This window comes from Budorcas taxicolor, chromosome 12, assembly GCF_023091745.1.
Source record: "Budorcas taxicolor isolate Tak-1 chromosome 12, Takin1.1, whole genome shotgun sequence".
Lineage (NCBI taxonomy): Eukaryota > Metazoa > Chordata > Mammalia > Artiodactyla > Bovidae > Budorcas > Budorcas taxicolor.
In genome coordinates this window covers 25,217,637-25,278,584 of record NC_068921.1, presented here as the reverse complement: position 1 = coordinate 25,278,584, position 60,948 = coordinate 25,217,637, and the positions used below count along the sequence as shown (strand labels likewise).

At 39.2% G+C, this 60,948-nt stretch overlaps 1 protein-coding gene across 2 annotated transcripts; it reads right to left on the bottom strand.

Moving 5' to 3' along the window:
- Nucleotides 1-408: 408 nt before the first annotated feature.
- On the bottom strand, nt 409-35,873 carry SPART (spartin). Of its 2 annotated transcripts, none has more exons than XM_052650134.1 (9): nt 35,736-35,873; nt 26,303-27,114; nt 18,445-18,642; nt 15,961-16,116; nt 12,811-12,934; nt 12,083-12,277; nt 11,013-11,171; nt 10,845-10,935; nt 409-1,000 (listed from the first exon to the last, which is right to left on the bottom strand). In XM_052650134.1, the coding sequence occupies exons 2-9, from the start codon at nt 27,110-27,112 to the stop codon at nt 727-729; spliced, it is 2,007 nt and encodes a 668-aa protein (XP_052506094.1). In that variant the 5' UTR covers nt 27,113-27,114; nt 35,736-35,873; the 3' UTR covers nt 409-726. The 2 variants fall into 2 exon arrangements, with proteins under 2 accessions (XP_052506094.1, XP_052506093.1); XM_052650133.1 differs by lacking the exon at nt 35,736-35,873 and adding an exon at nt 35,411-35,532.
- Nucleotides 35,874-60,948: the final 25,075 nt, after the last annotated feature.

Genomic DNA, 60,948 nt, shown 5'->3' with positions numbered 1-60,948 from the left:
AACAGGATAAATCTAGAAGACTTAATTCTAGAAGACTTAAAAATCTGTTTGTAATCATTTAAAATCAAAAAGACTGTCCCATTTTCTAACGAAGAGATAAGCTATCAAATTATTTTATAGAAACTCATTTTAATTTTCATGATTAGTCTATTCCTTGTTTTGAAAAAGTCTTTTAAATGTTATGCAAGAATTCTTTTCATTTAGGATCACAGTTTTTGTTTAGCTTACATACTGACAATTCTGACAAGCACCTTAAAAAAAAATCCACAATTAGTGCAAAAAGAGGAAACATTTTAAGTCATTCCTTCCCAGTACACACAGAACTAAGGTTACTAACTGCCAATTTTATGTATATGTGAATATATATAATTTCCTACTTCATTTTCTGAAAGACAGCAAATACAAAAATAGTTTAACAATAGGTTTAATGAGGTTTAAGCACATCTATTATTAGTCTTATTTTAACTGCAAAAATATTTTAGCCACATTTAGAAAAAAATAAGTTCACAGAGAATGTTAACTATATTTCTAAAGATCAGATGCAAGAATACCGATTCTTTTCCACAGAAGTAGAATACATGACATAAAGCTTATGTAGTAGTCACTTTGTAGGAATGAATACATTTTTAAAATCCTGGTTAGCCTGTGAAGATTACCACATTAGCATATTTAACAAAACTGCATCCGTCTGTAAGGCTTTGGTATAGGCAATGCACAGCACCTCCATCACTTATCTTTCTTCTTTGCCCCGTTCTCCTCTGGTCCCTCTTTCTGCTCATCTTTCTCCCCTTTCAGGTTTGCACTTGCTCCTCCTCCTGGATTTTCCCCCTTAGAATTATCAATGATTTTATAGTCCTCGAGCAGTGTGTGTCCCGTTTGTTTTGCAGTTTTCTTCACCATTGCTTTGATGCCAATGTTGTCAATATTATAGGCAGTTACACCAACATTGATGGCAGAATCTACTGCGTTGTGCGTAGCTTCTCCTGCAGTATGTCCATATCTTTAAAAGAAAGATTAGAGAAAGCACAACAAAATTACAAATATAAATCAAAGTCTTCTGAATTACCGTTAAACAGGTCACGTGATTCGTATGTTATCCTTGGAAGCAAAATCAAAGATTATGTTTCAATTTGATTAATAACATAAAACAGTAAAAAATAAAATCACACTGTGCCAACACTATTTTCTCCCTCAGTAAAAATAATATGAAAATAAACTGAGGCTGAGATTAATGCAATGAAGACTGTTTATGCTGAAGAACAGAATGTAAATTTTAATAAAGGTTGTTAATCAGACATTATTTCCTTTTTTGTCTCTTTCTGGAAATATAAATTTTAACTGAAACAACCATCAGTTCAGTTCAGTTGCTCAGTCGTGTCTGACGCTTTGCGACCCCATGAATCGCAGCACACCAGGCCTCCCTGTCCATCACCAACTCCCAGAGTTCACTCAAACTCATGTCCATCCAGTCAGTGATACCATCCAGCCATCTCATCCTCTGTCATCCCCTTCTCCTCCTGCCCTCAATCTTTCCCAGCATCAGGGTGTTTTCCAACGAGTCAACTCTTTGCATGAGGAGGCCAAAGTACTGGAGTTTCAGCTTTAGCATCAGTCCTCCCAGTGAAAACCCAGGACTGATCTCCTTTAGGATGGACTGGTTGGATCTCCTTGCAGTCCAAGGGACTCTCAAGAGTCTTCTTCACCACCACAGTTCAGAAGCATCAATTCTTTGGCACTCAGCTTTCTTCACAGTCCAACTCTCACATTCAAACATGACCACTGGAAAAACCATAGCCTTGACTAGACAGACCTCTGTTGGCAAAGTAATATCTCTGCTTTTGAATATGTTATTTAGGTTGGTCATAACTTTCCAAGGAGTAAGCGTCTTTTAATTTTATGGCTGCAGTCACCATCTGCAGTGATTTTGGAGCCCAAAAAAATAAAGTCTGACACTGTTTCCACTGTTTCCCCATCTATCTGCCATGAAGTGATGGGACCAGATGCCATGATCTTCGTTTTCTGAATGCTGAGCTTTAAGCCAACTTTTTCACCCTCCTCTTTCACTTTCATCAAGAGGCTTTTTAGTTCCTCTTCACTTTCTGCCATAAGGGTGGTGTCATCTGCATATCTGAGGTTATTGATATTTCTCCTGGCAATCTTAATTGCAGCTTGTGCTTCTGCCAGCCCAAAGTCTCTCATGATGCACTCTGCATAGAAGTTAAATAAGCAGGGTGACAACATACAGCCTTGACGTACTCCTTTTCCTATTTGGAACCAGTCTGTTGTTCCATGTCCAGTTCTAACTGTTGCTTCCTGACCTGCATACAGATTTCTCAAGAGGCAGGTCAGGTGGTCTGGTATTCCCATCTCTTTCAGAATTTTCCAGTTTATTGTGATCCACACAGTCAAAGGCTTTGGCATAGTCAATAAAGCAGAAATAGATGTTTTTCTGGAACTCTCTTGCTTTTTCCATGATCCAGCAGACGTTGGCAATTTGATCTCTGGTTCCTCTGCCTTTTCTAAAACCAGCTTGAACATCAGGAAGTCCACAGTTCACATATTGCTGAAGCCTGGCTTGGAGAATTTTGAGCATTACTTTACAAGCATGTGAGATGAGTGCAATTGTGCAGTAGTTTGAGCATTCTTTGGCATTGCCTTTCTTTGGGATTGGAATGAAAACTGACCTTTTCCAGTCCTGTGGCCACCGCTGAGTTTTCCAAATTTGCTGGCATATTGACTGTAGCACTTTCACAGCATCATCTTTCAGGATTTGAAATAGCTCCACTGGAATTCCATCACCTCCACTAGCTTTGTTCATAGTGATGCTTTCTAAGGCCCACTTGACTTCACATTCCAGGATGTCTGGCTCTAGGTGAGTGATCACACCATCGTGATTATCTGGGTCGTGAAGATCTTTTTTGTAGAGTTCTTCTGTGTATTCTTGCCACTTCTTCTTAGTATCTTCTGCTTCTGTTAGGTCCATACCATTTCTGTCCTTTATCGAGCCCATCTTAGCATGAAATGTTCCCTTGGTGTCTCTAATTTTCTTGAAGTGATCTCTAGTCTTTCCCACTCTATTATTTTCCTCCATTTCCTTCCATTGATCGCTGTGGAAGGACTTCTCATCTCTCCTTGCTATTCTTTGGAACTCTGCATTCATATGCTTGTATCTCCTTTTCTCCCTTGCTCTTGGCTTCCCTTCTTTTCACAGCTATTTGTAAAGCCTCCTCAGACAGCCATTTTGCTTTTTTGCATTTCTTTTCCATGGGGATGGTCTTGATCCCTGTCTCCTTTACAATGTCATGAACCTCTGTCCATAGTTCATCAGGCACTCTGTCTATCAGATCTAGTCCCTTAAATCTATTTCTCACTTCCACTGTATAATCATAAGGGATTTGATTTTGGTCATACCTGAATGGTCTAGTGGTTTCCCTACTTTCTTCAATTTAAGTCTGAATTTGGCAATAAGGAGTTCATGATCTGAGCCACAGTCAGCTCCTGGTCTTACAACTATAGGTCACTATAAATGGTTTTGAGTTCTAACTTACTAGATTCTAGTTAAGCCTTTCAAACTACTGGAATCTGAGTTTGTCTCTAAACAGGTTCTACAACTTTCTCTCACTCCACTCCACCTCACTGCAGACTCACTGGCCTTCCTGCTGTTCTTTGAACCCACCAAGCACACATGTAGTGGCCCTATGACCTTTGTACTGGCTGGTATCCAGGTAGACTATTCTCTTCCCAGGTATTCACATGGCTAACTACCTCACCTTCTTCAAGTCAGCTATAATCCTCTTAGCATTTAATCTATTTTAATTGCCTCATCCCACAGCCAATCAATCCTCCCTTAACAGCTCTTTCCTCTCTAACTTAATGCCTGTTTCTTCTACAGAACTGACTCACTGGAAAAGACCCTGATGCTGCAAAAGATTGAAGGTAGGAGAAGGGGATGACAGAGAATGAAATGGCTGGATGGCATCACCGACTCAATGAACAGGAGTTCTGAGCAAGCTCTGCAAGCTGCTGATGGACAGGGAAAACTGGCATGCTACAGTCACAAAGAGTCGGACATGACTGAGCGACTGAACTGACAACTACAGAACAACTTTCTAAACAACAAAACAAAAACGCCCACTGTTTTTCTTTTGCGTGTTTGTCCCACTAGAATATAAACCCCATTATAAAAGGATCTCTTTGCTTTATTCATTAATGTATCTTAAGTACTTAGAACAGTGTCTAATACCTAATAGGTGTTGAATGAATAAAATAAGTGAGCCCTGCCCTAGCCATCTAAGAGTTTCCTGGGTTCTCAAGTAGAGCAAAGGACTTAGGAAATTGTAAAACATCACACAAAGCAGTTATTCCTGACCATAATCAATACAATTGATGGTGTTTAATACCATTTCCATAAGAAAATACAACTTGAGGTGTATACAAGGACACTAAACCTTACTCTACTTTCTGTTTTACTCTTTACCTTTTTCTAAGTACCAGGCTTTAAAACCTTTTCCGGTCCATCAGTTCAGTTCAGTTCAGTCACTCAGTCATGTCCAACTCTTTGTGACCCCATGAATCGCAGCACGCCAGGCCTCCCTGTCCATCACCAACTCCCGGAGTTCACTCAGACTCACGTCTATCGAGTCAGTGATGCCATCCAGCCATCTCATCCTCTGTCGTCCCCTTCTCCTCCTGCCCTCAATCCCTCCCAGCATCAGTCTTTTCCAATGAGTCAACTCTTTGCATGAGGTGGCCAAAGTATTGGAGTTTCAGCTTTAGCATCATTCCTTCCAAAGAAATCCCAGGGCTGATCTCCTTCAGAACGGACTGGTTGGATCCCCTTGCAGTCCAGGGATCCTGTCCACAGGTTTCCCCAAATAGAGGACTGCTTAAACAACAAACTAAACAAAAAGGCAAAATTTTACAGTCTTTTTTCCAGAACATACTGAAGTTTCCTAGATGCTTTGTGACCAGTATCTGGACATTTTTTCTTATACTGGATCAGACCTCCAAATTAACAAGTCCTCTATTACTACTAGCCTGGCCTTCTGTGGTTTGTGACCCTATTGGTTTATTCATGTTTTCTGTTTTATTCCAACTTCAGTGCTAAAAATACGCTATAATCTTATAATTCTTCTGAATATTTCATTCAGAATGTTAATCAGAACCAGAGCACAGCAGAGCCTACAATCTGTCAAACCTTATGTCTATACCACTCTTGATTGTGGCTTTCGCAACAGTCACCCAATGGAAAAGCTCCTGACTGCTTTCTGCCAGTCCATGCTGCTTTGCAACCCCTCGTAATTCCACAGAATTGTTGATGTTGCAAAACACATGGGGCCTTCTCACACTCAATTAAGTCTCAGTCACAAATACAGTCATCACGTGGCAATGGCTCAGGCTCAATGAGAAGAAAGGGGCGGAGGCAGTTTCGGCACTGGAAGGGTGCCCAAAACTCTTGGTTGAGCAGGTCCCTCTCAGGGCTTCTCTCTCCAGGCCTGGGTTAACTGCAGTCAAGTGACATGATGACTGAAGAATGTGGCCATGTTAGTGTTTGGAGAAAACTACTAAACTGGGAGTCAGAAAATTAAGATTCTAATATCAAATGGGCCAACAATTAGCCATGTGACCCAGGTGAAGTCCCCACCTCTTTGTACCTCATAAAATTTCCTCTCCTTTATCTTATATGTATGTGAAAGCACTTTGAAAATTCCATAGGACTAAAGATATTTTTAAAGACCCTAAGAACAGTTTTTCAGAAGTTGTGTTTATTTTTTAAATATCTCCTCACTCATCACCTCTGCTTCTCAACATGCCCAGGAGCCAGGATTCCTGGCAGACATCCCTTTCTCCTCTCTTGCCTTAATAACTGTTCAGTTCTTTTCTTTATTCAGACTCAAACTACATTGTTAAAGACTCCTAGAAAGCCTATCTCTGGCCAAAAAAAAAAAAAAGCTTATTTTTTATTCTTCCTTTTAAAAAAGTTAACTATAATTAGCTAATTGAATTACATTTTATATACTGAATACTACCAATTTAACAAAAATAAAAAATGAATATGAAGAATGCTCTAAATAAGTCAATGGGATTCAGATGTCAATTTGAATGAGACTTTTCAGGAATTTTTCCAGTGTATTTAGTAACATATAGCAAAATAGCACCCTGGCAGTGATTCCAGATTTTACTCATTATAGCAAAATATCATCACAACTTTCTAATAAATCTGCCTAAAATTCAATTTACATGCAACCTTCAAAATTATTCTTAAAAATGTTAACCTTAAATATTTAAAACAGAAATATCTTCTTAATAGTTCTCAAATACAGATGGGTTACAAGCAACCTTATAGGTGAAGCTAAGGAGTTTAAACTTTATCTTGAAATCAGTAGGAACGGTATGACGAAATCTGCATTTCAGATGGATCTATCACAGGTTGCATTGTGAACTGTAAGGGTTTAAGACTGAGGAACCAGTTAGGAAACAAGTTTTGAGCTGGATGAAAAATGATGAAAATCTATTCTAAGGTAATGTTAATGAGGCTGGAGCTAAAGGAATTAAAAAAAAAAAAGACTTGTGGACTGAATGGCTGCAGTGGTATGCAGTTGGGATGTATGAGCCTGTAGATTAAAAGTTAAGAGGAAATATAGATCTAAGAGTTGCTGAGATATAGGTGATAATTGTGGCCATGGGGTGGGGGGGGGGGGGGAGGGGGTAGTGATGGTGTGTGTGTGTGTGTGATATCCACAAAGAGCAGAAAAGGGAGTACAGAGTAAAACCATAGGTAGACAGAACCAATATTTAAGAAATGAGTGTGGAAGACAACCACCCTAAGAAGTATCTGTAAGACAAAACTGAAAGGTGGGAAATGACAATACTGTTAGGAGATGTGTAGACAGCTGACCCACTAGTCTCAGTAAGTATTAAATCTTGGATAAAAATCAATCAGGAAGAAAGGCTACAGTAAGCATGTGATTTGACTTTATCCACACACACACACAAACACCTGTGGAAAAAATCTCAAGACGTACGAAAGAACACATCTTTCAACCTACAGGTAACTCAAAATGTAAGGCTAACATGGCACACATCAAAATCTGAAGCCAAAATGATAAGACAGAATTAATGATGAGTCAAAGTCAAAATCAACAAAGTACAATTAAGCCAGAATAAATGTAAAGTTTTTATTTAGGTACAAACATCAACTATCTAAAAATAAGGCAAAGGTTCAGATTGTAAAGCAATTCTAATTCAGTTAAGAAAAACAAGTTTGATATGGGTCAATAAAGTAACAGCTACTATAAAGACATACCCTTTGTCTTCTATTCCATATTTATCACATGCTAAATATGATCAAAACAAGGGAGACAACCCCACTGTATTCAAGCTGGTTACGATACCTCTAGAATATTAGATTCAACTCTGGGTTCCATATTTTGAGAACAACATTCATGAAGGAAAGATCTGGAAACCATACTATATATGGAATTGTTAAACTGGGAGTATTTAGTAGAAAAGAAAAAATAAGCGAAAGACATAATGATATTTAAATATTTATACAGTTACCATATTGAAAAGACAAGACTGATCCTACACAACTCCTGAGTAGATGTGATATAGAGTTTTATGTATAATATGACATCTGCTAAAGGGGATACCCTCAAATGGATTTGAATTTGTCCCTTCACCCAGTGAAAATTTAAGGGAAACTTTAATTAAAATTTACTAAATAAATCAGTTAAATATTACACCTTGAAAGAGTTAATTTGCTACAGGAAAATATTTTTACTAAGCTTATTCTTCACAAATATATGTTCTAAGATAAAATATTACTGAAGGGGAAACAAAAATGTACCTAACTTACTAAAGTTATATTATTTTCCTCTAAACAATTTAAAGTGGAAAAAAGGAACTTAAAGGTGAAAGTTAGAAGCTATGTAGAAGAGTGATGAATTATTTAATAGATACTATACTGCAATTAGGTATAGTAGATTTAAAGTTACTCAATTGCTTTTTCCTTATTCCTGTAGGTCTTCTTGCTCCTAAATTTATATAACGAATGTAGTAATATAACTGACAAAAAATAAAGTCTTAACAAATTTTTCTTATACATTTACCTCAAAAAATTAGTAGGAGTGTATTTAATTATATAGGTCACTAGGTTGGAGAAGGCAATGGCACCCCACTCCAGTACTCTTGCCTGGAAAACCCCATGGACAGAGGAGCCTGGTGGGCTGCAGTCCATGGGGTCGCTAAGAGTCGGACACGACTGAGTGACTTCACTTTCACTTTTCACTTTCATGCATTGGAGAAGGAAATGGCAACCTACTCCAGTGTTTTTGCCTGGAGAATCCCAGAGACAAGGGAGCCTGGTGGGCTGCCTTCTACGGGGTCACACAGAGTTGGACACGACTGAAGCAACTTAGCAGCAGTAGCAGCAGGTCATTAGGTAAGTCATTCATAATGAATGAACACAGTCCTGAATCAGAATCAAAACCATAAAAGGCATGGAGAATATACTTATCTAATAGAACCTGCCTTTAAATATACCTAAATTTTTTAAAAAAGTAATTCTTTGTATTTGTTTATAAGAAACCTGATATGGAAATTTATGTAACATATTTTTCTCCTAGGCATAGTGTAAATAATTAATGCAGACTTGAAACAACTACTTGGGAAAGTAATTTCTCATAGGCAATAAGAATACACATGTTCAAAAAATATTAAGTTTTCTTCATTATACCATCATCAGTTGGATTAGAGTAGAAAAATACAAATGTTCCATGTATCAAATAGCTTTCATAGTGTAAACAGGTATAAATTCATAAATGTAAACAAATATAAATTTATGTCAATTATGGAGAGCTAAACTAAATGGCAGAACTAGATTTTCCAATTCTTCAGTGATAAATATGACTGAATTATTACTGGCTTAATACCGGCAGTTTCTTCTCCTAAAAGGCAATTTGTACTTCTGGGCAAGATTATTCTTAAGTGAGAACACAGTATTACTTGGACAAAACCTGTTATTTCCCACTGTCCCTCCCATCTGTCCAAGTTTTCTAATTAAGTTACTGCTAACACTAAGGTATCCTGATAATTGGAAATACAAATCTAATTAACTAAATCCTCACCTGCTTCTTTTCTGAAAAAAAGAACTGAATCTTTGGAGGAAAGGATAAAACTAGCAATATACACCATAACAGAAATAAATTAGCTCCAAACCACAGTAAAAATACTCTAATATCACATTAAGTTCTCCTCACTAAGGACAAGAAATACAAAATCTACACCAAAACCTTGTACTTCCTAGTTAGGTGAATTTCAAACTTTTTAAAAGACTCAACTTAATTCAAGTACTTAGGTACATTTTTTTTTTTTTTAAGGAGTAGGAAATGGACAAATCCAATAAAGCAATTCCTACTTACTCATGTGACCACCTACTTAGCCATGCTAGCACATAATAATCTAAAAATAATCCACTTTTGGTCTAAAAGACACCTGTGAGTTTCTCCTTCACTTGCAACAAAAAAAGAAGCCATTTTTCTAATGATGACTAACCCATTAAAAGTAACCTAAAAGGCATAACAAAAAGAGTATTATATTAGAGGTCAATGCCCAAGAGTGGCAAGAAGTCAGCTGGGAGACTTGGATTTTACATTTCCATCAAAATTTCAGATCTACTCTGCATCTGCTTTTCCAAATCCTCTGGTAAAACTGACCCTCCTTGATGACATGCCATGCTACTTTTACTCAAAGGTATGTTTGCCCTGGACTGAGCAGACCAAACCAACTTAGGCTGGAAATTAAGTTAGTAATTTACTAGTTAGCTAATTTACTATGATGGGAGGGAGTCTAAACATACTGATGTAGTGCTGGAAAAGAATTCCAGATACTAAACTCACACAGATATCCCATCAAGGAGAGCGGTGGCCCAGCACTGTTCCCTGACACTGCATGACAAAGACCTGGCTTACATCTCAGCTCTACCACTTATTAGGGTGCAATTCTTAATCAGGTGTTTAATGCTCTATGGTTTTGGTTTCTTCATTTATAAAATGGAGATAACAGCATTAAAAATTAAACACTACATATGGAAAGCACTGAATACACAATGTCTGATGCAGAAGTATGAACTCGAATGCTGTCAGTGAGTAAATAATTAACACATAACCAACAGCTGAGAACACGATTAATTTTTGCTTCTAAATAAACATTAACTATTAAGATCTAAACAAACTCAAAGTTAAAAAAAGCAACTCAAGTCCTTCATACTAAATTTGAGTTTAGCCTTCTAGTACTTATAAAGACAGAATAAAAAGCTAAAATCCTGTTTTTAAGTCTCATCTTTAATACCACTTATCAGATGAACTTGGATAAATAATTCAGTTCTATGTTTGTTCATTTCTTAATGGCATGTCATACCATCTGTCTGTTCCAATACCTATGCACAGTGGTACATTCAAATAAGATGTGAAAATTTAATATTCTTTGTATATAGAAGGGGCTAGTACTAACAAAGTGTAATACTTTAAATATAATTCAACTTTTCCCCACCAAAATCACAGATAAGAACATGAAGGCATATAGAAACTCCAGGCATTAAAAATAATGTGAATCTATTCTTTCCATTGATGATGAACAAATACAACAATTAGTAATACAAGGCAAAGTCACAGTAATACTATTGATTTCTAGAATCTTTATTCTTCTATTTAGAAATAGCAAGTAAAAAAAAACTGTTTTATCAGATATTTAATAAAAAAATAGCTATACAATCATTTTATTTATCCCCAGAGTTTAACAAATGCTATGAGATCTCATTATTAAAATGATAAAATTCAACTTACTTGTATCTGACAGTTTGTACAGTTTCTGCTGAAACATTGTTAACAATGCATTTAGCTGCACATTCCAATCCTTGCCAGACAGTTGAGAATCCTGAAAATACATTCAAAAGTAAGTAAAACCAACCCTTGGCAAACAGACCTTCCTAAGTTTTCAGAGTTTTATGTTACCTTGAACACTACTTGCTGCTACAACCATAGCGCCATCCAGGGTAGATTTTCCATTTCGGTCTTTTTTAAGAGATTCTGGAACAAGTTTGCTTCCGTGCTTCTTGACGTGTGGAGCTAATTCCTTTCCAACACAATTTGCCACAGTACAAACTCCATCAACTAATATAACCATTTAAAAGAAAAAAAAACTTAGAAAAACATGTATTTTCCCCTTGATTTTACCATTCTCACTAAGCAAAATTCTTTCATGAATATCTAAAGTTGTTTCATTGTATAATGTTACCATTCCTATTTTAAAAGGATGAAAACAAGGCTGGTTATTTTTTTAAACAAAGGCTATTGTTTGGTTTAAGGATGTGTTTGCAGAGCTTCAGTTCAGTTCAGTTCAGTCGCTCAGTCCTGTCTGACTCTGCGAGCCCATGAATCACAGCATACCAGGCCTCCCTGTCCATCACCAACTCTGCGTCTTAAATATAATGTTTCATCACTTTGCTTAGAAGAGAATCATTCACCTTTTCTATTTGCAATGCAAGACTGGTAGATCCAACTATCATGTTTTCCAGCTAAGCGAATTTGTACTTTTTCTCCCTATCAGCAAATACTCAACTGAAATAGTAATAAAGTATTTAAGTGTACATAAAAGTAAACACACCAAAAATCTGATTCAAATGCAGTGACTTGTCCTTCAAAGCATGTGTCATACTCCAGGATGGTAAATACACTTGGCAAATACATTCCCTTTCAAAGGCACAGATGCTCTGCTCTCCAACCCATCAAAGTAACCTTTAACCAGTGCTTCTCAAGCTTTAATAAGCAAGTAAGAATCACTGAGACAGCTTGTGAACTGGAAATACCCAATCAGTAGGTGTGTCAGTGCCTGACGTACTTCTAAGACTGTCAGGTGGGTGCTGCTGATCTACAGATCCCACCATAAGTAGCAATGTAAAACTGCTTTGTGCGAATTCTTTACCCTCAAAGTTAAACCATCTAAATGAGATTAGATTAATCTGGACTAAAAGAAGATTTTTAGTTTAAGTAAAAAGTAGTAAAGGAATCTAAAGTCACTTTACCCAGAAACTGACTGACTTTGGCTGCTCCTCCAGTCGCCTGCTTTGCCATGTAAAGTCCCTTGGTCACAGCTGGACTAACTTCCACAGGCTTTTCTTCTGGTTGAATCCGTTCTCGAAGTTTAGATGCTCCTTTCTGGATGGCTTTGCCAGTAAACTCAGCACCTTTGACCAAACCCCAACTCACCCAGGAAGCACCTTTTAAAGGGAAAAATAACTGGATAAAATTAGGACTGATCATCTGGGTTCGATCCCTGGGTTGGGAAGATCCCCTGGAGAAGGAAAAGGCTACCCGCTCGAGTTTTCTGGCCTTGAGAATTCCGTGGACTGTGCAGTCCATGGGGTCACAAAGAGTTGGACACAACTGAGTGACTTTCAATTTCATACTTTCATTGTATACATTTAATACCTATACCAAGATTAAGAGGGGATTTCCAAGGGGAAAGGAAAATAACTGATTTTATGTTTAGGGTTATTCTGAAAGCTTCGGATTTCTTGAAGCTTTTCACTACCAATTCTCCCAAGAGTAAAAAAAGAGAAAAATAAACCAAGAAGAACTTACACCAATATGACAAAAGGTAACATTCTAAGAGATAAGTTCTATTTTTAAGTATTTATAAACTGATCATTTAAAACCAGAAGATAAAACAATATCTTTCCAAGTATTCTCTAATGGGACCCACCCAAAAGCTTCACATCATAAGCAAAAAAAGTTATCATTACTGTAATACCTGACAAAATGTTGTGAGCCACTTTCTCACTCCATTCAGGTAACTCCTTTGCTTTTTCTTCTGAAACTGGCTCGCAGCGTACAATGTGACTCAGATTAACTTCTTCACTTGAAGTACCTTTGGTCTAAATGGTAAAAATGTTTCAAGAAGTGAAAATAATAAAAACTAAGATGAAGGAAAACCATAAGCATTTTGCAATAAAATACTAAGCCAATAAATACTAATGAATCAAAGTATTTCCAGCCAACCTAATTACTAGTACATTTTAGTACATAAAACACAATACCCATAACCACCATGAAGCTGAAAACTTTTCTGGTCTTAGGTTAGGTCCCACTGGTAAGTAAGATTTAAATACCAACATACCTCCAATACAGCATTTATCAGATTATATTTAAATTGACTTTTTTCTTTCCTTGACTAGACCGAGTTCCTTCAGAGGGCTATCATTCCCCTAAATACCCATACTCATACAGTCCTCAGTAAGGTTAAAAGATGTGTTAAATAACTCAATCAGTAATGAAGAATGCATCCAAATGAACTAGTTTTGACAGAATTCAAGTAAAAGCAAATAAAAATACATAAACACAGAATCTGCCATTCCATTTGAATGGAAACAGGAAACACAGAAATACTTGCTAATTCAATGGCTAGGGCCAACACTCAAAATGTCAAAGCTAAATTTATTTTTTCATTATAAATACTTAGCAGTAGGCTAACTCAGACCTCATAATATTATAAAACAACTTGAAACTCAAAATTTTACCCAACAGAAATATAACCTGATTTAAAATATAAAACATTAAAAACAAAAACTCCTACATGTGGGGAAAAGCTACTCATAAATAAAACCTAAAGACAAAATGAACAAAATACTTGCAAGTTCTATCTTTGACAATGGGCCAATGTCCATAATATATAAAGAGTTCTTAGAAATTGAGAAGGACTGGTAACCCAGTAATAAAAATGGACATGCCTAGACATCACAGAGGGAGAAGGCAATGGCACCCCACTCCAGCACTCTTGCCTGGAAAATCCCATGGATGGAGGAGCCTGGTGAGCTATAGTCCATGGGGTCGCTAAGAGTCAGACATGACTGAGAGACTTCACTTTCACTTTTCACTTTCATGCACTGGAGAAGGAAATGGCAACCCACTCCAGTATTCTTGCCTGGAGAATCCCAGGGACGGGGAGCCTGGTGGGCTGCTGTCTATGGGGTCGCACAGAGTCAGACACGACTGAAGCAACTTAGCAGCAGCAGCAGCAGACATCACAGAGAAAGGATATGACTAGACACCACACAGAAAACAAAACTCAAACTACCCTTATACCTCTGCTCAACTTTACTCACAAAAAGAGCAATGCAAATTAATATATTCCAGTATATTTCTCTCATCATTGCACTGCCAAAATACAGAAAGAGCAACCATCCACTCTGCTAGCAGCCTGTGGGGAGACAGGTGTTCATTTACCCCGGTAGCATCTGAACTGTGTAATCCTTAGGAAGGGTAATGCAGCAAGATCTATCAAAATCACAAATGCATTTATCTGTTGACAAAGTAACCCCACCTCTAAGAAATTGATGAATTACCTACAGATGTATGAATCAATAGCTCTACAAAGTTATTCACTGATGCACTGTTTGTAATAGCAAACAACCACATCAAATACCTCTCAATAAGAGGCTGATTAAATAAACTGTGATCTATTCATACAATGAAATACAATGTAAAAAAGACCGAGGAAGTTCTAGGACACTCTATATGATGCCACCTTTTGTATAAGGAAGAGAGAGAAATAATAACAGATTTTGTTTGCTTTTATCTACCTCAAAAAACCCAGAAAAGAAACAGAAGACACTAATAAAATTACCTACAATGGCAGAAGGAAGGTGTAGAAAGGGATGAAGGTGGAAGTAAAGCTTTTCAAAGGTATCTACCATCTTATGTAATTTGATTTTTTTAAATCAAAGAATTAAATTTTAAAAAATGAACTTCTAACTTCCATTTTGAATGCCCATGTCCTCATAAAGCTGGTCTAAGATGCTCAGCATAACCCATAGTGACAGTTGGTGTGTGAAAGTACAATATTCATGTGACATTCATTAATTCCAAAGACAATTACCAAGCACTTATGCGTTACAACAATGAACAGTGCCAAATTGTTTACAATTCAATACTCACACAACGGTACTTTCCTTCCTCATAGGTTTGCTTACTTCACCTCAGGACTCATCTCAGCCATAATGCCCTCCAGGAGGAGCCTCCTCAATTGCTTCCCACACCACACATCTTCTTGGAAGGTACAACTGAGCCTTCTACACAACTTGTGTACTTTCATCTAACCATCACGTTGGGTAGAAATTCTCTCTTTGCTAATCTATCCTCCCCACTAGATGGTAAATATTTGAGATGAGGAATTTCAACTTTTTTCTATTATGCTCAGTTTTCTCAGTTCAGTTCAGTCGCTCAGTCATGTCCGACTCTTTGCTACCGCATGAATCGCAGCACACCAGGTCTCCCTGTCCATCGCCAACTCCTGGAGTTCACCCAAACTCATGTGCATTGAGTCGGTGATGCCATCCAGCCATCTCATCCTCTGTCGTCTCCTTCTCCTCCTGCTCCCAACCCCTCCCAGCAGCTTTCTAGCACTCAATAAATACTTACTGACCTCTAATCCAAATTCAACATTTGGCAAATGACATAGAATCTAAGAAATGAATGAAAAAAATGCTAAATATATATTTTTTAAAGCCCATTTTCTCTGTTCTGCTGACTACATGAAGAAATAAGGAACTGAATAAAAATGGCAATATAAGGAAAAGTATACCTAGACCCAAGATCTTGGTGTATATAGGAAGGTAGAAGATAATACAAAACAAAAAAGCATATTCATCATTAATGTGAATATAAAAATCTTTCCAATAGTTGAAAAAGATGTATCCTCCAAACACAGACTATCGTTTAAGACAGTTTAAATGAATACTTGGAAAGGGAAACATTAACACTGATTCTAATGACTTGACCACTCCGTTACCTGCAAGTTGCTCTGCTTTAGTAAATGGGGATCTTATAAATAATTTAAACTGGTGAAAGGTACCTTTAGGCTAGAACACACCCTCATACCTTGTTGATTTTTCACTTTACTTACCTTTTTCCCTCGTTTTCCCTTATGACGCACATCTTTATTGCCCGGGTCCAGCTGTCTCAAGTCAGTGCCACTGGCTTCCTTCAACTGGTCAGAGGCAGATCCTGATCCTCCAGGAATCTGGAATTCATTTTCTCCTTCTGCCCGGTCCCAGTTGGTCTAGGAATAAAGGACTCAGTTTAGTTCAAATTCACATTTCTTCTAAGCTATGGTATACATCATGCTGCAGTAATATACTTATTCAAATGACAGTGTTTTACAACTACTTTTGCTAGTCTTTCTCTATATTTTTATCTCATCACCAAATCTCAAACCTTTTTGAGTTCTCTGGTTCACAGGACAGGGCCTAAAGTAAATTTCAAAAGACAAGAAGGTATGCGAGATAAACTTATAGCAGTTGCTGGTATAAGTGATCACAAAATCAGATGCAGACACATTTGAATTTAGTTAAATAATAAGTAAGTTTTAGGAAACACATATAGGACTAAATGAGTTTAAAGGAACTCATATCCGGTTTAATTATTCTGCATTGTTGGAAGGCTGCTTTTGTTTTTTTCACTTCTGCACTCAACACTGAAGGTAATCTACTTACATACACTTTGCTGAATGAATGCTTAAGAGTAAAGACAAGTCAAAAGTATAGCGAGTAACTAAGCTATTTTTTTACTGTTGGGAGTTCTAGGACAATACAGAAAACTAAAAATAACATGCAACTGAAAAATAAAACTGAACAGAGGACATAAACAACTAAACTAAAGGTCAGTTTAATTTCTTGCCTAGAGCTTGGTAATACAAGTCAAATGAATGTAGGGGTGAAGAGTAACAGCTCCATAAAAAGTCTGGATCACTTAAGAATGTCACTGTCTTCAGCTAGAAAACAGCAAAGCTTAGATTTGAACCCATACCCATTTGACCACAGTGCTGTCTTTGTAAACTCTCCTGAGCATACTGAGGCTACACGCACTTCTGCATGGGGGTCATAGGCTCTGTCTGCATACCTTACTGGCATTTTAGTTCATGCTGATCATCAGGTCACCCTCATATACAGTTCTTACAATCCAAAGTTGAGATGACTCTCTGACCTATCTCATACCTGGTGATCTGCTCCCATCACCTTTGCCCTTAAATGTCTGATATAGGTATGGACTGAAGATATATTCTACTTTCTGAGATAAAAGGAACAGATCTTTCATAACTGAACTCAAAACTATTTTGTGAAATCCTCCCTGACCTCCTTTCACTTTTTTCCATCATCGATTACACTATACTGTTGTTATTTAATGGACTATTAAGATGCTCAAGAATAGAAGCTGTTATATATGTATTTTTATAGCCCTCTCTGTTCTTTCTTACCATCCCATCATTTAACACAGAACCAGGTTAAATAATGAATTTTAAATATCTGTTGATAGAAGGAGAAAATAAAAGGTTTTCTATATATACTATATATATATATCTATTACCAGGCTATCAATCTTCTTCAAACTCTAATAACTGTCAATATGCACAATCAAAAATGGTTTCCTCCCTTGTCCTACATTAGGATGGGCAAGAACACTTAAAGAAAATATCTCCATTATACTCTATTTCAACTTCCTAAAACAGATCAGTATTGGGCAGAGAAAACGGGTTAAATGAGGCAAGTTCACAGGATGACCAACCACTTTTTAAATCACATTTTGCCTTCATTCATCATAAGAACAAAGACAATTTCCTCGGATAAAACCTATTCCTCATACCCCTAAAACGTCTAACACTATCCATCTGCTAATGCTGAAATTAACTTCCCTGGTGGCTCAGACAGTAATGAAGCATCTGCCTGCAACACAGGAGACCCTGGTGTGATCCCTGGGTCAGGAAGATCTCCTGGAAAAGGAAATGGTAACCCACTCTAGTACTCTTGCCTGGAAAATCCCATGGAACGAGGAGCCTTGTAGGCTACAGTCCATGGCGTCACAAAGAGTCGGACACAACTGAGCGACTTTACTATCAATGCTGAATTACCTCCACTTCACCATTGAGTCCCATTTTTGGGCTCTTTGAGCCCAATTTTCCAACTGAGAAGACAGTGGTCATAACAAGAGCTAATACCCACACTACTTGCTAGCACTGATATAAGTGTCTTAAGGCATTAACTTTTAATCTTCATCATAGCCCAATAAAGTGGATGTTATTATCTTTATTTTATGATAAAGAAACTAAAGCATAGGGAAGATCAACATTCAGGTAACATTCATATATAGATTAACTTGAATTAGACAGCTATTAAGTTCAAGAGTTCAAATTCAAACCGAGACAATTTGATTTCAGAGACCACCATAATCACTATTTACAGCCAATTCCCAATCTGTAGTAAATATTTGTGAAGACACAAGCAAATTATGTACTATTTCCTACCGATCAAACTGGAGCTTATTACAATTTCTTTGAAAGCAGGAGTGATTATGTTAAAGTAGGTTTTCATCCTGAAGGTGTCACACAAGTTACCTGGAGCCGAAGGTCAGACATTTGTCTTAATAGATCCTCGAAGAGTTCTCTGTCATCTTCTGGTAATTCAGATGACAAGACGACCCCCACAAAGCATCCTGAAGCTTGTAACATTGTATCAGGAAACATGTAGGCACCTACAGTACATTTAAGAACTGGAGACCTATCAGGAACTAGAGGATACAACCAGTCACAAACCTGAAAGGATTAATTGAAAATAAATCAATTAACAAAACAAGGTTTTCACTGAGGTTTTAAATATTGTTTCACTAGCAAATACACACTTGAACGTTTGACATGCATTTTATAAGGCTTTGTAGAACCATCGGCATCAACAAACCCCCAATAAAAATCAATCATTTGCTAGTCTGATCCCCCTGCGAAACACAGGCACTGTGCTAAAAATCTTACTGCTCCTCTAATTAAACAGTCTTAAAACCAGTGCCCTGAAATAGCCCCCACTGTTAACTGATAATGAGTCTAGCTTAAAATAAATAATGGTCAAAGTAAATAAAGCCTTTATTATTAAACATCCTTTTGTGGAAATTAAATAAAATCAAACTGTTTCTAAGTACTCCACATATATTTACTGATTTAATCCTCAAAACAATTCCATGAAGTTGGTTAGTGTCATTTTTTTTGTTTGTTTGCCACTGTTCTTTTATTATTTATTTTTTAAAATTTTACTTTAATTTACAATACTGTATTGGTTTTGCCATACATAAACATGAATCCGCCACGGGTGTACACGTGTTCCCAATCCTGAACCCCCCTCCCACCTACCTCCCCATACTGGGTCATCCCAGTGCACCAGCCCCAAGCATCCTGTATCCTGCATCAAACCTAGACTGGCGATTCGTTTCTTATATGATATTATACATGTTTCAATGCTATTCTTCCAAATCATCCCACCCTCTCCCTCTCCCACAGAATCCAAAAGACTGTTCTACACATCTGTGTCTCTTTTGCTGTCTCGCATACAGGGTTATCGTTACCATCTTTCTAAATTCCATATATATGCATTATTATACTGTATTGGTGTTTTTCTTTCTGCCTTACTTCACTCTGTATAATAGGCTCCAGTTTCATCCACCTCATTAGAATTGATTCAAATGTATTCTTTTTAATGGCTGAGTAATACTCCATTGTGTGTATGTACCACAGCTTGCTTATCCATTCATCTGCTGATGGACATCTAGGTTGCTTCCACGTCCTGGCTATTATAAACAGTGCTGCGATGAACACTGGGGTAAACGTGTCTCTTTCAATTCTGGTTTCCTCTGTGTGTATGCCCAGAAGTGGGATTGCTGGGTCATAACGCAGCTCTATTTCCAGTTTTTTAAGGAATCTCCACACTGTTCTCCATAGTGGCTGTACTAGTTTGCATTCCCACCAACAGTGCAAGAGGGTTCCCTTTTCTCCACACCCTCTCCAGCATTTATTGCTTGAAGACTTTTGGATCGCAGCCATTCTGACTGGTGTGAAGTGGTACCTCATTGTGGTTTTGATTTGCATTTCTCTGATAATGAGTGATGTTGAGCATTTTTTCATATGTTTGTCAGCCATCTGTATGTCTTCTTTGGAGAAATATCTATTTAGTTCTTTGGCCTATTTTTTGATTGGGTCGTTTATTTTTCTGGAATTGAGCTGCATAAGTTGCTTGTATATTTTTGAGATTAGTTGTTTGTCAGTTGCTTCATTTGCTATTATTTTCTCCCATTCCGAAGGCTGTCTTTTCACCTTGCTTATAGTTTCTGTTGTTGTGCAGAAGCTTTTAAGTAGATACAATCTGTTTATTTTTGCTTTTATTTCCAGTATTCTGGGAGGCGGGTCATAGAGGATCCTGCTGTGATTTATGTCGGAGAGTGTTTTGCCTATGTTCTCCTCTAGGAGTTTTATAGTTTCTGGTCTTATGTTTAGATCTTTAATCCATTTTGAGTTTATTTTTGTGTATGGTGTTAGAAAGTGTTCTAGTTTCATTCTTTTACAAGTGGTTGACCAGTTTTCCCAGCACCACTTGTTAAAGAGATTGACTTTAATCCACTGTATACTCCTGCCTCCTTTGTCGAAGATAAGGTGTCCATAGGTATGTGGATTTATCTCTGGGCTTTCTATTTTGTCCCATTGATCTATATTTCTGTCTTTGTGCCAGTACCATACTGTCTTGATGACTGTGGCTTTGTAGTAGAGCCTGAAGTCAGGCAGGTTGATTCCTCCAGTTCCATTCTTCTTTCTCAAGATTGCTTTGGCTATTCGAGGTTTTTTGTATTTCCATACAAATTGTGAAATTATTTGTTCTAGCTCTGTGAAAAATACCGCTGGTAGCTTGATAGGGATTGCATTCAATCTGTAGATTGCTTTGGGTAGTATACTCATTTTCACTATATTGATTCTTCCTCCATGAACATGGTATATTTCTCCATCTGTTAGTGTCCTCTTGGATTTCTTTCACGAGTGTTTTATAGTTTTCTATATATAGGTCTTTAGTTTCTTTAGGTAGATATATTCCTAAGTATTTTATTCTTTTCTTTGCAATGGTGAATGGAATTGTTTCCTTAATTTCTTTTTCTACTTTCTCATTATTAGTGAATAGGAATGAAAGGGATTTCTGTGTGTTGATTTTATATCCTGCAACTTTACTTATTCATTGATTAGCTCTAGTAATTTTCTGGTGGAGTCTTTAGGGTTTTCTAGGTAGAGGATCATATCATCTGCAAACAGTGAGAGGTTTACTTCCTCTTTTCCAATTTGGATTCCTTTTATTTCTTTTTCTGCTCTGATTATTATGGCCAAAACTTCCAGAACTATGTTGAATAGTAGCAGTGAAAGTGGGCACCCTTGTCTTGTTCCTAACTTTAGGGGAAATGCTTTCAAATTTTCACTATTGAGGATAATGTTTGCTGTGGGTTTGTCATATATAGCCTTTATTATGTTGAGGTAAAGTTATGACCAACCTAGATAGCATATCCAAAAGCAGAGATATTACTTTGCCGACTAAGGTCCATCTAGTCAAGGCTATGGTTTTTCCAGTAGTCATGTATGGATGTGAGAGTTGGACTGTGAAGAAGGCTGAGCACCAAAGAATTGATGCTTTTGAACTGTGGTGTTGGAGAAGACTCTTGAGAGTCCCTTGGACTGCAAGGAGATCCAACCAGTCCATTCTGAAGGAGATCAGCCCTGGGATTTCTTTGGAAGGAATGATGCTAAAGCTGAAATTCCAGTACTCTGGCCACCTCATGCAAAGAGTTGACTCATTGGAAAAGACTCTGATGCTGGGAGGGATTGGGGGCAGGAGGAGAAGGGGACGACAGAGGATGAGATGGCTGGATGGCATCACTGACTCGATGAACGTGAATCTCAGTGAACTCCAGGAGTTGGTGATGGACAGGGAGGCCTGGCCTGCTGCGATTCATGGGGTCGCAAAGAGTCAGACACGACTGAGCAACTGAACTGAACTGACGTTCCTTCTATTCTTGCTTTCTGGAGAGTTTTTATCATAAATGGATGCTGAATTTTGTCAAAGGCTTTCTCTGCATCTACTGTGATAATCATATGGCTTTTATTTTTCTATTTGTTACTGTGGTGAATTACACTGATTGATTTGCAGACATTGAAGAATCCTTGCATCCCTGGGATAAAGCCCACTTGGTCACAGTGTATGATCTTTTTCATGTGTTGTTGGATTCTGATTTCTAGAATTTTGTTAAGAATTTTTGCAACTATGTTCATCAGTGATATTGGCCTGTAGTTTTCTTTTTTTGTGGCATCTTTGTCAGGTTTTGGTATTAGGGTGATGGTGGCCTCATAGAATGAGTTTGGACGTTTACCTTCCACTGCAATTTTCTGGAAGAGTTTGAGTAGGATAGGTGCTAGCTCTTCTCTAAATTTTTGGTAGAATTCAGCTGTGAAGCCGTCTGGACCTGGGCTTTTGTTTGCTGGAAGATTTCTGACTACAGTTTCAAAATCCGTGCTTGTGATGGGTCTGTTAGGATCCTCTACTTCTTCCTGGTTCAGTTTTGGAAAGTTGTATTTGTCTAAGAATCTGTCCATTTCTTCCACGTTGTCCATTTTATTGGCATATAATTGCTGATAGTAGTCTCTTATGATCCTTTGTATTTCTGTGTTGTCTGTTGTGATCTCTCCATTTTCTTTTCTAATTTTATTGATTTGATTTTTCTCCCTTTGTTTCTTGATGAGTCTGGCTAATGGTCTGTCAATTTTATTTATCCTTTCAAAGAAATCAGCTTTTGGCTTTGTTGATTTTTGCTATGGTCTCTTTTGTTTCTTTTGCATTTATTTCTGCCCTAATTTTTAAGATTTCTTTCCTTCTACTAACTCTAGGGTTCTCCATTTCTTCCTTTTCTAGTTGCTTTAGGTGCAGAGTTAGGTTATTTATTTGACTTTTTTCTTGTCTCTTGAGGTATGCCTGTATTGCTATGAACCTTCCCTTTAGCACTGCTTTTATAGTGTCCCACAGGTTTTGGGTTGTTGTGTTTTCATTTTCATTCGTCTCTGTGCACATCTTGATTTCTTTTTTGATTTATTCTGTGATTTGTTGGTTATTCAGCACTGTGTTGTTCAGGCTCCATATGTTGGAATTTTTAATAGTTTTTCTCCTGTAATTGAGATCTAATCTTACTGCATTATGGTCAGAAAAGATGCTTGGAATGATTTCAATTTTTTTGAATTTACCAAGGCTAGATTTATGGCCCAGGATGTGATTTATCCTGGAGACGGTTCCGTGTGTGCTTGAGAAAAAGGTGAAATTCATTGGGATGAAATGTCCTATAGATATCAATTAGGTCTAACTGGTCTATTGTATCATTTAAAGTTTGTGTTTCTTTGTTAATTTTCTGTTTAGTTGATCTATCTATACGTGTGAGTGGGGTATTAAAGTCTCCCACTATTATTGTGTTATTGTTAATTTCCCCTTTCACACTTGTTAGCATTTGTCTTACATACTGCGGTGGTTAGTGTCATTTTAACCACAAGAAAATTGAGGCACTGAGAGGTTAATTAAGTTGCTCAGAGTCAACAACCAAAAAGTGAAGCTAGGGTTTAAACACATGCTATCTGCCACTGGAGAAGCTAAACAATTATTTTAATTAGAAACACAGTTGGTTTTTTTTTTTTTTACGAAGTCCAATCTGATCTGATAGAGCAAGAACATTAAGTCAGATTTATGGATTCACTATCTATTGTGAAGTTAAACCAAAAGCTGCCCAGCAACAGCATACGGGGACGTCAGATTATCAACTAAGACTTAAACTCACCGCCTGGAGGTCTAAATTCAGGAGAAATTAAGTTTAAATCAGAATATCCAAATGTATTAATTTCCATTATTTTTTGAGTGACCAGAATATAATTTTGCCCCTCACCAAGATATTCTCTAATATTAAGAAACTTGGAAGAACAATTATTATCAAATATTGTGTGATGTATATGAGTCAAAGAGATGAACAATTTCATATAAACAATGGAAAATTCTGGTGTACTATCACATCTCTGACCAACAGAATACAAATATGTAGAGATAAAGTGTGCAAGTCTAACTCTTTCCTAGAAAAGTGCTTAACATTTTCAAATTCTTATTTTAGTGGATTCTTTGTTTTAGTCATTTCAAAAGCCACACTCCAGCTTTCATAAAAATCAAACTTCAGACAAGTTACAATAAAACTGAAGGCTGTATTTTCCAAAGTATGATATGTAACCATCTCTAGTATGTGAAATGACTTCAAGTAATATACAAACTATTTAAATTTGAGTAGCTACATATTTCAATATGTATTAGGGAAAAATACAACGTCTTTTCCTCAATTTCACAGTTGTTATTGCTTAGGATAAAGTTAAAAATGAGACATTTTAAAAAATACAAATAACAGGTGGTATATTTAACAAAAAAAAGTTGTAATGGTTACACTTAAATGATGAAAGTGAGAGAAAGGTTTCTTTTACTGTGTCATTATTTCTCTAAGATAAACTACATTCTGGTCACCTTGACTGAAATGGAGTATCCTCAAATCTTCTCAAATGAAACTTATAGACCTTTCTCAGGGCAGAGTATTACAGACTGGTGAGCTAACCCACCACAGGCTGACTTCTCCCAGTTTCACTTTCACAGAACAATTTCATATCCAAGTTCCATATGAACTGACTACAAATCTGACAGGTTTAAAAAGTATATTAAAAATAAATTCAAGAGAAAAATAGTTTTTAGAAGCCACAGAGTTCTAGTCTGCCAATTTTAAATTAATTTCTAATTTCCGAAATAAAGCAATAGTGATTTCTAAGAGCAAAAAATTCAGTAAACACGTGGCAACTCTCTTTTAGGACACTGTTATAAATAACTGAATACATGTAAATGAGAGTCCCTTAAAAAGACTCAAATTTGGGGTACAATTTTACTTTTTTATTTAGGACTCAAAATAGAAGATACTAGAAAAACAGAATTAAATGTACAGAACAAATTTTTACTAAAGGACAAGTCATTTTAATGGTTGAACTCATGTAATCAATAGAATGTTTCAAATAGTCATTCCCTGCACCTCCAGTAGCCCAGGACCCAAAGGTTTTTTAAATTCCACTCTTACAATGCCACTTTATTACCAGTTCAGCAGAAAATATTTTATCTTTTATAAGACCCCTCAGAAGCAATAAGCTTACTCTTTTCAACCTTAAGGCTTCTTCTTAAAAAATAACTTATGATTCACACTATTGTTCCTGTTTATTAATGAAATCTTCCTTCCAACAACGCTCCCAGGTATCTCCTTCATACACTCCTAGTAAATCTCCAACTATCCGTAAACAACCTTTAAGTGGACTTCATAAAGTAAAAGCTGCATAAGAATTGAAAATATAACATATAATTAAAGAAAACAAATGTAGATAACTAGTACTGTAGCTAAACCACATCACCTGGACTTGTGAAAACACCTGCCTTGCTCAGTCATCTCCCTGCCATGCAGATCCTTTTGTTATATTCAATGAATACTGAATCTGTACTTCCAGAAACCCATCTCCCCATACTAAAACAGACTGATACTGGACCATCACCTTCAGAATACCTCAGGAATTCCATAACAGTGTCCTAACCTCAACCTTTATTTAGCAACAGTCTTTGCTCTTGGGCCAAGGTGTATCCTGGTAAATGTATATGCTTGGAAAGTTAGAATTGCTTCTCAGATGATCATCATCAGAGTCTATACTTGTAGACCATGGTTTCTTAACCTTGGTATGACTGACATTTTCAGTTATTTTTTTTAATTGATAAGAGCTATCCTATTTAATGTTTAGCAGTATGCCTGGCCTCTACCCACCATATATGCCAGGAGCAACAGCACACACCCCAGTCCCAGCTGTGACAACCAAAAATGTCCCCACAACTGTCAAAATATCCCAGGGTGTGTGGAGACGGCAGGGGTGGTTCCTACTAGTTGAGAACCACTGTTCCAGACACCAGGCTGCATCTAGCCCCGTTTGGCCCCTCAGTGGGGGCTTGACAACATTTGTGGAAATTTAGTTACACATGCACACAAGAGTTACACAAATCCCTTTTGAAATTAAAGTTATTAGGGTTCTTCTTCAGATAAAAAACTAGAAGGATGAATATCCCAATCTCCTTCAGGCCCTGTCATCACAAATTTAATACTAAAACAAGACTTTATATATAAAGAAAAAGAAATGTTATCAAATACAAACACAGATGCTGAAGGAGCATAAATTTCATGAATTCAAAAAGGAACTAAAATGATAGTAACCTTTTTGCATTCACTGTCTTGGACACATCATAAATATTATCAAATAAAAGCAGTATATTCTACACAAATTTCAGATTTGTTTACCTCTTTCTTTGGCTTACCTGGAGAAATCCAGGAGGACGATTTAGAAAGGTATCAAGAGAATTATCCAAGAACCTCACAATTCGAAGGTACCCAGGATATGAGGGTGCACTAACCTCCCCTGCGGGATTTACAAAGAAAATTTGTACTCCATTTGGTATCAAAATCAACTCATCTGCATCCAGCCCTAAGGTCTCAAGAGGAGGTGGCTGAGAGTGATTCCTATAGAAGTTCTCCCCAACTGACGAGAACTCCCCAGATTCTGTTCCATAGGATACAGTGTAGTGACCCTCAGCAGCCTGAGGAGTGTAAGCAGGGGGTGCTTCAGACGGATGACTCTGACACGGCAAGGACAAAGTAGCAGGAGTACTACTCGATTCTGCACTTGCAGCTGAAGTGCTTCCATCTACTTCACTGTGTTGAGGAAGTGAACTAAGGCACTGAGGCTCTGGTGACTTTTCAGACACGTCTTTAGGTGGAAATTCTGGATACAACTTGGGCACCTCCTGAAGATCATTCCGTAGAGAAGTGGCAAGACCCTTCTCTAGAATTTCCAACCTGGTACGTACATTCTGTAGCGTTTCTTTCATTTTCTGTTGCATCTGCCTAGCAGACTCCCACTCAGGACCTGTGTACTCAGGATCTGTTGATGAAATGCTGATTCCTCTAAGCAGGTGTCCTATTCCTTGCTTATAGTAGTTCTTTGCTTCTTCCTTTTGACCTAATTCATCTGTATTCAGTCCTTTATTAACAAATACAAAGGCTTTCTTGTATGCTTCCTTGATGATCTTAATTTCAATAGGTTCTCCATCCTGGGGTTTTTCTTCCATTTCTGCAAAACAGGAAATATATTTTTAATTACCTTATTTAGATATTTGTTTACTTATTTAGTATCAATTCCTCCCACCTGAATATACTTCAGAGGACTGGAGCCTTGCTTGTCTTTGTTCACGGATGTATTTCCTAAGCCTACTTAGATGTGACATACAAAAAATACTCAATATGTATTTGTTGAATGGATGAATATTGCTCTTGCTCCTAACTATCTTTTTAATTAAAAGTGTAAGAGAACAAGCCAGAATATAGCTACTGAATAATTTTCTTGTTCCAGTTTCTTAGAAGAAAGAAAAGTTTCCTCTATCTTTTAGGTTGGAACAAAAGAGTCTCATTCTAAAACTCATTATACCTCTGGATTACAGTAGCTAATTAAAAATGAAGTTGAATTACATACTGGAGGGGACAGAAATGAGGGGGGAAAAATGTATCTGAATGAAGCTTTACAGTTACCTTACTTTCATTTAAAGGCGGCAGGTTTCTCACATGCAGCTAGCCCTTTTCCCTCCCCAAACTCCATTAAAGTGACTCACAAGATTATTTAAAAGGCATAACCATTCCTTTCAATGAGAAAGAGGCATGAACAGATACTTCACAAATGACCATGTGAAAACGCATTCAACACATGATTCCTTCATGGAAATGAAACTAAAACCCAAAATACGACTACAGCTGACCCTTGAACAGTATGGATCCACTTATACATAGATTATTTTCAATAAATGCAGTACTGCATTTTCATTTTATGGCTCTTTAATTAAGTGTAGGGAAAAGTTTGTGTTTGATTAGAGTCATCACAACACGTAGAATCAAAAGAGGGTCTGTGTCCTGATTCAATCCAAAATGTTTCAGTTTTCTGCCCTTGTTATTTATCAATTCCTTTGTCTGAGGCAGAGACAGTAATACAGAGATTTTTTAACTACGTGGTGATTGGCTCCTCTAATCCCATTGTTCAAGGTCAACTATATATACTTATCAGGTGGCTAAAACTGAATACTGGCAAATGTTAGAGAAGACGGAAACTGGAACTCTCATATACTTTGCTGGTGTGAGTGAAAAATGGTACAGCCACTATGGAAGTCTGGCATTTCTATCTAAGGTACGTTCACCCACTCTATGATCCAGCAATTCCACTTAGAGGTATATAACCAAGAGAAATGAATAAATACACACCAAAAATATGTACAATAATATTCAGAGCAGCTTTATTCACAAAAGCCAAAATCTTGAAACAATCCAAATGCCCACCCACAGGAGAAGGGATAAACAGTGGCATGTTCATATTTTGCAGAAATACACAGAATTTTTTAATTGATGCCTGCAATGCGGATGGCTCACCAAGTCTTTACACAAAAGAAGTTACATACAAAAGATTTCATACTTAGACTACTATCCTGTATGATTTTGAGGAACAGGCAAAACTAGTCTTTGATGACAGAAACAAAAATAATGATTACAGGTGCTGGTACAGACTTGAAAGGGACACAAGGGGACGACCTTATAGCATATGGAAATGCTATCTGGATCGGAGTGGTGATTACATGGGTGCATGCAGATATTAAAAATCTGTAAACTGAAGATAAATGCTCTATATTTCACATTATATCCATTAATAAAACAAATAACGAAGCCAAAACTCACAAAAAGGGAGGACGGAGGGAGTCAAAAGTGCTTCGTTTCTGAAAGAGGTAGCAGACACAGCAACTCAGGAAACAGATCTGAGAAAGCGGAGGCCTACACTGTCAATCAAGAAACCAGAGAAGCAGCCCCACATGTATTTCATGGTAGAACCTCCAAAAGGCACAGGGACTGATGGGATTCAGTCCTCCTTCAGAAGAGAGAGTAGAGGACTGAATAAGGGACGGAGTCAAAGCTAATTTACAAGTAGATCCTCAGATCTCTCCTAACCAAGCCCTAGAACACTATTTCTCTCCAGCCCGGAAAGAAGAGTGGGTGCTTGAATTCAAAAGAGCATAAAAGAAAATACCTAATGTGTTCTTAAGTTTTCAGAAGAGACTGTGGAAGGACTCAGGGTTTAATCAGCAATAAGTACACAGTAAACTAAGGAAATAAAAATCAAGACAATTATTAACTCCAAGGAAAACAAGATGCTGAGCTAGGAAGAAAAGTAATCAATATACTGACTGTTTCAATTTTGATTAATATCATAATAATATAAATAATGAATCCTGATACAAGCCAAATTATAATACAACCATCTTGAGAAGATGGGAAGATGAATGGATAGAAAGTTTATGTGCCTGTGGTACAGCATGGGAGACCTAAAATTTCATCTTTCCTACTAGAAAGTTAACGGACAATGAATGCCTAACGCCTAACACTGAAAAATAAAGTAACAATATAAGCATCCTATTTATTACAGATTCAGACAGAAAGACCAGAAGTGGTAAGAAAATGGATACAAGCTTTGGGAGTAAGGGATGAGCCCAGGGTGGGATCTCTGATTTTCACTGCAAGCCTTATAAAAATATTTAATTCTTTATACGTGCAGGATAAAAACAATTACTAATTAAAAAAAATTAAACTAAAGCTTTAGAGCAGCACTGTCCAACAGAATTATAAATGTTAACTACATATGTAATTTAAAATTTTCTAATAGCCACATTTAAAAAGTAAAAACTTCAGTGATAGCATTTTATCAAAAAACATCCAAAATATTATTTTACCATGTACCCAATATAAAAATTATTAATGAGATAGTTTTCCTTATTTTTGGCAGTAAGTCTTCAAAACCTAGTGTGTATTTTACACGAGGCATATCTCAATTTCAACTACCTTCATCTCAATCCCTGAATACCCACATGTGTCTACTACACACTGTGGTTTTATTTTCCTGTGATTTCAGTAAAAATTATAATGATAGGATAATTTAAAGGACTTACGGCTCTTTTAGCAACCATTTGCACTATAAAGGCATCACCAAACTAGCCTAACCATACTTTCTAACCTGAAAAATAAGCCACTGGTCAGTCACATACAGGGACTTCACAGTAGCTGAGACAGTGTGTGTGTGTATGTGTGCACATTTATGTGTATCTGTCCCCAATTTAGCAAACATCACATACAATCGACTATAATTAGAGATCTTACTTGTCCCACCTTGAATCCCCTGTGAAAACTGACAACCCCACACTGGAATCTGTCTTAAGAACAGAATGCCAGTAGAATGCTTTCTTTCCTCAGACATCATGGGATAGGAATTCTGCATTCCACCTTCCTTAAGATACAAGCAGGCTCAGAGTTCAGAAAGCAAGAGAGCAGAGGTTACACAGGCGAGCTGACCCAGGAATTTAACCAGCCCTCTTAAGTTTGTTCAAATGACTTGAACAGGGTCTTGAACAACACTGTGACTTGGCATTTTTTGCTCTGTGCTATAGGATACCACATGTTCTTCCCTGATAGCTCAACTGGTAAAAAAAATCCACCTGCAATGCAGGAGACCCCGGTTCGATTCCTGGGTTGGGAAGATCCCCTGGAGAAGGGATAGGCTACCCACTCCAGTATTCTTGGGCTTCCCTTGTGGCTCAGCTGGTAAAGAATCTGCCTGCAATGCAGGAGACCTGGGTTCAATCCCTGGGTTGGGAAGATCCCCTGGAGAAGGGAAAGGTTACCCACTCCAGTATTCCAGCCAGGAGAATTCTATGGACTGTAGTCCATGGGGTTGCCAAGAGTCAGACAGGACTGAGTGACTTTCACTTTCACAGGACACCATGACTACCAAGGACACCATTTACAGAGCTTTTAATGTGTGCTGGAGACCAAGCTAGATGTTCATTTCATTCAGTCCTTACAAACAACTCTTGAGACATTGTTACTGTTACCAGTACTTTGCAAGGAAGAAAAATGAGGTTTGAAGGCCATAACTGCTTTAGATCACATGTTTCTGAAAGACCTTGGAGCTAAGAATTACTTTCATATTTTTAAAAGGTTATAAAAACAAGGATATGCAACAGAGGTTATATGTGGCCCACAAGCCTAAAACATCTTACCATCTACTATCTGGCACTTTACAAAAAGAGTTTACTAACCCATTGCCTTAGATTACAGAGTTAGATAGTCGGACTCCAAAACGAATCCTCTAAATCAGGGTTTCTCAATCTCAGTTGGGTTCACATTTTGGGCTGGGAAATTCTTTGTAATTGGAGGCTGTCCTGATCATTGGAGGATGTTTATCCCTACTCTGATCTCTATCTACTAGGTGCCAGAAGCAGCGGCCCCCTCTACCCACCCCATGACGATCAAAAATGTCTCCAGGGCTTCCCTGGTGGCTCAGTGGTAAAGAATCTGCCCGCCAATGCAAGAGACACAGGTTTGATCCCTGATCTGGGAAGATCCCACTTGAGGCAAAGCAACTGAGCCTATGCTCTAGAGCCTGGGAACCACAACTACTGAAGCCCAAGTGCCCTAGAGCCCATGTTCTGCAACAAGAGAAGTCACAACAGGAACTCGAGAAATGCCAGCGAAGCAACAAGGACCCTGCACAGCCAAACATTTAAAAAATAAATAAGTAAAATTATTTTAAAAAATAATCTCCAGGCATTGCCAAACGTACCCTGGCTGCAAAATCATCCCCTGTTGACAACCACAGCTCAAATGGTCTTTAAATGAGGGACTGTGTACCCAGGGGAACATGAAGATTTGTCAAGGAACATGTAACAACAGCATATACAATTTTAAGAAAAAGGCTTTCAGATCCCTCCTGACTAAAACTGACCTATGGGCAACAGACCTGCAGTTTAGCTATCATGCTATTGCTTTTCCTCTTTCAAGCTCCTTTCACAGTCTTCCCAGTTTGCAAAACTTTACCAAATATACCACACTCCTATTTCTGTTTTTACTATGGTATATTTCCCAGCATGCAAAGGCAGAATTCATGGTAGAATGAAACAGCCCAAAAGTCACAGGTGTCAATTTCAATTTTAGGCATGACTCCAACTATTCATCTCCTTAAGATATAAATTTCCACTAAAATTCCATTTTTATATTGAATTATCCTTTATCAAAATCCATCGGGTACTATGCTGTTCTATTACTACTTCTAATAATTCAATCCAGAAGGAAAGTAACTCCTAGAGCTATAGTCAAAGAAAAATTTTTAAACTTAGTTTCAACTTACACAAGTATTTTTATTAAAGACATGTATGACAGAGAATAAAAAGCTTTTGAGTATAAATAAATGACATTAAGAGAATACTCAGGAGTGGGTACAAGTAGAAGTGATTAAAATCAAAATACAATTTCAAGAAAAGGAACCATGTAAAATAGCATATATTTTAAAAACTGATGGTGATGTATAAAAAGTACAATATTATACCCCATGAGATACAGTTAGGAGTGATGAACCAATTTTATATTAAAATGTATCTATACTATGTGGGATACTGCATCCTTTCCAACCACCTGAGAGTATAATGCAAAACATTATAAACCAACTTAAACCTAGGCAAGTGGAATTGTTTTACACAAATTATTTTGGGGGTTCACAAGTAAATTAAAAACACAGTTTTAAATCCACTCACTATGATATTATACTGCAAACATGAGACAAACATGGTCTGTGACACTTAGAAGCACCATAATTTACTACCTTTTATTAAGCTCTCTGGATATGCTTGGCGCTGTTACATGCTCCATTTACTCCTCATATCCTTGGAGGGTTGTTCTGATTTAGAAAATGTTTAACAAATACTCAGCAGGTTGCTCAAGGACTAGTCAATGAGGTGGTAAATGGAAGAGATAGATTCAAAGAGTCAGGCTCAGTAGGTATTTGTCAAGAAAATGACCTGACTCCAAAGCTAAACCTCCTGCTATATGAACAAGTGAGCAGAGTGAAGGAGGTGTGAAGGGTAACTCAAGTGCTTCAGTTACTTAGACTTCAGGCTTAAGTCTTAAAGGGTAGATAGCATTTGAAGACAGAAAGAATGCACAATAAAGGAACCCTAGGTAGAAGCAGTATTACCTTGCAAATGTCTTTATTTAAAAACTTATATCACACAGTGAGCTGAAAGATTTCCTAAATAATGTGTCACTGGAGGAAGGCGGGGGAGGTGCTATTCACAGGGAAGACAGGTGTGTGTGCACACGTCCGTGTGTGTGTGTGTGTGTGTGTGTTGGGGGGGAGGTTCCATGGGTCAGCTGCTGCTGAAGAGCCTTCCTTGCTGTCTTCTTCACTTTGAAGAGGGAAATTATATATATATATATACACACACACACATATATATATATATATATATATATGGCAGTGACAGCCTGGAGATCTAACGGATGAAATGTACTTGGTAATCTCATCACAGAAAGAAGAAACTTTCTACTAAAATATTACATTTTTATTCTGTGGTTGTTACAGGATTTGCTTTTTCTCAGTACTCTGAGAAGATGCATTTCACAGAAAAAACGACTATACGATGTTGACTTAAAACAAAGAAGTCTATCCTACCCCTAACCATAGTCAAGTGCTCATCAAGTGTCTTGAAAAGGTAAAAACTATTGTTACATGACTTCACACTTTAATTTTTAAAGTTGAGAACAGAAAAAGTCTTTGAAACGTCAATCAAATATAAAACAATATCTACACCACTACATTCATCTTCAATCACAAATCAAAACCTGGCTCCAGATACCAATGGCGCATTTAACTTATTTTTTAAACGTTCTAATAAAAGTAAAATGCATTCATTTGATAAAACAGCGTGTGTGTGCGCGCGCGCGCAAGTGCGCTTTAAAAAAACACTAGGAGCAAAGAAGTTCAATTCTGAACCAAACACTTTGTCTTTATTAGTTCAATCTCATAAACACTTGGAGAAGGCAATGGCACTCCACTCCAGTACTCTTGCCTGGAAAATCCCATGGATGGAGGAGCCTGGTAGGCTGCCGTCCATGGTGTCGCGAAGAGTCAGACACAACTGAGTGACTTCACTTTCACTTTTCACTTTCATCCATTGGAGAAGGAAATGGCAACCCACTCTAGTGTTCTTGCCTGGAGAATCCCAGGGACGGGGGAGCCTGGTGGGCTGCCATCTACGGGGTCACACAGAGTCGGGCAGGACTGAAGTGACTTAGCAGCAGCATAAACACTAAAAGTAGTAACAACCATGCTAACAATCAATATCACAAGAAGTCTTTAATAATATAACCATTCATCTCCCGAGAAGGAGGAGAAGGAGAAGCTGTTCTGATGCCCACCCATCTGGCCCTTTACAAAATAAAACCAAGCTAACAAAAGGAGCAGGAACTTTCCCCAAATATCTATCTGTAACTGCGTTCTGTAGCAACTCACCCTATTTTCGCTTGCTAGAGGAACTATATATAGTGACATTTCACAAAGCCTCACAGATAAGAGACAGCACAAGAGAGAAGAGCTTCTTATTCCAAATACGTTTCACATAAAGTCACTGACTTAAGTCTGCTAATGTAAAAGCGAAACAAAAAGTACCTCCACTTATAATGGCAGGGGGGCCTTCTCATTACTTTTGCTTTAGGAAATTTCAAAGAAAATTGTTTAATTCCTAAACATTTAAGGCCACGCATTTCAGAGGCAACAACAATGAAGACAAGCTCATTAAATTACAGTACAATAAAGCAAATCTCAAGCATCCTCAAGAGACAGAGTAAAGCAATTCATTTACAATTAAGAAAGTGGAGAACTGGGCCAACCCTACAGTAACGCAATAATGCCCTGTCACGAAACTGCGCATTCCAAGAGCAACTTTCTCCAGCCAGAGAAATTAAGTCGGACGGATCTGCTGCAGTGCTCAGTACCGCCCCCCACCCCCACCCCCGCCAAAACACGAACAACTGTTTTCGAAGGAGTAAAATCGCGAGCTACCCACCCCCATGTGGCTGACTTTCTGTAAAGAAAGGTTTCGGAACTTTCACTAAGCTGTAAGCGCCGGGTGAGGATGAATAATCGGTAAACAGCGGGGGTGGGGAGGCCAGAATGGTCCACAGATGCTCCGGGAGGACCGCCACCCGAGGGGGCCAGGCGGCGCCCTCCAACCCAACAGTAAATAGGGAGGGGGCGTAGCGAGCTCGAAGGTTCCGTAGATACACGAGGTGAGGGTTAACTAAGAACTTCTCCAACGAATCCCTCCCGAAACCGCTCCCTTCCACGAAAGTTCCACCTCTGAGACCTGGATGGGGGCCCGAGGCCTTCTAGGCCCTTCCCGCCCGGCCAGCGCGCCGCGGGCCCGGGGCGCCGAGGCCACCCGCCCGCCTTTGCGGGGGTGCGGTCCGCGCAGGGGCGACTCCTTCCCTCCCTCCGGCCGCCGCCCCACCTGTGCCTGCCAGACCGCCCGGCCCTTCGGCCGCAGCGCAGAGTCCGCTCCCTTAGACGCGGTGCCGCCGCCGCCGGCCCCCAGCGCTTCGCGCGGACTGGCCCGCGCGTCCCGGAGCCCCGCACGCCGGGGCTGACAAAGCCTGAGGAGGCGCGCGCTGCGGAGCGCACCACGTCACGGCCGCGCCGCCCCGCCCGCCGGCGCGGCTCCCGCGTGACCCGAGCGCGCGGCCCCCGCAGCTCGGCCCTCACGTGACGCCCACGCGGGCCCGCTGCCTCGCGGACTCGTCCCCCGCCCTCCCAGCCTCAGTTTTCTCCGCTCAGACCTTCTAACTGGCCTCTGGGGCGACGTCAGTCCACTTGGAACGTCTGAGTCACCGTAAAACTCTAGGAGGAGAAAAAGATAAAGGGCCGAAGGCCGGAGGAGAACCGCTTGAGCCAGGGACTCAGCGCGGACTCCCGACCTAGGGTCTGCCGGCCACGTCGACGGTCCGGCGCTTGCGCAGTCTCTTAGTCGCTTGCGGACCCCAGGCCGGGAGGGAGTGGTCCAGAGCGGTGGGCGTTGAGGGTTGATGGTTAGGGGGAGCCGTGTGTGCTAAAAGTTTATAGCAACAGCATGGTTAAAAAAAATAAAAGAAAATGTTATGTTCGTGACGCCTAAGGTTAAATAGCAAATGTGCTGATTCCATTTATGTTTATGGAAAGTCAAAAGGGGAAAATCAAAGTAAACATACGCTTCTTTAGAAGTTATTTAAAGTTAATAAGATAGTTTCCGTGCGTGGACAGGGACTGTTGCCTGATTTTCCAGTTCTGCAAGGATCAAGCCAGTGCAGCCGGCCCTGCCCCCGCACATGAGCCCCAGGCGAGTTTAGGATGGAGAAAAACACAACAGCAGGTCTGTGCTTAAGTTACTGGTCTAGATAGTGAAGATACCTATCTAAAGATTAATGAACCCAGACTCTTGCATCTTCTGATATAGAGAAAGGGACTGAGATCATGAACTTTAGATAATCTGTTCTTTGTGATTAGCAGAAATCTTATGAAGTTCCACTTTTTTTCCCCTTAAGGGGAAAACACTCCACAAAACTACATATTCTGGTTTCTCTCTGATTCTTCAGAGCAGTTCTTCAAAATTATCTAAGAGGCTGTCTCCAGGGCAATAGTCTTTAGTAAGAGCCTAGTATAAAACTTAAATCTTGAAACTTTTAGATTGTATGTTTGTCTTCCGTCTGCAGATGGCAGATTTTACAGTCTTGAATAGACTTGCCTTAAAAAAAACTATGTGTGTATATATATGTATATGTATATATGTGTGTATATATATATATATATATATGGTGCCCTGAGCTCATAAGACTAGCTAAGTGACTTGTTTGAGAATGGCAGTGACTTAATTCCAGATGAATTGTTACTCCGTTCAGTCAAAATTGGGCTTCCCTTATGGCTCAGCTGGTAAAGAATCTGCCCGCAATACAGGAGACCTGGGTTCGATCCCTAGGTTGGGAAGATCCCCTGGAGAAGGGTAAGGCTACCCACTCCAGTATTCTGGCCTGGAGAATTCCATCCCAAAGAATTGGACACCACTGAGCGACTTTCACTTTCTTTCAGTCAAAATTAATGATGGGAAATATTGGATGACTATTGGAGGAGGCTCTTAAGTTTAAAATTTGGTAGTTCCATTTGGTATTAATAGTTCTCTGAAATCTCACAAAGATAACAGCCATCCATCCCAAAGAGAAAAACCTATGGTGGGGGGGGGGGTATACATTAATACAGTGGGTTTAAATGATTTTTCTGTTATACACCTTAAAAAGAATTCTGAAAAACTGTGACTAGGTACCATCTCCCTCATTTTTGATTGAGCATCAAAAATTTTCATCTCACTTAAAGAGTTTCCCTGGTGGCTCAGAGGTTAAAGCATCTGCCTCCAATTCGGGAGACCCAGGTTTGATCCCTGGGTCAGGAAGATCCCCTAGAGAAGGAAATGGCTATCCACTCCATTATTCTTGCCTGGAGAATCCCATGGATGGAGAAGCCTAGTAGGTTACAGTCCACGGGGTCACAAAGAGTCAGACACAACTGAGTGACTTCACCTCACCTTCACCTAAAGAGTTGTAAAGGATACAAATTGTTTTCTAGTAAGTTGACATCCTAAAATAAGAGATACATAACTTTTAATTGTAGCCAGTAGAGCCTAAATACCAGATAGTTTTATATCATCATCAATTTTTAAAACTATATAGACAAGCATTTCTTTAATAGAAAATGTTACACTATTCCTTTTCTTCTATTTATTTATTTAGCTGCACCAGGTCTTAGTTGTAGATCCTGTAGATCTCAGACAGGATCTTTTGTTGTGGCTCATGGGATCTAGTTCCCTGACCAGGGATCAAACCCGTGCCCCCTGATTTGGGAGCACAGAGAGTTAGCCACTGAACCACTGGGGAAATACCTATTCCTTTTTGCCTTAAACTCATATTTCCATGGGGCTTCCCAAGTAATTCAGAGGATAAAGCATCTGCCTGCAATGCAGGAGACCCAGGTTCGATCCCTGGGTTGGGAAGATCCCCTGGAGAAGGAAATGGCAACCCACTCCAGTATTCTTGCCTGGAGAATCCCATGGACAGAGGAGCCTGGTGGGCTACAGTCCACGGGGTCTCAAAGAGTCGGACATGACTTAGCGACTTCACTTTCTTTCACTTTCATGTTTCCATATCACTTGATGAAATTTTACCCTGATATTTATTCTGGTTATCCCCAAAATATAAGCAATAAAAAGAAAAAAAAAGGTAAATTGTATGTCATCAAAATTAAAACAATTTGCTCTTCAAAAGACACCATCAAGAAATCAAAAGTACAACCTACAGACTGAGAATATATGTTCGAATCATCATATCTTACTTGTATTTCAAGCATATGAAAGTTATTAGGTTAGTTATAACCTAATAATCAACAAGCTAAGTAATACAATTTTAAGTGGGCAAAAGATTTGAATAGGTATTTCTCCAAAGATATACAAATGTCCATGAAAAGATTCTCAATGTCATTAGTCTTTCAGGAAGTGCAAGTCAGAAACATAATGAGATGCTGTTACTTACTCACTAGAATGGTTGTAATAAAAAGACACTAACTAGTGTCCTACAAAAATGTGGAGAAATTCAAACCTCTTGCATTACTAGTAGCAATGTTAAACGATGCAGTCTTTTTTGAAAACAGTTTGTTTCTTAAAAGGTTATACATAGACTTACCATTACTATCGGAGAAGGCAATGGTAGCCCACTCCAGTACTCTTGCCTGGAAAATCCCATGGGCAGAGGAGCCTGATAGGCTGCCCCTCCATGGGGTCGCAAAGTGTCGAGCACGACTTCACTTTCACTTTTCACTTTCATGCGTTGGAGAAGGTAATGGCAACCCACTCCAGTGTTCTTGCCTGGAGAATCCCAGGGATGGGGGAGCCTGGTGGGCTGCCGTCTGTGGGGTCGCACAGAGTCAGACACGATTGAAGGGACTTAGCAGCAGCAGCAGCCACCATTACTATATGACCTAGAAACTCCTCTTATAGGTGAAATTCTATAGACATGTGTTTTCATTTTACTTGGTTCAAAATATTGGGAGATGCTGCTGTTATAAAACTCTTTCCACACTTACATATTTATTAATAGTGTGTTTAGGTGGCTAGAGTTTCTCAGTTTTCATATCTATAAATATTAAAATTGAAATAGGATGTTGAATTCTGTCTAGTTCTGGAAATAGTTTACATATAATACAAACAATAATATAAATACTTGTACACACTTACAAAGTACACAAGAGGACTTGACATAAATGTTCATAGCAACCTTATTTAAAACAGCCCCAAAGTGAAACAACCCAGATGTCAATCAACTGATGAACTGATCTTTGAAAATGCAGTATATCACTACAATGAAATATTCTATTCCCAAAGTTTCCACAACATGGATGACCCTCAAAAACATTACGCTCAGTGAAAGAAGCCAGACATGAACATAAATTTCTTTTTCAATGATTTTTCTTTGAAAGGCAAATATAAAGAGGCAGAAAGTAGATTATTGGTTGCCGAGGGCTGGGCTTGGTAATGGAATTTGACTGTAAATGGACAGGTGGTTCATCACCCTAAAGGGTGATGAAGATGTTCCAAAATTAGATTGTGATGATGGTTGTACAGCTCTGTAAGTACAATGAAATTCACTTGAATTGAATATTTTAAATGAGTGAATTTTATGATATTTAAATTATATTTGAAACAGTTTAAAATTATCTCCTGGGGAATTCCCTGGTGATCCAGTGGTTAGGACTTCACATTCTCACTGCTGAGGGCTTGGGTTCAGTCCCTGGTTGGGGAACTAAGATTCCACAAGCTGCAGGGTGCAGCCAGAAAAAAAATAACAACTCCCTGATTGACTATTATAATTATTTATATTATATGTATTATACATGTGGATAAACATTTATTGAACAAAGAGTATATATTTATTGAAAATATACCCTGATAAAGTGATAGAGACTTCTTCAATTAATTCATATATTTGTGGATGACTATCATTTATTTTTAGAATGGGACAGGATTTAGCATCAATTCTATCCTAATTTTAATATTTAAAAATGTAAAGCTTGAGAAACTGCTTGCATAAACAAAATAAAATTAACAGAAGGAATTTTATAACAGCATTGTCATTCAATTCTTTATAAACTATCTAATCTTATGCCACATATCACTATGATACATCATGCAAATTTGTATTTTACTCCAATGGATCCTTATTCCGTTTTTTTAAATTAAAAAACTGAAAATCACTTGACAGCCAAAATATCTGTCTCCAAGTAATAATAGTTATTTACCTCCTCAGTTTCTGGGAAGAACACCAAAAAGACTTTATTAACACAGACCATCTGGTACCACTGAGGTCCCAGTATCCTTAGTAATGCCACATTCAAGGGAGTGCCTGAACACCTCTAGTGGTGGCTGGGCACAAGGGGGGAACCCCCACGTCACTGCCACACTCACTCAGAACTCAGCTTCAGCAACAGGTAACTGGGGCAGGAGGAACGCTGGTGCCCCTGACCCTCCTAGACAGAGAGCCCCCCCACTGCCAGGTGTGGGGAGAGGGAGCCCACACCTAGCAGTGGCGTGGGAAGCACTCCTAGGTCTGGGAAGTGGGAGAGTAAAGGGTGGGAGGGTAGAGGGAAGGAGGGAGTGACTCTTGATTCAAATACCACAAACTCTCTCTGTTCTTGTGATTTCAGATCTTTGGCGGGAGTGGTCTGCAGAGTGTCTTATGCTGTTAAGGCAGAATTGACACTCTCAATAAGGTGGGTTTTAATTGCCTTACTGAAAATCCACAAAAACTAAACATATTAAGGTTTTTCTGTGTTTTATCCTGTATAACTTGATTAATTTTGTAGCCCTTTAAACATTACCAGTCTATTTTAAGTGATCACCATATGTGGGTTATTTGGTTAACTATTAAGGTCCCTTATTTGCACAGGCTATTTGCACAGGCTTCTTCCAAGGCAGCACTTGAAATGTGCTCACCTGTATGTTTTACTAAAATTTGCAGAAAGAAAAAAGATTTTAGTCACAATCAGTGAAGATCACTGACTTCCCTTCCTGTCCTTGGTGTTTACATGACTGCAGCACATTTGAGATCTAAGGCTTCCCTGGTAGCTCAGAACCTACCCACAATTCAGGAGACCTGGGTTTCATCCATGGGTCCCTAGAGAAGGGAATAGCTATCTACTCCAGTATTCTTGCTTGGAGAATTCCATGGACTGGTGGGCTACAGTCAATGGGGTCTCAAAGAGTTGGACACAACTGAGCAACTTACACTTTCACTTTTAAGAAGTGGAGTTGGTGGTGGTCGTTGTTGTTGTTCAGTCACTCAGTTGTGTCCAACTCTTTGCGACCCCATGGACTGCAGCACTCCAGGCTTCCCTAGCCTTCATCATCTCCGAGAGCTTGCTCAAACTCATGTCCATTGAGTCAGTGGTGCCATCCAACCATCTTATACTCTGCTGTCCCCTTCTCCTGCATTCAGCCTTTTCCAGCATCAGGGTCTTTTCTAATGAGTTGGTTCTTCCCATCAGGTGGCCAAAGTATTGGAGTTTCAGCTTCAACATCAGTCTTTCCAATGAATATTCAGGACTGATTTCCTTTAAGATGGACTGGTTTGATCTCCTTGCAGTCCAAGGGATTCTCAAGAGTCTTCTCCAACACCACAGTTCAAAAGCATCACTTCTTCGGCACTCAGCTTTCTTCACAGTCCAACTCTCACATCCATACATGACTACTAGAAAAACCATATCATTGACTAGACGGATCTTTGTTGGCAAAGTAATGTCTCTGCTTTTTAATATGCTGTCTAGGTTGGTCATAACTTTCCTTCCAAGGAGTAAGCATCTTTTAATCCCATGGCTGCAATCACCATCTGCAGTAAAAATAAAGTTAGCCACTGTTTCCACTGTTTCCCCATCTATCTGCCATGAAGTGATGGGACCGGATGCCATAATCTTCGTTTTTTGAATGTTGAGCTTTAAGCCAACTTTTTCACTCTCTTTCACTTTCATCAAGAGGATCTTTAGTTCCTCTTTGTTTTCTGACATAAGTGTGGTGTCATCTGCATATCTGAGGTTATTACTATTTCTCCCAGCAATCTTGATTCCAGCTTCTACTTCTTCCAGCCCAGCATTTCTCATAATGTACTCTGCATATAAGTTAAATAAGCAGGGTGATAATATACAGCCTTGACATATTCCTTTCCAATTTGGAACAGTCTGTTGTTCCATGTCTGGTTCTAACTGTTGCTTCTTGATCTGCATACAGGTTTCACAGGAGGCAGTTAAGGTGGTCTGGTGGTCCCATCTCTTTAGGAATTTTCCACACTTTGTTGTGATCCACACATCAAAGGCTTTAGCGCTGTCAATGTTGTGCATTCAATTATGAGATATGTTTATAGTTGCTTCTGTGTGTGATTGTATTATTGCTAGCCATCCTGCTGTAGCACTGACTTTCAGGAAAATTCTTATTCTGCTGGCTTATCTGTTGCCATTTAACATAAAGATGCCAGCTAAGGGTAGTCATGTATGGATGTGAGAGTTGGACTGTGAAGAAAGCTGAGCGCCGAAGAATTGATGCTTTTGAACTGTGGTGTTGGAGAAGACTCTTGAGAGTCCCTTGGTCTGCAAGGAGATCCAACCAGTCCATTCTGAAGGAGATCAACCCTGGGATTTCTTTGGAAGAAATGATGCTAAAGCTGAAACTCCAGTACTTTGGCCACCTCATGCGAAGAGTTGACTCATTGGAAAAGACTCTGATGCTGGGAGGGATTGGGGGCAGGAGGAGAAGGGGACGACAGAGGATGAGATGGCTGGATGGCATCACTGACTCGATGAACGTGAATCTGAGTAAACTCTGGGAGTTGGTGATGAACAGGGAGGCCTAGCGTGCTGCGATTCATGGGGTCGCAAAGAGTCGGACATGACTGAGCGACTGAACTGAACTGAAGGGTCATATTGCTCTATGAACATGTCCTACAGTACACAGCATCAAAAGACTGATGGAAGAGAAACACCATTTGAAATATATGGGGCTAGAAGCAAATCTATTTCAAATGATTCCAGTCATCAGACATCAAAGGATGCCTGCATGGGTGTGTGCTCAGTCATGTCCGACTCTGCCACATCATGTACTGTAGCCCACCAGGCTCCTCTATCCATGGAATTTTCCAGGCAAGACTACTGGAGTGGGTTGCCATTTCCTTCTCTAGAGGATCTTTAGTTGGTTTCTTTAGCAAATACATACATATCTTTTTAAAAGAACCTATTAATTAAGCTACAGAAAACAATTCTTTTAACATTTCTTACTGATTTGGCTTTGCTCTGATCAAGTTGATAATTTTTATATTATAAAGAGGTTAATGAATGCTCAGTAAAGTACCTAATTTTCTATATATTTATATGTATAAATCGGAGAAGGCGATGGCACCCCACTCCGGTACTCTTGCCTGGAAAATCCCATGGACGGAGGAGCCTGGTAGGCTGCAGTCCATGGGATTGAGAAGAGTCAGACATGGCTGAGCAACTTCACTTTCACTTTTCATTTTCATGCATTGGAGAAGGATATGGCAACCCACTCCGGTGTTCTTGCCTGGAGAATCCCAGGGACGGGGGAGCCTGGTGGGCTGCTGTCTATGGGGTTGCACAGAGTCGGACACAACTGAAGCAACTTAGCAGCAGCAGCAGGAGCATGTGTATAAATATGTCTCTGTTAAAAAGCAGAGACATTGCTTTACTCTCAAAGGTCCATATAGTCAAAGCTATGGTTTTTGCAGTAGTCATACATGGATGTTGAGAGTTGGACCATAAAGAACGCTGAGCGCCGAAGAATTGATATCTTGGAAAAACTCGAACTGATGCCTTCGAACTGTGGTGCTGGAGAAGACTCTTGAGAGTCCCTTGGACAGAAAGGAGATCCAACCAGTCAGTCCTAAAGGAAATCAGTCCTGAATATTCATTGGAAGGATGGATGTTGAAATTGAAGCTCCAATACTTTGGCCACTTGATGCAAAGAGCTGACTCATTGGAAAAGACCCCAATTCTGGGGAAGACTGAAGGCAGGAGGAGAAGGGGACAACAGAGGATGAGATGGCTGGATGGCATCACTGACTCAGTGGACATGAGTTTGAGCAAACTCTGGGAGATGATGAAGGACAGGGAAGCCTGGCGTGCTACAGTCCGTGGGGTCACAAAGAGTCGGACATGACTGAATGACTAAACAATAAAATATGCATAATAGGGTGGGGGTTAACACAAGACACTAGAGTTCTTACTCTGCAGGGCTTCAGTAAGCCACTTAGAGAGGCTTCCCAAGTGGTTCAGAGGTATAATGCAGGAGATGCAAGTTCCATCCCTGGGTGGGAATATCCCCTGGAGGAGGTCATGGCAACCTCCTCCAGTATTCTTGCCTGGAGAATTCCATGGACAGAGGAGCCTGGTGGCCTACCTAGGGTCCATAGGGTTGCAAAGAGTCGGACATGACTGAAGCTACTGAGCAAGTACACATGAGTTCCTAAGGACACAGGCAAATAAGAGACAAATAAATGAAAGAATACCCATAGCATTTTGTAATACTGTTACTAGATTAGAAATGAGCAGAGATTGGCAGCAAGTGGAGTGAAGAATGAGAAGCAGTGCACATTCAGAAGAGAGGAGAAGGCAAGCAACCCAGTAGACTGACAAAAAAACTCAAAAGAAAAAAAATTTACCTCATATTGCATTTGATTCTGTTTTGATTTGTGATTAAGAAACCTAAATTTCCTGAATCCTTAGTGTAGTTTGCCAAAAAAGGAAAGAAAGAAACGAAATGCATTGTGCTTTGTTTTTGTTTAATTTGAACTAAAAATTCTGGGAAATTTCTCTGAAATTTCAATATCCATCTTGCTTACGCTGTCCAGAACAAGACAAATATACAATTGATGCTGAACAGAACTAAACTAGGGAAGGCATAATCTCAGAAACAGACGTGTCCTGTAGACTGTGAATGCCTTGGGAATGTCTGGACATTTGGATGAGACTGTCGGATTTTCTACAAGAGGTGGAGATGGAGGCTCAAAGGAAATATCAGCACCCTTCAGTCTAAGACCATCAAGGATACATACGAAGTGTAAACTTCTATTTAAACACTGCTTGTCTTTTTGTAAAAGAAACCTGTGCATGGAATGTGAGAGAACCCCTTGATAAAACAGTGAAGTTGTTTCATTTTCTGCATAGCAAAAATGGTGGTTATATTTAAGTACTCCATGTACATGTGTAAAGGTCTTCCAAGTTCTGTGTAAATAGGGATAACAAGCATAAAGGGAAGAGGGTATCTTTAGTGCTGGTTGGCTAGCTATATGCTAGGCCCTTCTCCTTCTTGAGTATATCACCTATGGGGAAGCTGAGAAGAAGAATGTGTGATGACTCAAAACTGATATAGTTCCATGTATTCTGGCATCTACTATTACTGCTAAAAGTCTAGAAAGCTTATCATCTCAGTGATTTCAAAAACAATTTTGAATGAGGCTTAAAACTTCTAATCCAGTTCTGAGAATATAAATACAGTTGTTAAAAAAAAAAAAAGAACAGGAAATAAATATGATATACAGTGTTATTAACTAAAGTACAGAGTTTTGTTTAAATTTCACAAAATGTCATGCTAGTGTCCATTATTTGTTCTCTACTCTTCTGTGAAAACTGTATAAATCTTAATTATGTTGAATTGGTTTAAAATTAAAAAAAAAACAACTGTGCAATGAGTTGCTACTAAAATCCACTGAACACCAGGAATTCATTATTGGACATCCTTGATTGTCTTGGGGGGATTCCCCTTATAGAACAGCTAAGTCTTTTCTGGCAATATTCAGGCAATTTGAATGGAAAGATCTAGGTCCAGAAATTCCATCCTCAGCACTTTCATTACTTGGGGCAGATCCATCCTAGCCTGATTGTCCCCAAAACTGATGTTACAGCAGATGACACAATACTGGACACAGATTTCAATGCATCAGTTCACAGAGAGTTCAGAAGAAAAGATGCTATTCATGGGGGGAAAAAAGGTCTACTATTTTATGAAATTTTGTAAAAATACACCAAGGATTACATTTTACAGTTAAAAACTTCAAACAGTTCTATCCAGAAATTCTTTCTTTATTGTTCAATCATATTTATTTCCTGAACAGCCTGTGTTTCTTAGTCTTTTTTGCATGTGTGGATTTCTAACTGGTGATGTTGCTTTAAAAATAAAGTTTCTTTTCCTAAAGTAATGCAAACTTTAAACAATATTCATCTTCCTATAATACAGCTGCAGTGACTTGGTGTCATAATTAATATGTGAAGATAAGAAATCCAATAAATTTGGATTATTTTCTTTTCCTACAGTCTCAGTTTTTCTGGAACACTTATTACCAACAACAAAGTTACTGGCTTTTACAAAATCATATTCTGGATAGAAGGTGATCTTGAGGATGCTTATTTCTTTTAAAAGAGCCAGTTCTGCCATCCAAAACATTTCTTTAGTTTAATTTGCATATAGACAAGTCCCTGTGTTGTCAGCTCACAGCATAACTAAGCATCACTGATCTTTATTTAGTCACAAGGCTTGATTGTAACAGCAGGGTGCTTCTTAAGCAGTTCTAAAGTAACAGAAATTAAAATGCTAACAAAATCACGTTTAAACTAGTCCATAGAAAACTGTGTATATATATTAAGCCTACTCTCAGAGTCTATAAATTACTCCTTCAGAGTAATTTAAGAGCTTTTGGAATTTGATTAACTCAAATAAAAAGTTTCTGTTAAATTTTTTGAAAAAATAAATTTGGGGCTATAGTAATAAATATCTTTTTTGTGTAGACCAATTCTGTGGAAGGTCCTCTACTGGCCATTTTACCTACTTCATTTTATTTCACCTTCTATGAACCAGGAATAAGAAGGCAATTGTCAGATGAAGAAATGGAAGCTCAGAAGGTTTATATAATATATTCTAAACCACACAGCAAGTACCTGACAAAGCCAAGATTCCCAAAGATTGTTTTCAGAATTATTTTGTTGAAATTGACATTTTCTACTACCGTATTTCAGTATGAGTAGTTTCCTTATTATATCTTTGAATTCCCCCAAACAGTATGGAATGAGGTTTATTAACATTCAGTAATATGATCTAAATCTCAAGGCTAGTAAGTGGTAGACTACAATTGAAACTGGAATTTTTGACTCTAAAATGTTAGCATTTCTGGGACCTTCCTGGTGGTCCAGTGGCTAAGACTCTGAGCTCCGAATGCAGTGGATCCAGGTTTGCTCCCTGGTCAAGGAACTAGATCCCGCATGCAACAACTAAGAGTTCTCGTGCCACAACTAAAAGATCCTGCAAGCTGCAAATAAGACCTGGAGCAGCCAAATGAGTAAATGAAAATAAACATATATATTTTAAAAGTTAGCATTTTCTACTATAAGGTAGTGTCTCGTTGGTTATCTAATTCCCAAGAACATATTTTGGAAGAATCTGAAACATCCTAGTAAAGAAAATTTTACTAAGACTAGAAATTCAGGGGTTTCTTCAATTTAGTTCCAAAAATAAACATAGAATCATGAACTATCAAATGTGCTTATGCTTGAATCCTTGCCAGTCTTACCTACTACCTACATAAACAGAGGCAATTTACACTGAAAGCTTCAGTCCTCACCTTTACATAACTGGGATAACAATACTACTTTGGAGGACTGTCCTGGCCAGTAAGAAAGATAATGTATGCCACACTCTGTACCCTACAAAGAGGCTGCAGTTTGGAGTGGTTAAGAGCTCACACCCTAAAACCAGCTACGTGAGTTCAACCTCTGAGTCCCCACGTCAGCTCTGTGATCTTAGGCAAATTTATTTCACCCACCTGTATCACCATTTTCTCACAAGTAAAACGAGGTAATGGGAATAACTACTTTATGAGTTACTGTGTGTAAAGTGCTTAGGAAAAAAATGGTTCCATTAAATTAAATGTGCCTGGCATATTATAAGCACTATTTAAGATGTTGTTAAATTTTAAAAATACTTTGAACATAATAGATGCTGAATAAATGGTAGCTACTTTACTTGGCAGTTACTTGGGTGATTTTAATATTATATATATATATACACACATGTATGGCTGTGAGAGTTGGACTGTGAAGAAAGCTGAGCACCAAAGAATTGATGCTTTTGAACTTTGGTGCTAGAGAAGTCTCTTGAAAGTCCCTTGTACTGCAACGAGATCCAACCAGTCCATCCTAAAGGAGACCAGTCCTGAATATTCATTGGAAGGACTGATGCTGAAGCTGAAGTTCCAATACTATGGCCACCTGATGTGAAGAACTGACTCATTGGGAAAGACCCTGATGCTGGGAAAGATTGAAGGCATGAGGAGAAGGGGAAAAGGGAGGACGAGATGGTTGGATGGCATCACCGACTTAATGGACATGAGTTTGGGCAGGCTCTGGGAGTTGGTGATGGGCAGGGAAGCCTGGCGTGCTGCAGTCCATGGGGTCGCAGAGTCGGGCATGACTGAGTGACTGAACTGAACTGAGTAAGTTCCCTGGAGTTTGGGAGTGGAGAGGAGATATGGAGGAAAAGGGATTAAGCATAGTTTTCAGATTGGGGATTAACCAACTGGCTGTGCCTCCAGGTGCCATTACTGAGATAGGAGACACTGGAGAAGGACTGCACGTAAGAGAACTACCAACTGTTTAGTGTTTCCCAGGAACCTCACACTGTGCTGGGCACTTTGTACATATATTATTCCATTTCCATCTCAGAGCCATCCTGTGGGTACCACTCTCCATTTTATAGATCTGTGAAAATCTTTGAAGAAATATGCTGTGCCATGTAGGCAAGTGAATCAACTTGTCAAATGAAAAAAGTTTTTTTTTTTTTTTTAACATAAAGTGGCAAGAGTACAGCCCACCTCCTCCCATTGCCCTTAAGTTCTGAAATTTCACATCTATATTTGTATTGTTGTGTTGGAACAGACTGCTTTCAACCCAAAGTGACCCTTTTCCTATTATTCCCTGAAGTCCTTTATTTAATACCTTCATAGACAAAGAACATTTTGAGATGTCATGCAGTCTGTAAAAGTTCACTAACAACTTGGAAATCTATAATTAGATTACTCTGCCCAGAAATATCATGCTGCTGCTGCTAACTCGCGTCAGTCGTGTCTGCCTCTGTGCGACCCCATGACAGCAGCCCACGAGGCTCCCCCGTCCCTGGGATTCTCCAGGCAAGGACACTGGAGTGGGTTGCCATTACCTTCTCCAGTGCATGAAAGTGAAAAGTGAAAGTGAAGTTGCTCAGTCCTGTCCAACTCTTCAAGACCCCATGGACAGTAGCCTAACAGGCCCCTCCGTCCACGGGATTTTCCAGGCAAGAGTACTGGAGTGGGTTGCCATTGCCTTCTCCAAGAAATGTCAAGAGAGTTGCTGTATTTCTCTAATACTTACTTTAGGCACAGACACACTAACATGGAGCTAAAATGCATGTGTATGTATGTGTGTTAGTTGCTCAGTCATGTCCAACTTTTTGTGACCCCATGGACTGTAGCCTGCCAGGTTCCCCAGTCCATGGGATTCTCCAGGCAAGAATACTGGAGTGGGTTGCCATGCCCTTCTCCAGGAGATCTTCCCAACCCAGGGATCCAACCGAGTCTCTGGCATTGCAGACAGAATCTTTACCATTTGAGCTACTTAGGAAGCAATATTGCATATTCACTTAGTAATGTTGCAAATTATCAGCTTCAATAATATAACTGGTTTCAACTGAAAGCAAATAAAAGTATGTTTATACTCCAGTCTTTTGAATAATGCGTACCATCTGCATTATCTCAAACTTTTGGAAAAAAATGTGTTAAACTAAGCATAACCTCAAATGGTCAAAAGAATTTGTCTTTTTAAGGGAGATATTTCTTAATTTTCTGACAACAACAAAATAATACAAGTCCTGAATCATATAACCCTTGATGTTCTTTAAAAAAAAGCCCCAGCAGAGGAAATTTTAATTCATTTTAAAATTTTACTATAGTGCAAACATTGGGTTGTTGTTGTTGTTCAGTCACTAAGTCACGTCTGACTCTTTGTGACCACATGGACTGTAGCACGCCAGGCTTCCCTTTCCTTCACTGTCACCGAGTTTGCTGTGTAGAACCATACACAAGCACTGATACAAGCCCTTTAATATGGCTCCACCTAGTAGTTCACAAAGAGCATGGTTCATACAATTTTGTTCCTAGACAATTTAAAAACTAATCTTATTCCACTGCTTTTTTGCATATGTGAGGTTATTCTTCCATGGTGGCAGGAAGTACCCTCTTTACTAATTTTCTATTGATGATTATGAATGTGGTGGAAGGGCAGGATTGGCTGGACCAGAGCTTTGAATTCTTCAGCTTGCACAGCTTGAACTCTCAACTGCAAAGCCTTCCTCAGAAGGCTTTAAAAATACCAGATTGAGATTCCATAGGTCTGAGGAGGGGCCCTGAGATTCTGCATTTCTGGCAGGTCCCCAGGGAATGCCAATGTTGCTGGTCCACAGACCACATTTTGAAAGCACAGCACTAAATCAAACAATCCTTACATCCCCAAGGATCTGTGAGAGTAGGACACATCCATAGATGATTCAGGGCTTCCCAGATGGTGCAGTAATAAATAATCCGCCTGCCAGTGCAGGAGACACAAGAGATGCAGGTTCAATCCCTGCATCAGGAAGATCCCCTGGAAAATGGTAACCCACTTCAGTATTCTTGCTTGAAAAATTCTGTGAACAGAGGAGCCCAACAGGCTAGAGTCCATGGGTTCACAAAGAGTTGGGCACAACTGAGCAACAGAGCACATACACAAAGATTATTAATGATTCTATTTTTCTGAAAGCAACAACAACCCCAAAGAAAAACTAGCTGAGTTTACTTTTTCTTTGTTAATTTTTCTATGGAAGTGTTTCTATTTCTTAATGTCTGGGAATAAACCAAGTGTTGGGTTGAACAGGTGTTTTTCTCTCTCTCTTAGATCCACTCTCTTCTAGAATTTTCCCCTCTAGTCTTCTCTGCCTCTACCAGATTCTTTTCTTTTTGTTCCTATATAGACTTAGGGTTATTGTTGACCTGAGACAGACTGTAGCAGGAATGTCACAATTGTTTTAGCTTGTGCAGTTGGTTGCATTCTTTAGAACTTAGCCTGAAATCAGATCGCTGCTCAAGAAAGCCATAAAATAGTGTCAGCACACAATATCTTATTCCAAATTATCCAACAACTTTGGATCAGCCTTATCTATTAATAAGTCTTCCCTGCTGGCTCAGATGGTAAAGCGTCTGCCTGCAATGCGAGAGACCCGGGTTCGATCCCTGGGTTGGGAAGATCCCTTGGAGAAGGAAATGGCAACCCACTCCAGGACTCTTGCCTGGAAAATTCCATGGACTGAGGAGCCTGATAGTCTACAGTCCATGGGGTCGCAAAGAGTCAGACACGACTGAGCGACTTCTGCTGCTGCTACTGCTGCTAAGTCGCTTCAGTCGTGTCCAACTCTGTGCGACCCCATAGATGGCAGCCCACCAGGCTCCCCCGTCCCTGGGATTCTCCAGGCAAGAAAGTATGTCCGTCACTATCTGCAATGAATCTGTTGCAGTCAAGGCTCTTTTTTTAAACTTTTTCTAATTTTGAAACAAAAACAAAGAAGATGCAAAAATAGTGATTTCATGGAATCTTTACCTAACTTTCCCCCATAATAACATTTTGCATAACCATAATACATGATCAAAAATGAAATTTACACCAGTACAGTACTATTAACTCAACTTCAGACCTTAATTGGATTTCACCAGTTTTTATATGCACTCTTTTTGCGGGGGAGGGCTGCTGCTGCTAAGTCACTTCAGTCGAGTCCGACTTTGGGCGACCCCATAGACAGCAGCCCACCAAGCTCCCCCATCCCTGGGATTCTCCAGGCAAGAACACTGGAGTGGGTTGCCATTTCCTTCTCCAATGCATGAAAGTGAAAAGTGAAAGTGAAGTTGCTCAGTCGTGTCCGACCCTCAGCGACCCCGTGGTGGAGGGCAGTGCACAGTATTTTGAAATTGTATAGATTTGTGTAACTACCACAACAATCCGACTCATTCTTAAAGATTGGTGTCTCCCAGGATTCTGTTCTGAGCCCTCTTCAATTTTCATTCTACACATGCTCCCTGGACCTTCTCATCCATAATTGTGAGGTTAACTATTTTTTTGTATTTGGATAATTTTCAAATTGATACCCTCTCTCTTGAGCACTCTGGGTTTCCCCAGTGGCTCAGTGGTAAAGAATCTGCCTGCCGATGCAGGAGACACAGGTTTGATTCCCACAGTTTTGGGTCAAGAAGATCCCTTGGAGCAGGAAATGGCAACTCACTCTTGTATTCTTACCTGAAAAATCCCCATGGACAGAGGAGCCAGGCATGCTACAGTCCATAGGGTCACAGAGTCAGACACAACTTAGAGCCTGGACAACAACTCTTGAGCTCTCTAACTAACCATTTCACGACCTACTTCCTTCTGTACACTCACTGAATATTTTATCTTCACTTTAAATTTCAACATATCCAAAACTAAACCAGTATTCCTTCATTTTAAAACTAAATAGTCTCTTTATGGGAAATTAGCATGCTGCAGCCCAAGCCAGAATACTCAGGGATCATCCTAGATACACCCACTATCCCTATTCCACCTCCACATAATAGAAGCAGCTGACACTCCTATGGAAAGTACCATGTGTCACACACTCAACACAGATTAGCTCATTTTACCCTGAATGCATTGCTAAGCCTTGTCAGAAATGGCTCCAAGTTTCCCGAGGCCTGAAACTTGTATGGTTTTAGGGGTTGTAAAGAAAAAGAACAGAAAAGTACAAGTACCAAAAAAAAATCCTAAAACACAGAGCAACGTGGATGAAACCTGAAGACAGACATTATTATAGAAGTGAATTAAGCCAGTCTCAGAAGGACAAATACTACATAATTCCACTTCTATGAGATTCCAAAATAGTCAAATTCATAGAGTCAGACAATAGAATGATGTTTACAAGGGGCTGGCAGAAGGGGAAATGGGGAGTTGTTAATCAACAAGTAGTTTAAATTATGCAAGATGAGCAAATTCTAAAGATCTACTTAAGACATTGTGCCCATGATTAACAGTACTGTGTTGTACACTTAAAATTTTGCTAAGAGGATAGATCTTATGTCAAGCGCTCTTACCACAAGAAAATAAAATTTTTTTAAAAAAAGGAAATCACAATAACCAACATTAGTACTTCTAACAGTGAAGAGTCCTGAAAACTGACCTTTGTTAGTTTCACGATGCATCCCCCTGTAAGGCAGCTGCTATTCTTATTTCCATTGTACAGGAGGCACAGGAAGGGTAAACATTTAACTTGACCAGAGTCCTCCTGCCATGCGAGGTCCTGTCATCTCCCAAACCCTAAGCAGCCCCCCTTCAGTTCATTCTCCGTGCTGACTCTAAATGGATCTGTGCATGGTACCTGGTCTTTCTCCAGATTGGGAGCTGTACCTAGTTCCCTATTACCTATTTCTTCTGACTTTTTATTTATTCATTAAGATTTTTTAAAGTCTTTACTGAATTTGTTACACTGCGGTTCCTGCTTTTTTTTTTTTTTTTTTTTGGCCCCAAGGCATGTGGGATCTTAGCTCCCCGACCAGGTATCGAACCCACACCCCCTGCATTAGAAGGTGAAGTCAACGACTAGACTGCCAGGGAAGTCCCTCCCTATTACCTTTTGCAGGCACGATGTCCGGGCTGTCTCTTGCAGGTGATGCTGAACTGCTAGTGACTCTCTCCACTCTCCAAGCTTTCAACCCCTTTCCACTCACCCTTCCTGCTCCCAGGACTGTTGTCTTACTATCCTCTTAACTACCTATCAATGCTCTTGATCATTTTTTCCAAAGCAGAAATAGCATTATTAGTTATTTTTAGCTTATAGGGTAATACATAGTTAAATTAAAAATATGTACAGATAAATGCAAAAAAAAAAAAAAGCACAAGAAATTAAATAGGAACCACCAGACCACCACCTCATAAATAATTATAAATAAATAAATATTATAAATAATTTAGTGTATACATTTTCCATTTTTCTGGCACATTAGTGTTTGCGTGTGTGTGTGTATGTGTGCATACACTATTCTATAAAACTGGGATATGTTACTGTGATATTATTATTCTATTCCATCTTTATCAATTTGCCAGTTCTCCCCCCAAATGTTTTTTGTTGTTGTCTTAATGGACAACATTGATCACTAAGAAAGCCAAGCATCTCTTCATGTGTTTCTTCTCCCAAGAACTGCCTATCAATATCTACCCACTTTTTTACCTCTTCAGCACCAGAATCTAGCACAAGCCTGCAATAGAATAGGTGGCTGATGAATATTTGTGGAATGAGTGGACTAAAGACACATCACCTCACTTTACAGTGCCCAGTGTTTTGGAGGTGAAGTCTCATCCTCTGATTTCTTTACTCCCTGCACAGGATCAACAGCCAAACCTTGTGAATTCTACTTTTGAAATGTCTTTAAACCCCCCACAACCACCGCCCTAGTTCAGACTACTGTCATTTCTTACCAGGATTTTTGCAATAGCCTCCTCTGTCTAGTCTCTCTAACCCATTTCTTTCTCCAACTATGACCAGAGTTTTCTAAAACATAATTTGTTCATTTCATTCTTTCACTTAAAAGGTTTAATATTGCCTGGAGAATAAATCTAAACTCTTTACAAAGGCATCCAAGACCTTCCATAAAATCTGGCCAGACTTTCCATCTCAGCCTCAGCCCTCTTCCCTTCCTCTCTTCCCATCTGTGTTCCAGCCACATCACACTTTCAGCTGTTCTAGGATAGACTTTGCATTCCACCATTCTTTGCTTTTCAGATCTATTTCAAATGTCAGAAATACTGTGGAAGCTCATCCTATCCCTCCACCAGAATTATCACACTGCAATCACACCACCACCGCCACGAACACCCTTGTCTTGCATACCTCTATACTTCCTCATTGTTTTATATCTCTTTATTCTAACTTCCTGCCTGCATGGGAATTCTGGATCAGCAATTTTAAAGCATCTGTCAAATATCTGAGTATCTATTATGTGTAAAGTTCTGATCCCATTTATGATACTCAATTTCCAGCTAAAATTTGGAATGCAGCTGAGTTCCAAAAATAAATTAGCTATAAAAGGCTGAAAACTTACATGGACTTTGGAAGGCCCCACAGGGTCCTGCTTTATTCAATCTCCACCCACCCCCACCCCACCCCACCCCACCCCCGCCACCTTTTTTTTTTCTTTTTTTAAATACTTTAATCCTGAGGGGACCAGGGGTGGGACAAGAAAAAGAATGCAATCTTAGATAAAGAGCCTAAACTCTGTAAGGGAACTCATAAACTCTGTAAGGGAACTTGGTTTTAGGACTCAGTTTCAAAAACATTACCTCCCCACAATCTTTATGATTCTCATCCAAGATATTTTACTTGTCTTTATTTTTAAGAATTTGCCCATAGAAAGTTATTTCTAATATGTCATTTAAATGCCTTCCCTAAAAGATTTGCAAATCAAAGTGTTAGAACCTGAAACATCTTGTCAAGATAATCAGTTGGTTACTATGTGTTAAATTTAATACTTAGAGATATTTAATATTTATACAAGTCCAAGTTATTAATATACTAAGGATATTTGTTTTAATTTTCCAATCAGTTATTTAGTTCAGTTCAGTCTCTCAGTCGTGTCTGACTCTTTGCAACCCCATGGACTGCAACACCCCAGGCTTCCCTATCCTTCATCAACTCCAAAATCTTGCTCAAACTCATGTCCATCAAGTCTGGGATGCATATTACTGAAGCTAAAATATAAAATCTTAATATGTTGCATGTAAGTTTTTTGAGCACAAATAAGATGATTAAGAAAAAAGAAATCGCAGAATTTGTTCTTGAAATACTCTATTTTTTCTAAGTTAAATCAGCTATTGATTTGCTTCCAAAGTCATTTGCCTCCCATCTTTTTTTTTTCTTCCAATGGTCCACATATTTTTCACTTCACTGTTTATTAAGACTTTAAATAGCAAGAGGCCCAGGCAAAATGAGAAACAAATTGTATTAATTCATTTAGTCACTTAAAAGCTATCATGGAAGTGGTAGTAGGAAAAATAATAGAATTATTAGGAGTATTGCAAGGGAAAGTTTATCTGACACTTGAGTCTTTTACTCCTCAGAGTAATAGGTATTGGGCTCTCATAGTTTTGATATTAGCAGATGCCTTCTATGTTATATGATGGAATATAACATAATTGTCTCAAAATCCTATTGTTATCTCACTGTTCCTTTTTTGTTAGCTCTAAGTTTTCATTTTCAACTGGAATCAAAGTCATCCCAGTTTTGAAGATTGTCTGGACTCTGACTTGGAACATTTCCAAACCCAAGGTACCTTCCTTCATGAGAATACAGATCTCTTTGCCCAGACTTGGAGACATACATGGATCTGGTTTGCTGTGCTTTATTCCAGGGTGATCCTAACATGACTCTATGTACTCTTAGCATCTTTACTCCTAAAGGCACAAAGGATTCAACTCTTAGGAACTTATCCTCATCTGACAAATGGGAACATTTCCCTATGCTTTCCATTACCAGTTTCCCTCATTCCTCTTTCACATCCATTCAGTGATTCACCGAATATTCATGGACCTCCTAATGTGTTCAAGGCAGTGAACTCAGCACTGTAGGAATGACTGAGACACAGGTCCAGGGCTGACTCTCCAACCCGTTGCTTTGTAAAGATGTTGAGGTCTGGAGAGGATGGGACAGATACCCATCCCTTAAAAACAAAGTCTCCCCTTATATACCTTCTGAAGGAAGGAGGGATATTGTGCATAAATAAAATAATAGTGGTTAATAATTATAATAAAGTTTATTCTTTCACTCACTCAAGAGCAATTCTCCCTGGGCAAGTTGCTTAGGATTTCTTTCCAGAATTGAGGCATGCATTCACAGAAGGATGGTGGGGGCTATAGCTGGTGCCACGCCTGGCATGGGGGAGGGAAGAAGTAGAGAGTGAATAGGCTCTTTCATTTCCTTGGCAGAGGGAGCCTTGCAGCTGGGGCCATGGTCTGCTCTGCTGATCCATGGCCTCCAGAGACAGCAAGTGTTCCTCTAAGGATTTGAGTCTTAGCCACCACCCTCTGGAAGCAGCCAGGAGACGGGAAAGACAGTTAATTAAGCCATTTAATTTCATAGAAGGTGGTTAAATATTTTATTTTCTTTCGAATCAAGAATATCTACTCAATTTGAACATTTACCTGCGGTCCCTCTTCCTCAGAACCTGGATTACAAATTTCTGTTTCACACGTGTGTCAGTAACTCCTTACCCATCAAGTTGCTCATCTGTGCAATGAGAAGGTACCAGATGTTCCCAAGGTTCTTCCAAACGAAAATAAATATGATTTTTACATCAACAGATTTTCCAGGGCCTCCGACTTGATAAGAAAAAGAATATATAAAATAATTTGCATATTTTCCTATTGACCTTTTACCATCATTTTAAGATTGTTGTTGTTCCCTCGCTAAGTTGTGTCTGACTGTTTGTATCCCCATGGACTGCAGCACGCCAGGCTTCCCTGTCCTTCACTGTCTTCGGGAGTTTGCTCAAATTCATTTCCATTGAGTCGGTGATGCTATCTAACCATTTCATCCTCTGCCACCCTCTTCTTCTTTTGCCTTCAGTCTTTCCCAGAATCAGGGTCTTTTCCAGTGAGTCAGCTCTTTGCATCAGATGGCCAAAGTATCATTTTAAGATCACTGGTTGTTATTTACTGACGCCACTTTCATTTTTATTATTCCCTCCATTCATGGATCAAAACAAGCAAACAATTAAAGGTTATTATCTTCTAAGATTTTAAACACACATGCACACAAACACACTATAGGTGGTACAACATGGAAATGAAAGCCCCACCAAGATTTAACTCTGCTGCTGCTGCTAAGTCACTTCAGTCGTGTCTGACTCTGTGCGACCCCGTGGACTGCAGCCCACCAGGCTCCTCCATCCATGGGATTTTCCAGGCAAGAGTGCTGGAGTGGGGGTGCCATTGCCTTCTCCGAAGATTTAACTCCAGTGGTTCTCAAACTTTAGCAAGTATTGGAATCATCTACCTAGGGAGGTAAAGAAGAGCCCCAGAATGAATGTCTCTAAAGAGTCTCAGGTGATACTGATCGAGGTACCAGTCCAGCTGATCCAGGACCACACATTTAGAACCATTGTTACTGAGCACAGTCACCTTAGAGACAGTCCCTGTGTCTGTTCTCTTCAAATCCCTTAAAGTCATGATGTGTCTCAGGCAATATTTCCTCCCTTCTATTTCTCAGTTGTCAGAAAGTCCTGAGGATGGTAGTGTTTTCCTTCATGTCAAAACACTTTCCACCTATTTCTAATCCATTGCCTACTAATTTCTCTGTTTCCTTGACTGTTTCCTTGAAAGGATTTCAAGCCACTGTAAAGCCTGCATTTTAACATCTAACATGAAACTTTTATGAACTATCATAAAAGCATGAAATATCAATAACCTCAGATATGCAGATGACACCACACTTATGGCAGAAAGCCAAGAAGAACTAAAGAGCCTCTTGATGAAAGTGAAAGAGGAGAGTGAAAAAGTTGGCTTAAAACTCAACATTCAGCAAGCTAAGATCATGGCATCTGGTCCATCACTTTATGGCAAATAGATGGGGAAACAGTGGAAACAGTGACAGACTTTATTTTGGGGGGTTCCAAAATCACTGCAGATGGTGACTGCAGCCATAAAATTAAAAGACACTTGCTCCTTGGAAGAAAAGTTATAACCAACTTAGACAGCATATTAAAAAGCAGAGACATTACTTTGCCAACAAAGGTCTGTCTAGTCCAAGCTATGGTTTTTCCAGTAGTCATGTATGGGTGTAAGAGTTGGACTATAAAGAAAGCTGAGTGCCGAAGAATTGATGCTTTTGAACTGTGGTGTGGAGAAGACTCTTGAGAGTCCCTTGGACTGCAAGGAGATCCAACCAGTCCTTCCTAAAGGAAATCAGTCCTGAATATTCACTGTAAGGACTGATGCTAAAGCTGAAACTCCAATACTTGGGCCACCTGATGCAAAGAACTGACTCATTTGAAAAGACCCTGATTCTGGGAAATATTGAAGGCAGGAGGAAATGGGGATGACAGAGTATAATATGGTTGGATGGCATCACCAACTCAGTGGACATGAGTTTGAGTAAACTCCAGGAGTTGGTGATGGACAGGGAGGCCTGTTGTGCTGCAGTCCATGGTGTTGTAAACAGTTGGACATGATGGAGCGAATGAACTGAACTGAACTGATGAAACTTTTCCTTTGTTTTGCTTTATTTTTTACAGCAGATCAAGAACTACCGCTAGTGCATATGCCTTTTTAATCCCTCAGCCACTGTGGTCTGAAACTCTTTGCAAGAACTTTTGTGCTGCCCAGAACAGGAAATGAATGGAAGGACAAGAGGACATTCAAGTTAGGGCAGTAAGGCAGCATGTGTGCAGTGATTTAGTGTGTGCTCCTACAGGTACAGGGTCTATACCAAGTCTCCATCTTTGCTTTAAGCAGGATAGGAGCCCAAGATTGTAGAAGGAAGGAGTCTAAAAAATTTATTTTGTGGTATTTGGATAGACTACTACTGCTAAGTCACTTCAGTCGTGTCTGACTGTGTGTGACCCCATAGACAGCAGCCCACCAGGCTCCCCCATCCCTGGGATTCTCCAGGCAAGAACACTAGAGTGGGTTGCCATTTCCTTCTCCAATGCATGAAAGTGAAAAGTGAAAGGGAAGTTGCCCAGTCGCATCCGACTCCTCACAACCCCATGGACTGCAGCCTACCAGGCTCCTCCATCCATGGGATTTTCCAGGCAAGGATACTGGCATGGGTTTCCATTGCCTTCTCCAATTGGGGTAGACAGTCTTTATTTAAAAAGGAGCATTTTATGTCTACAGGATTAACTACAGGAAATATCCTTCAGTTAATGCTTCTTCTTTTCATTTTTTTTGGCTGTACCATAAGGGATGTGTGATCTTAGTTCTCCAACCAGGGATCAAAACCGTGCCTCCTGAAGTGGAAGTGCAGATCTTAACTGCTGGACTACCAGGGAAGCCCTGATATTTCTTTAGAATCAATGTGATCTCAGATCTTCTGTCTTCTAAGATCTAGAGAATAAATTACCCTGGCAAGTTTGTGGTATAGCACAGGAGACGGAAGAACGGATGTTGATTTGCATAAAATAAAATTCATAACTTTACCAAAAAAGTACTTAGATGGCTTAATTTCTTAAAAGGCTGATACCATATGCTAGAGATATTAGTACATACTCTATTCATTTACCATCTGCCAGTATAAGGAGTCAAGCCCGATGTCTTGTTAGAGTGAGTTAGTGAGTGAAGTCGCTCAGTCGTGTCTGACTCATTGCGACCCCATGGACTGTAGCTCACCAGGATCCTCCGTCCATGGGATTCTCCAGGCAGGAATACTTTAAAGAAAATAACTCTAGAGACTTATTTAGCGACCCTTTTCAAGATGATGAAGCAAGGCCCACTGCTTTGTTATGTTCTCCTTTTTTCCCATACCCGCCGTCCCCCCGCACTCCCCACCAACCAGTCCATGAAGAGGAGGAGGCCAGTGGGAGCAGAGAGAGCAGAGGGTTTTCCAAGTTCAGGTCACCCAGTGGGCCTCCCAGGCACTGAAACATTTCTTCCCCATTCATGGTGGTTGATGACATACTTAAAAATTTGCATGTGTGTTTGTAGTACATGGTGGTGGTGGTGATGGTGGTGGTGTGTGTGTGTGTGTGTGTGTGTGTGTAAGGGTCACTATGCTTCAGGACTTGACCATCTTAGATGTTGCCCTCTATCTCACGGTTTCAAAATTATTTTCCTCTAAATGTTTCTGAATTAAAA

Bases quoted from the DNA above. Each gene is read 5' to 3' on its own strand.
- SPART (XM_052650134.1), bottom strand. From the start codon at position 27,112: ATGGAAGAAAAACCCCAGGATGGAGAACCTATTGAAATTAAGATCATC. The intron at 12,935-15,960 runs GTAAGTAAAGTG...TTTACCATTTAG, and splicing joins AGGGAAAACGAGGGAAAAAG to ACCAAAGGTACTTCAAGTGA. The intron at 1,001-10,844 runs GTAAGTTGAATT...TTTCTTTTAAAG, and splicing joins GTACAAACTGTCAGATACAA to ATATGGACATACTGCAGGAG.